The sequence below is a fragment of the Meriones unguiculatus genome, chromosome 8, assembly GCF_030254825.1.
Source record: "Meriones unguiculatus strain TT.TT164.6M chromosome 8, Bangor_MerUng_6.1, whole genome shotgun sequence".
In the NCBI taxonomy this organism is placed as follows: Eukaryota; Metazoa; Chordata; class Mammalia; order Rodentia; family Muridae; genus Meriones; species Meriones unguiculatus.
Genome location: NC_083356.1, coordinates 86,433,399 through 86,505,487, shown reverse-complemented (window position 1 = coordinate 86,505,487; position 72,089 = coordinate 86,433,399). Strand labels below are relative to the sequence as shown.

Genomic DNA, 72,089 nt, shown 5'->3' with positions numbered 1-72,089 from the left:
AGTGCAATACACAGCAAGCCAATAACCAACATAAAATTAAATTTTGAGAAATTTAAATCAATCCCACTAAAATCAAGGAGGAGACAGGCTGCCTACTCTCTCCGTATCTACTCAGCATAATGCTTGATGTCAAAGCTAGAGCAGTAAGACAACTAAAGCAGATCAAGGAAGATACCAATTGGGAAAAAATGATGTCAAAGTATAACTTTTCACAAATGGTATGATAAGTGTTCCTAAGTGACCCCAAATGTTCTACCAGAGAACACTTATAGCTGACAAATGCCTTCAGCAAAGTGGCTGGACACAAAATTAACTAAAAAGGAATAAGTAGTATATAAATGATATAATGAAGAAAAGAAAGAAAGAAAGGAAGAAAGAAGGAAGGAAGGAAGGAAGGAAGGAAGGAAGGAAGGAAGGAAGGAAGGAAGGATTATTTCCTCAAATACTTCTACTAGCCAAGAAAAATCACAATTTAAGCCATGAGCATTGTATGAATATTCTGAAGGACACAACTTAGCTTTCTGGAAATATAACCGTACAAAAGTAACTTCTGAAGTCACCGAGAGATTTATCAGCTAAACATATGTGTGCATATGTACACTGTGAGTGTGTTAGCCTCTGCAGACGTGTCAGCAACATTTACTATGGCTGCAGCACTGGTAACATGTTCTACTCGAGATCAAACAACCTCTCAGGATCTGGCAAGATTTAACAGAAATTTAAAACAATACTTTCCAGAGAGAACGCTAACCATCTGCAATTGTTATTATTAACACTATTCTTTTCTCTTTTTTCTCCCTATATTATTTACACTTCCTGTTGCTTTCAAATCTTTCAATCTATCATTAGCAATTAATTATAAACAAATGTCTACAGATGTTTATATCTATGTTCTTTTTCTTCTTAAGCCAAATGTTGCAGCATTTTGTTTTAATCATATGAATTTCCTTTCCATTCCTAGGTCTATCTACCTGAGCTCTTTTTCGTGGACTCGATAGCAGAACACAAAATTAAGTGCAGTCCAGAAAGAGGGCCTTTGTAGTCATTGAGGAGAAAAATAAACATGTTAGTAATGGAGAGAAACTTTAAATTAATAGCGTTTACTATTCTGTAAACAACAAACACCTTTAGATACAGTTGAACATACAGACCGAAATATTAGCATATGACCTGTTGTTTCCTGTTACCTTCCCTTAATAGCATATCGCTGTCTATAGTAAAAGAGCTATTAGACCAAATCTGAACAATTTCCTTAACCTTTGTCATCACTGTTACCAGAGGATCCCCCCAAATTTGTAACTCTGCCAGAATGAGAGCACAGTATTCTGTTTACAGGAGAACTGCCTCTTTGATGTTGCTTAGACACCATGGCTATTACAGTCACTTTTATCTCTGTCCTGGCATTCATTCCTGTAGCATCCTCTACTCCAGGTGGTCTTCATCTAATGTTCAGTAGGGCCCCAAATACTTGTGCTTCTTCCTCTCGTCCTTTTCCCATCAACAGCCACGTGCCCTCTCAGGATTTTAATACCAGCCTATTATCATTTTATTCTTGCAGTCACAGATTGTTTTTAGTGAGGAAAAAAAAAAAAAGAGCCACAAGGATAGACAATGAAACCCTCAACAAACCATGCAGCATAACTGATCACTGCTTTCAACTATTTTTGAGGATTCTTTTGAAACACTGTTAACACAGTTGTACAGAGTAACTAGGAGGGACAGCACCAGAAACTGGAGATTTAGATAAAAATAAAACAACTTTGAAGATGCAGAAAAGTGAAGCTTGGACAAGGTAGAGGTAAGTGCCAGCAGACCTGAAGAAGGAATAATTAGCATGCTTATGAGAAGTATCATGTACTTATATCATAGTTCCTTAGGGTGATCATGGGTAATTCACACCCAGGTAATGCAGATAGCATAGGCAACTTGAGTTTGAATCCCTAGCACATAGAAGGCATGGAGGCCTGCCTGTTATCTCAGGACTCAGGGCACTGAGAAACAGAGGACAGGACAAGATCACAGCTAGACTAGCCAAATTGTAGAGTTCCAGGATTAAGTGAGAGACCCTTTTTCAACATTTAAGGTACAGACTGATCAAGGATGGTAACAGATGTCAAAAGGATGTAGAAGGACATGTGTGAGTACAAGCTCAAACATACAAATGAGTCCAACACACACACAGACATACACATATGAACATGTTTATACATATATACATCACACACAAACACACACAAAAAAACTGAAAAAATGATAGTATAGGAAGGTATATATAAAACAGTATTTAATGTTTGAAGAATTCTAAGCACAGTGTTTTTCTCTAATGAAGTTGCTATGGACAATTGGGGAGATCCAGCAGAAGAATTAGAAAAGACCTTTCCTGGCCTGGCATTTGGATATATATGGGAAGGCAACTAAAAAGTTTAAAAAGTTTTAACATATGAGTGATCCATCCTTTTGAACCACTTCATTGATTACACTGTGGAGAATAAAGACGAGTCAAAAGAATTTGTAGTAGCTCAATGACAAAACTCTAAGCCAAAGCAACAGGAACTAGTTGAAGAAAGAGTATTGTCAGGTCCTGAGATATAGACTTGGACTAAATAAAGCTAATTAGGGTAGAGCATGGTGTGCAGAAAAGTCTGCAAAGTTAATACATACCTTATTGGTGAATCATGAGATGTCATTGGTTCAGTTTTGGACATCTTTCCCTGAAGTGACAGTGGGTGTCAGAGTGAGCAAATAGAGGAATAACCACATGTAATGATTTGGTAATGTATTACCTTTTAACTAGAGAAGTCAATTGTATGAAGTAGAAGCCCAAGAGAGAGTTCTACAGATCAACAGTCAACACCCAGGAGAAAGAAATATCCTGTCATTATGTTCTATTTATTAGTTTGGCTTTAGTTTCTGTTGTTTGTTTGAGACCTACTTTCTTTTAAATTCTGTGGGCACAGAGTTTGTGAGCCATGAACTGTAAATTCACTAAGTAAAAAAAAAAAAAAAAAAAAAAAAAAAAAAAAAAAAAAATGGCAGGTAACATTTTAACTTTTTTAAGGCACAAATAACAAATTTTCATTACTGTTGTTTTAAAACCCTCCCCAGCGATGGATCAACATTCCCTAAACCAACTGATTTGCAGACCAAGAAGACAAAGTCTTAGAAGAAGCCCAGTGCTCATTCTGTGCATTTTATTGTTGGGAGAACTGCCAAGCTCCAGGTCAAGGCAGAGGTAGAGCTAGTCCGGTCCACAGTGGGTCTTTAGGCATTTCTGCTTGCACCAGTAACAGCTAGCTCTCAAGCGTCAAAGTCAGCTTTGAGTGACACATTATTTCATGAACTCTTATAGCAACGCATTAACTAATGTGCATCACTTTGTCATTGGATTGTTTCTAAAAGGTTAAGTTGTAACTACACTTAGTTGTAGTAGTCGATTAGCACTGAGTATGAATTGCCTGTCATAAGAAACAGTAATAGTGTTCTTATTTCCCCTAAGAAATAGAGAACTAAATTTGAGTTAGTAGTCACAAGTTCCTTGAAGTAAAATGATGACATAAGTTTGTTTTTATTTATTTTTATTCTTACTGTTTTTGTTTTTTTTCCCAGAAGTTAAAAACAAAACAAAACAACTAAATTTAACTTTTCCTTCTTAACCAGGCAAAAGCAAAGCTTTTGTTTTCACCCTCAATTGACTTCAAATACTTCACTGTTGTCACCCTGGCACTTCAAGATCCCAGCACAATGCAGGAAGCATCTTTCCAATGTCAGTGAGACAACAGCTTTATTGAGTGAATATGCATGAAAATGCTGCAAAGCATAACATCTCCACAGGCAGCATGTGATTGGCTTGCAGCATTGCTCTCCATCCTCACCTCTGAGCTCAGCGCAGAAAGTCTCAGCATCATGGGCTTTGGCGCCTTTCAAAGTTGTTTGTCTTTTTTCAAAGAAGAAATCCAGCAAAGAAAATATGGGTAAGTCGTTCTGAGCCAAACCCAATAGAAAATTACTCTTCTCAATTAATAGAACGCAGTAATATGGTCTATAGAGAAATATGTTTGCATGATGCTGCCCTTTCTCTTTGCACAATTTTGAGAATATAATGTTTGAAGGTAAGAACACCTTTGCAAACTCTCCAGGCATTGCTTTGCCTTTTAACTAAGGAATAAGATTACAGAGCTTTTTTCTGTGTGGGCTACAGCTCTACTTTTATCTGAGAAGAAAAACAGCTTCATATATTTAAGTACATTTTTTATGAGCACTTGGTCTCTGCCTAATAGAGAATTACAGACATCCTTCCTTTGTCTTTTACCCTTGTAGATCAGTACATTTTGCCATATCCTATACTTGCAAAATTACTGCAGTCATCAAAGGCCACTGTGGTAGAAAACCAGAGCCAACACGACTGTGTGGCAATCTCAGTAACTCACTACCCCCTCCCCTACTTTTTTGTCTCTGCTTGTGGAGCAGCAATGCTCAGAAGTGCTCAGGACATTAAATTCCAAAATCCCACTAATGACAACTAGTTTTGCATCCCTCAGCATCCTTGGTGTGTCACTACCAGGTCCCCGGCTCTTGGATTCAGACGGTTGCCTCCAACTGTCTCCCAGTAATGCTGCAATCAAACTGGACACAGAGCTCCACATAAATGAAGTCTGAATATGTCTTTCAGGATCTATGCTTGCCACTGTGCTATAACCTCATATTTTAAATTACTTGAAAAGTGACTTCAAAATGATCTGAAGTAGAAACAATCTAATATAAATGAATACATCTTCCTTTAGCAAGTTATCTAACAAGAATTTTAAATTGCAAAAGCTAACTTTGTAAAGGTTATACTAAAAGGGCTTCATGCATGGTTATTTCCGACTCATTAAGCATCTTTAGAAAAATATACAAATGCCTTTAAAGCAATGGCTTAAAAGAACAATCCAGCCCTTTGAGGTAAGAGCAAAAGAGTGGGCTATTATAAAACATTTTTTAAAGCTAATGCTATGAACTGTGACCAGGTGTCTAATCTGTAAAAGATAACACATTTCTAGAAATGCAGACTTGGAGTTCATAAAATATACACTCACATTTATTCATGTATTCAGCCACTCAGTTACTCATTTACAATTTGTTAAATATCTACCATGTGCCAATTATGAATCAGAAAACTGGGAATATGACATATAAATCTCCTGCTTTCCTGGAGTTTACATTCTAAAATGGGGTACAATTCAATAAAAAAAACAAATATAAAACAAACATAAACAGAAAAAGAAAATAGTGAACAGTATTAGATACAGAAAACTATTTTTAAAAATGTAATCAGGGAAGACACTTTGAAAAAATGTCTTTTCAACACAACTGAAAATAGAGACTTTCTTGTAAAAACTATTTAGGCTTAAAGGCTTTATGAGTAAAGAAACAGAAAGAATGTGCAAGCCCTAGTGTAAGACATGATCTTGAGATGTCTGAGTCATCAAAGATGTTAGAGTAGAAAGAAGTGAGAAGTAAATGAGCCTGAAGAAAAGGAAGTCCTTAAAGAAAGGACTTTTTCTGTTCTACCAAGTAGATCAGAAAGCCCCTGGAGGAAGAGGAGAAGAGAAAGGGCATGACCTAATCACAAACTCTCCTTGTTGGTCATGCATTCTCTCCATGAACTTAATTTTGTTGTACTCCAGTTTCTTTCCCAATCAATGAAGTATGCATGGAACATGTAAGTAAAAAGTTGGACTTTGGAACAAAAAAGGGAGAGTGTGTATATGTTTCAAAAGAAAGATACTTTCAAGAATACACATTTCACCATGACTTTAGCCTCAAACTCTTGTCCTCTGTCTGGTACACACAGTTCTACTAGGGGGAGAAAGGTGAATTTCTTTGAACAGTGCTACATTAGAGAATGGATGAGTGCTACATTAGAAGAGAACTTACACTGCACTGTTTCAAACCAGAAGACACAGGTCCACATTTATTCCACTTTCTTTATATCTTATTTACAAAACCCCACATCAAGGTGAACAGAAAGGAATAGAAACAAAGCTTCAGGTAGAGGCAAAAAAATCTAATGCACCTTAATGTGAGTGGACAGAGGACAGCCATTGTGTATCATTCTCTTAGAACTAGACCTCTGGGCAAAGAATTCTCAACGACTCTAGTTTATTGACCCATAGAGAAGGAAAGAGAACAGGAAATGAGGAATTTCTACATTTAGGAGAAAATAGCATGCACAAGTCTACACAAAGCTTTATAGTCCAATGTATGCATCAACCTTAAATAGTTTTCACAGGTTTCTGGATAGCTCATGTAATGCTGTTTGACAATGAAACTGTTTTATGGTGGGAAAAAATACATATTAAAGATTTATATTTGTAATTATTATTTTAAAATATATTATAGATAATTTCATTTAATATGTGTTGATGTGCTCTATTAAAATCAGTGTCATAGAAATAACTCATAGCAGTTCTTCACAGACTGTTATTCTAATGTTTATTATTTTGATAGACCATATTATTTTGTAATACAGATACCTAGTGGAAATAAGAGCAGTAACATTCTTTTAAAACTGAGTCAATGACTTTGCTCACTCTTTTCCTTCTCCAGTTTTTGGTCCTTCATTCCTGAAACTTGCAGCTGCAGCCTATTTGGTCTTTTTCCCTAGTCTGCCCCTGTAGTTCTCCAAACTACTCCATTTACCTACCTGAACTCTTTCACATGTGACCGCTCCCCCCATACAAAACCTAAACAAACAGCAATACGGTTGCCTGAATTCCATGAATCCTGTAGATGTCTCCGTCTAAACAGGTCCATCATTCTGAATTTGGCAGAAAGTCAATAATTTTCTTAGGTGTGATTAATGACCCTGAAATTTATCTTCAAGTAGTGAAGCATGGCAACTAAGAGAGTAAAGGCTCATTAGGTCAGCTGCACTGGGGGCCACAAGACAAAGGCCCATAAGTGTCCAGAAGAGTGGAAAATAACCAAGCAGTACAATCCAAAGAGGATTCTAAGGTTTAAAATCAGGAAAATTGACATAACATACCACAAAGTTCCAAGCTATCAGCTATCCATGGAGACACTTAATAAACTAGATTCTGGTAAAATAAAATTATATGAGACCTGGAAATTAGTAAAAACTTTAAAACAATCAAGCCAACAACTAAGAAAAGCCACATGAAATGATAGGAACTGTCAAGGCATTGTAGTCACTCTTGCTTAACCCAGTGTGGGAGATAAAAAAAAAAATCCAAACAGCCCTCAACCCTTTCATAACTATAAAAGAAAAGATTGAGCCAATCTTTAAAAAAATCTGTTTGTGGGGGTTGAAGAGGTCTGGTGTATATACAGCTCAGAGCTCTGATAAAATTAGTTTAGATTGCAGACTGTGGAAAACTGAGACACAGCAGGCATGACTAGTGAAAACCACAAGGGAACTACAGAACTACAGAAGACTCGAGACGATGGGGTAAAGACAGAAGAATAAAGTAGAATAACCAATGCTCCAAGCGAAACAAAAGTGAGACAAATATGGAGACCAAGTTGTTTCAAATCAGCTATGCAAACTGAGAGCCTGCAGGGTACACATCCATGGGCTGGCTGTTAACAGAGAACCAGAAAACTCCCAAAAGACCTTATGTCTCAACACTGAGTTGATTAGGCATATCTTCTTGGCAGAGAGCTATTCTACAGTCATTTGGAGAGCTTAGTGGTATCTGTCCCCACCAGGTCTTTCTATCTCCCCCTTCTTTCATGAGATTCCCTGCACTCTGCACAAAGTTTGGCTATGAGTCTCAGCATCTGCTTTGATACCTTGCTGGGTAGAATCTTTCAGAGACTCCTGTCCTTTCCCTGTTTTCTCCCTTTTCCAGTTTCTGTCCTGTTTGCCTTTCTGAGTGAGGAATGACCATCCTACCCAGAGTTCTCGCTCTCGCTTAGCTTCTTTAGGTGTACAAAATTTAGTATGTTTATCCTATATTATAAGTCTAGTATCCACTTATAAGTGAGTATATACCATGTGTGTCTTTCTGCTTCTGGGATAACTCACTCATGATGATCTTTTCTAGTTCTATCCATTTGCTTGCAAATTTCATGATTTCCTTGTTTTTAATTGCTGAGTAGCATTCCATTGTGTAAATGTGCTACAATTTCTGTATCCATTCCTCAGTTGACGGACATCTGGGTTGTTTCCAGGTTCTGGCTATTACAAACAAAGCTGCTACAAACATGATTGAGCAAATGTCCTTGTTTTCGTTTTTGTTTTTTTTCTTTTTTATTATTATTATTAATTACACTTTATTCTGTGTCCCCCCCATAAGCCCCTCTCTCCTCCCCTCCCGATCCCAACTTTCTGCATGCATGCCCCTCCCCAAGTCCACTGATAGGGGAGGTCTTCCTCTCCTTCTTTCTGATCTTAGACTATCAGTTCTCATCAGAAGTGGCTGCATTGTCATCTTCTGTGGCCTAGTAAGGCTGCTCCCCCCTCGGGGGGGGGGTGATCAATGAACAGGCCTATAAGATTATGTCAGAGGCAGTCCCTCTTCCCATTACTATGTAACCCACTTGGACACTGAACTGCCATGGGCTACATCTGTGCAGGGGTTCTAGGTTATCTCCATGAATAGTCCTTGGTTGGAGTATGAGTCTCTGGGAAGTTCGCTGTGTTCAAATTTTCTTGTTCTGTTGTCTTCTTGTAGAATTCCTGTCCTCTCCAGCTCTTGCTATTTCCCACTTCTTACATAAAATTCCATTCACTCTGCCTGACAGTTGCCCATCAGGATCAGCATCTGCTTTGATAGTCTGCAGGGAAGAGGCTTTCAGAGGCCCTCTGTGGCAGGTTCCTAGGTTGTTTCCTGTTTTCTTCTTCTTGTGATATCCATCCTCTTTGCCTTTCAGGATGGGGATTGAGCCTTTTAATTAGGGTCCTCTCTTTTGCTTAGTTTGTTTAGATGTACCAATTTTAGTGGGTTTATCCTATGTTGTATGTTTATGGGAGTGAGTATATACCATATGTGTCTTTTTGCTTCTGGGACAATTCACTCAGGATGATCCTTTCCAGGTCCCACCATTTACCTGCAAATTTCATGATTTCCTTATTTTTCATTGCTGAGTAATACTCCATTGTATAGATGTATCACAATTTCTGCATCCATTCTTCAGTTGAGAGGCATCTGGGCTGTTTCCAGCTTCTGGCTATTACAAATAAAGCTGCTACAAACATGGTTGAGTAAATGTCCTTTTTGTGCACTTGAGCCTCTTTTGGATATATACCTAGGAGTGGTATGGCTGGATCTTGAGGAAGCTCTATTTCTAGTTGTCTGAGAAAGCGCCAGATTGATTTCCAGAGTGGTTGTACAAGTTTACATTCCCACCAGCAGTTGAGGAGGGTTCCCCTTTCTCCACAACCTCTCCAGCATGTGTTGTCACTTGAGTTTTTGATCTTGGCCATTCTGATGGGTGTAAGGTGAAATCTCAGGGTTGTTTTGATTTGTATTTCCCTAATGGCTAATGAGGTTGAGCATTTCTTTAAATACTTCTCTGCCATTCGATATTCCTCTACATAGAGTTCTTTGTTTAGCTCTGTTCCCCACTTTTTAAGTGGATTACTTGGTTTGTTGCTTTTCAGCTTCTTTAGTTCTTTATATATACTGGATATGAGTCCTCTGTCAGATAAAGGGTTGGTGAAGATTCTTTCCCAATCTTTAGGCAGTCACTTTGTTTGGATGACACTGTCCTTTGCTTTACAGAAGCTTTTCAGTTTCATGAGGTCCCATTTATTGATTGTTGCTCTTAGAGCCTGTGCTGTTGATGTTCTGTTCAGGAAGTTGTCTCCTGTACCAATGAGTTCTAGGGTATTCCCCACTTTTTTTTCAACCCGATTTAATGTGTCTGGTTTTATGTTGAGGTCTTTGATCCACTTGGACTTCAGTTTTGTTCAGGGTGATAAGTATGGATCTATTTTCATTTTTCTACATGTAGACATCCAGTTGGACCAGCACCATTTGTTGAAGATGCTATCTTTTTTCCAATGTATGGTTTTGGCATCTTTGTCAAAAATCAGGTGTCCATAAGTGTGTGGGTTTATTTCTGGGTCTTCTGTTCTGTTTCATTGATCCACCGTTCTGTTTCTATTCCAGTACTATGCAGTTTTTATAACTGTTGCTCTATAGTACAGCTTGAGATCAGGGATGGAGATACCTCCAGAAGATCTTTTATTTTAGAGGATCGTTATATACTTGTGCATATTTTGAATATATACCTAGGAGTGCTACAGCTGGGTCTTGAGAATTCTCTATTTAGCTCTGTACCCCATGTTTTTAATATTTAATGTTTTATTATTTTATGCTAAACTTATTAATAAAATTGCACTGAATATTTTTAGTTATTGAATTTTTTTTTACTTTTTTAATTCTTATCTCTTTGCTTAATAGGCTATTGGTAAGTGAGGTAAGTCTTATTATCTGATATTGTTCTAAAATAAGACTTCTTGTATCTTGGAGAAAGTTAAACAAAAATTGAAAGATTTCCCTCTGACAGCTAAGTCTTCTGGGTTTTGAGAAGAACAATATACAAACACAAACTTCAGGGGCATTTTGTGATAGTGGTAAGTCTGAGGCACTCCTACCTTTGTACATGCCATCTATGTTATAAAAAAGTACAGTAAAATAACTAAACATCACCACTGATTTGTTTGTTTATAATGACAGGGATAGATTCTGAGAAATTCAATATAAAATTAGTTCATCATCATTGTGCACACATCATTTATTGCCCTTATAGAAAACTCACTGGTCTAGACAGCTGTATCCCTAAGCCACACAAACACACATCATGCTGCTGTAACAGTGGTGTAGGGAGTTGTAATGGTGTTGTATTGCTATATTTTTAACAGAAAAATCACTGGAAAAATATTCAGCAGTAAGAACCCTCCATCTCCGTCATAGCCTTATGAGACTGCCACTGCGTACATACGTGGGGTCTGTCATTGGCTGAAACATGGCTGTGCAATATGCAATTGCACAGAATTCTTTGGAGCAGATGAATGACACGATGATACCTTATATGTGCAGTTAAAAACAAGATGTCTAATTTTTGTTTTCAAATTTACTTTTCTAGTTACTGATGTTTATATATGGTCTCATTCAATCCTGTGGTACATCCTCTGTGTTCTTAATTTCTAGAGGTTGGAATAACCTCGTGGAACGTTTTACGGTTTGTCATGCTTGAAGACAATAGCCACCAGAGAACATCACATAGAGAAGTGTCTAAGAAAATAAAACAACGCATTTGAAACAAAGAGAAACCGGAATTCTAAATGTTTATGATATTGTTGTAATGTTTCCAGCATTAACAATTGCTGTACATTTTATATTGAATATAATAAGTTAATACAATATTATTTCATAAGTGACAAATTCTGGATGTAAAGCTCAGAAGGGTTTATGTGGTTATGTTGAGAAACAAATGTTCACAGATTACACTGCTCTGAGTAAGGTGTAGTCAAAGCTGGTGATGTCTCTAACAGAGCTTATTGGGGAATTGTTTTAAAACAAATGAGTTCATGTTGTAAGTTCATATCACCATAGCTTGGTGGTTGTTTAGGCATAATACCGAAAATGATGAGTGGATATAAATATTCCTGTGTACAGTTAGAAAGCAAAACTAGAAGTTAATTTGTGGTTATGTGGTGGGTCAGAGGAAGTAAGTTTTATGAAAGAAGAATGTGACCGGTGCAAGACAGCGATGTTCTAGTAGCAAATTAAAAGCAGGCAGAAGGGATCTGAAAATGTCTTCTACTGTAAATCAAGCATTCCTGTAAATACAATGAAACAAAAGACGTTCTTCAGCTGCAGCGTAAAGGGTTAGGGCTAGTTAACAGGACAGACTTCGTCAATACCACCATTTAGAACTATGTGTCAACAAGTCATTTCAGCTTACTGTGGCTTGAAGGTTCCTCCTGTGTCCATGCAGAGAACAATTCCAAAGATCCCCTTCGTTTGGTATTTTTCTCAGTTGTTGAGGAGTCTACATGGTGGGTTTAATATCCACTAAATCGACATCTTCCTTACCAGGGCTTATCACTTATGAACATCTTAATTAACTCTTTGATAATTCAGGCTTATGTTCCATAAGAAGTAAAAGATACAGATACTCAGGAAGAACACATCTGACTATTGCAGAAGAAAGGGCTGAAGATCTGACTGAAATTACCCCTTCCTTTTGATAAGGTTATCAATGGAAAAAATTCAGTTTCTGTAGGAATTAGGACATGTTTTCAAGCAATATTGAATGCTTTGATGTCATCAGGGCAAGATCTGTGGGCTCGTATTGTGAGGAGCAGAAGTGGCTGTCTCCTCCATGATTTAGGACTCACTGCTGTGGTCACATACCCACAACATAGTTCCCAGGGTTTTACTCCTCTACGTCATGAATGTCTCTGTATCTAGGAAGCTAGTCAGAAAGCAAAAGTCAGTTTTTCATCTTCTGGAGGTCAGACTTAGACTGTATGTTACCTCAAAAGAGAAGAGAGGCTGTGAACTGCCTTTAGTCTCATCCTTTGCTATATCAGCATGGATAACTTATCCCAATAAACCAGTTGTAACTTTGGAATGCACAGGAGCTCAGCCTTGAGGAAATAAGATGTAGAAAATAGGTGAGCTAAGAAAAGGCTATTCCTCCTGTTTCAAAGAAGCTAGAACAGGCCTGGAGTAAACTCTCATCAGCTTTTCAGTGAGAGCTCAAGCCTGGAAAGGCTAAAACACAAACAAAGACATGTAGACATGTGCAGACTGAACTAAGGACATAACTTACACATCATTTGTATACAAATGAAACAGCTCAAGACTATTTTGCTTTCTTTCAAAGTTTTCTTTTCTTTAGTAGAACAATTGTATTAGCCAGAGTTCTTTTAAGGAATTGCAATTGATATATTAGAGTGGCTTTCAAGTGGTCTAAGTCATCCAACAATGGCTGTCTCCTGACAGAAAGGGCAAGGAACTGGTAGGATTGGATGGATCAGCTGTCCCAGTCTAGAGCTGGAGTCCCGGGGTGGTTCTAGAGAGCTGCTAGTTTTCAGTCGACACTGAAATCCCAAAAAAGTAGGTTCTAACACCCGTGAAGTAATGCCTCAGAAGTAGACTGGATAAAATTGCCAGCAAGCATGAAGGCAAGCAGGCAGACAGCAAAAGCTTCATTTTCCATGTCCCTTTATGAGGGATTCCACCAGAATGTGTGGCTCAAATTTAGACTGTGTCTTCTGATGCCAAATTACCCCAATTTATGGTGGGTGTCCATCTAATCTAATCGCACTAAGAAAAATCCCCCATAGGTGTGCCCAGCTGCTTGGGTTGTAATTACTTCCAGATGTAGTCAAGATCAAAGCCAAGATTAGCCGTCATAATTCACCCCCTTGTCAACTTAACAAATCATATCTCCCTATGTCATGTTCAAATGCTTAATTCCTATCCAGAAAGGCAAACAGGCTGGACATCAGAAGAAGGAGAAAAGAGGGAACAAGTCAGGAGCCTGACACAGAGGACCTCTGAACCTGCAGAGGACCTGCAGACTAACAATGTAGATGCCAAGACTTATGGGCAACCTTTGGGCAGAGTGCAGGGAATCTTAGGAAAGAAGTGGGAAGCAGTAAGATCTGGAGAGGACAGGAACTCCACAAGGAGAGCAACATAACTAATAAATCTGAGCACAGGGGTCTTTCCTGAGACTGCTATTCCAACCAACGACTTTGCATGGAGATAACCTAAGACCCCTGCACAGATGTAGCCCATGGCAGCTCAGTATACAAGTGGGCTCCATTGTAATAGGAACAGGGACTGTCTCTGACATGAACTGATTGGCCTGCTCTTTAATTACTTCCCCCTGAGGGGGAAGCAGCATTACCAGGCCACAGAAGAAGACTGCAGCCACTCCTGATGAGACCTAATTGACTAGGATCAGAAGGAAGGAAAAGAAGTCCTCCCTTATCAGTGGACTTGGGGAGGGGCATGCATGCAGAGGGTGGAGGAAGGGAGGGATTGGGATGGGGGGGGAGGGAGGAAACCATGGGGTGGATACAAAGTGAATAAAGTGTAATTAATAAAGAAAAAATGAAAAAAACAGTCATTTCATAATTACGCCTAACATGAGATAAACAGGTACAACTACAAATACAACTATCACACACACACTACTGAAAATGCAGTCTATATTTTAGAATAGGTGGTAATGTCCCCTGAGGTACATTCTTTTATTGTCTCATAACTTAAACATGATAACCACTGATTTTGATTTTACATTATGGACAATGACAAAGAGGAAAGAAAATACAAAAATCTAAAAGATCTGTATTTACAACAGTGTTACCAAAATTGGACTGAAAGATTCAGGCTAGTTGTAACCCTAATTTCTGCAACTGGTCATGTGGCCTTAGCTGGTATTTATAACTACCTTCCTCTACTAGCCATTCTGTATTTCCTCCACTTCAGCAAGCACCTCAGCAAATATTGGTTCTTGTAGGACTGATATGAACCGAGTACCTTGATAGCATGCAATGTAGAGGATATTTATTTTCCCTTAATGGAGAGACCTTCAAATGTTATGTGAATAATTTTGTCTTTGGTAAAGTATGTGTTGTTTTAAACTATGGTTTTATAGAACTTATATTAACAGAAATAGGTAGCACTAATTTTTTTTGTACGAAGAATGTTTGCTAACTTTATAACATAAATATCTAAGGGGTTAATTGTGAACTCAGATCAGAATTAATCACAAGAATTTTATTGAGGAATGAAGTTGCAGCTCAGTTGTCGAATACTTGCCTATCATCTGAGGTCTTCTTCTAGCATTGCAGAGGAAAGCAAGAAAGAAAATATTATATGCTGGGCAGATATTTTCAATTAAACCTCACAAAACTCATCGTATAAATGAAAACGCTGGGTCTGGGAAGTATGTTGTCTCAAGAGCAGTACTGCCATGGTCTGAACCTGTGTCTGAATGTTCAAAGATCCTTCACAGAGCACTGCAAAATTACTTATTTTATAAATATTGTTTGTCATATATTAGACATATCCAATGGCTGGTGCAAGCATTAAAATTGGCCAATATTGAGTATAATTGCCTTCACAGAGACTAAAGGCTAATTAGAATATTTATATTGCATATATGTGCAAAAATAAGTCATATTAAGTAAGTATGCATATATAAATATACAAACTCTTAGTCTGGTCAGGGGATATATTGATACACAGATACACTGAAAAACTACTATTTTTGTCCTTCCTTATTACATTCACTTGCTCAACAAGGTTTCTGCTTATCATACTAGCATGATAACTAAATTATATTAAACAGTTTAAATATAACAGCAATTAATATACATAACCAATCCAGAAGCATCATTGGGGTACTATCACATCTTCCAATTCACAGTTGAGACTAGTGATAATCAATCAAATTAAATGACTCACCTAAGATCATACAACTAGAAAGGGGAGACACCAGAAACTAAACCAAGGTTGAATAATTGCTCAGGGTTTCCTCCCAACCTTTCTCTCTACTAACTGATATCTAATACTAATGTGACTGAATGACACATGTTAACCAGTTATTTCAAGTTAAAATATGACTAATGCAGAGACATGAAAAGTTTGAGTCTGTCACGTCAGTTGGCTCCCCAGTAAAATTTGTTGTGTTGATGATCAAATGAAAGGAAGAATTAAATGTGTTCATGAGAATGCTATGTCTGTGCAATAAAAACCATGATGAGAGATGATTCTTCAATCTATGAGTAAGGTTAAATCAAAGAAGGGAAAAGGAATGGAATAAGTTCCATGAACATATAAATTTTAAATTGAGAGAATAGAACTTGCAAGACTAATTTGGTGTTCAGCTACTATTTACTTGATAAGTGAGCATTTCTAATTGATGTAATATGTTGTAATATACATAGAATATATATTTTATATATCTAATATATATTACATATATATATTAGTATATTATATGGCCTATTGTCCATTAGTTATATATTAATGATATGTGGAATGTTCAGAGAAATTAAGTAATTCACCCATGGTTAAATAGTCAATAAGTTGCTTAGGCATGGTTCTTTTTATTGATTTATTTATTTTTTATTAATTACATTTGATTCACTTTGTATCCCAGCTGTAACCTTCTCCCTCATCCACTCACAATCTCACCCTCCCTCCCTCATCTCTTCCCATGCCCCTCCCCAAGTCGAATGACAGAGGAGGATCTCCTCCCCTTCCATCTGACCCTAGTCTATCATGTCTCATCAGGACTGGCTGCATTGCCTTCTTCTATGTCCGGGGAAGGCTGCTCCCCCATCAGAGGGAAGTGATCAAAGAGCCAGCCACTGAGTGAGTTCATGTCAGAGACAGTCCCTGTTTCCATTACTAGGGAACCTACTGGGAGACTGAGCTGCCATGTGCTACACCTGTGCAGGGGTTCTAGGTTATCGCCATACATGGTCCTGGTTAGAGTGTCAGTCTCAGAAAAGACCCTTGGGCCCAGAATTTTTGGTTCTGTTGTTGTCCTTGTGGAGTTCCTGTCTTCTAAAAGTCTTATTATCCCCCCCTTCTTTCTTAATGTTTCATAATGCTCTCTACCCAAAATTAGGCATGGCTCTTTATCTATGCAACATTCTTTGTACTGAATGGCAGTAACTGATTTGTAAAGTAACTTGTGAGCTCTGCACTGCACACAGAGTAAAGCCAATGTCCACACTGAGAACACTGGTAAATTAACACAGGACACTTAACAAGAGACTGAATCTACAGTGTGAATACTTGATAAAATATCCCTTAAGAAACCATCAGTGTCTCCAGCCCTTAGTTCTGGAAATAGCTAGAACTGTAAAATATTAAAATAGAAAATAATAATTATTCACATTTAGCATTGGCTCACTGAAGTATAAATGAACATATTTATTGATCTCAATGCAGCAAACATTTATTGAGCATATACCACATAAAACTTGTTGTCAGCTATCCCAGGGAAAAGGTTCAAATACAAATATAGCACAGCTTCTGTCCTCACAAGCAAGTGCAGTCCTATAGGGAAGAAAAGTAACTACAAATAAAAACAAGAGAATAGAAAGTTAAAACATGTAAGCACCAGCATAGAAGATGCATCACACACACAAATATTCTCAGTTAAATTAAAAATGTTATTTCTAATCACAGAAATTTTTGAACATTTCTTGATCTATTCTATTCTACTTTTGATACAATTTAACTAACACAACTACCTTCATTTCCTTTCTCCAACCCATCCCATATACCCCTGCCCACTCTTTCAAATTCATACCCTCTATTTCCATCAATCATTTTGAATTTGTATATACACTACACACACAAACACACAACACCTAAATAGAACCTGTTCAGTACATATAAGTCACTTATATGTATGCTTTCAGGGCTGACCATTTAGCACTAGACAATCAATCGGTAAGTTCTCTGGGAAAGGCCACCTCTCCTGTTCACATCTTTGCTCAGCTGCCTACAGTTTTTTGTACAGGGTTGAGGCCTCATGGACTTTCACCATATTGGCATATCAGTTGGTGTCCTCTTTGTTCGTCTCATGTTTGGGCAGTCATGTTGGTAAGATTTTATGGTTTTATAGCTCATTATTTTTTAAAGCCAACACCCAGCCCCAACCTTTGCATTAATTATCTGTATTTTCTAATAGCGACTCTGAGCTTTTCACAGAACTGATTTCTGCCACCCAACTCAAACGTAGTTTAGCTACGTACCTGTGCTCCACTATTTCTAAAAACTTTTGCATCAAGAATACTTCTGGGATTTAGTATCTTCTGAAGAGTCTGCTACAAAAGACACCGTTCAAAGTCATGCATGAGACTTTTCTCAAGCTGCCTGCCGAGGCCTCATTTCCTCATTGGCCATTGACATAACCTTCCTCAGATCCTCCTCAAGGAGCACTTCCCTTCCATACAGTGGTCCCCAAGAGAAACTTGCTTCCCTTATAGTTTATGAATGAGGCACGGAAGCTGGAAGAAGAAAGGGAGAGAGACAGACAGACAAGGAAAGAAAGAGAGACAGACAGAGAGAAACAAAGAGACAGAGGGACAGAGAGAGAGCACACTCTGGGGCAGCAGGAATTTCTAGGGGACGGTTTCACTGTGTTGACAGTCAGGATGCAGAGAATAATGACTGCTGATCCTCAACCTGCTTTCTCCATTTAATTTAGTCCAGAGTCCTTCTGGGTAACTGTGCCAGCCAGAGTAGACAGGTCTTTCTATCTCCATTAACCTAATCAAGACAATCTATTACACTGTAATAATTGCAGGTATGCCTAAAATCCCATCCCCTGGAATATTTTATGTTTTATCACATTGACAATTAATATTAACCATCCCACTAAGTCACAGACTACATGATATAAACCAAGAAGTGATATCTCTTTTGTGCTGCTGGACTTAGGTCATTAGAAATGGTCACTAGATTCATCCCATACACATACAGCATGACTATCAAAAGGCAATACTCAACTATTTCAGAGGACAAATCTCAGCATACACCTTGGAGGACAGGTAGAATTCCAGCCTGAAGAAATGCATAGGTTTAGAGCACAGGCCCCACGAACAAATGAACACAGATGCAGGGGCAAGGAAATGGATTTTGGGGAGAAACCCAAGCTTGCTTGGAACAGCAATGCACCATAAATATCAGAAAACACCTTTGAAAGAAGTCAAGTTTAAACAGTGTCAGCTTACAGGCCAGAATTTTACTATTTTAGATTGAAGAATATTTTTAAGAGCATGAATGTTCTGTCTGCATGTATGTTTGTTTGCCTAGTGCCTGCAGAGGTCAAAAGAGGGGACCATATCCCCTGGAACCGGAGTTATAGACAGCTGTGAGCCATCATGTAGGTGCTGGGAACAGAACCTTGGTTACTTGGAAGATGAACTAATGCCTTAGGCTGCTAAGTCATATCTTTAGGCCCTCACTGACTGTTTTTTTTTTTTTTAATTTATCTTTAACAGGTTCAAGAAAGGTGCTTCTTGGGACTGAATCTGAAAGACATAGACTTCATGAAGGTCAAGGTTCCTTTAAATGCTCTATCTTTCAGACACAAAGAAGTTCCCCTAAATACCCAAACCACAGCAGCAACACTGGGTGTGGGGTGGGGGTGGAAGTCTTCAAAATAGCATATTTATACTTTGGTGCTCGTTCCTATAAATGAAATTTCTTCAACTTCTGATTCACGAAATAGCTAATATTATGCGGATTTGCAAAGGTTTTCCACTTTCTATTATTCTTTCCACTAACTCTCTCATGCCCTGCTTCGGGCAACTGTTACCTATTGAATGCCTTCCTAGGAAAAACATTTGATCTGAACCTTGCCCATTTGCCCAGCTGTCGCAAAGAAGGAACCAATATGACCTGTCTTTGATCATACCTTTTTTGCTAAAATGAAAACATCCTCCGATATGTGATTCTTACAAGAGGTGAGTGTTAAAATTCTAGGATAAACCACATTTAAGCCGAGGGATTCTGTTAAAGTTAATGAAAACATACTGGGGTGAGGCAGGTGGCTGCAAGATTTGGTGAACGTTTTAATTCTCCTGCAAATATCAGAAAACCTGTCCAGCCTCAAAGTAGACAAAAGCTAGAATGATTGTTCAATTAGTAGCAGTTCCTCGGCATTTTGTTCAGTTATCTAATAAGGAAAATGTAGAACCTTGGTACATAAATTTGCTCCATTATGAGAACAAGCTTTAGTGAGGAAACCAGCCAGCTTTATTATTCAAATCAGCAATGTGATGCTTATAAGATGAAATAAAGGCAGGTCTTTAATGATAACTGTTATAATACAGCCACCACACATACACACACACACACACACACGCGCGCGCGCTCATCTGCTCCCACGCATCATTCAGTGCAGTATAAACAAAACCAACTGAGTGACAATTCTCATAAAAGAGAAATAGACCTGTCCTCAAACAGAACAGATGATCCAGTTAAGTCTCTGACATTACTGCAGCTTTTAGGGACCCAGTGACTAGACTCATAAGTTTCCATTATCTGTTCTATTTTCTTTTTAAGACCTTCATTGTTGAACCTTTCACAGAAGATTCTCTGTAAAAAGAAAAATGAATGCAAGTCTAAAAAAATGATCTTCTAAATTAGCACCCTAACTTTGACCTTTGACTGAAAGGAAGGACACTACACTTCCAAGTGTCCACTGTGGGGTGTGTGTGTGTACATAATTTGGTTTTATTTTTATTTTTATTTTTGAGATTATAATATAATTATAGCATCTCTTGCTTCCCTTTCCTCCCTGAACCATCCCATATGCCCTTTCTTGGTGATTCCCTCCTCAGTTACCTGAAGAGCTCCATGATCAGAGTAAAAGGATGGAAGATCAGAAACACCTTACAGTAGATGGCCTGAGAATTCTGAAGTGGAAAAGCAGGCGTGTTTCACCAGAAGACTTACCGTGAGTACTGTCATGGGTCTCAGTCTCCTTCCATTTTGACCACACACACACACACACACACACACACACACACACACACTTATACCACAAAGAGCAAGCTACACACTGCCAGCAGCAGCCCTTGGCCACATCTCCCTGCCGGAAGAAGCACCTCACACAGAAACTTTCTACCTTTGCACACGCCTGAGTGCTACTTCTGATACCCATTATGCTGATATCGATTCACGCCACCCTAAGGACTAGGGAGAACCAAGAATGATGCTCCATCTAGATATGGCACAAGGTTCTCAGATACCAAAGTAAGGCCAAAACCAACACAATAAATATACTTGATCTCAACATTAAAGAGATGGGACTGAATCTTAGCCACTTCCTAGTATGGATCCATACCCCATGAGGGCACTAGTTACATTGTTTGTTGTGTCTGTGATTTGGTCATCAGAAGAGATAAAATACTGGTTCTCTTTGGGTAGCTACTTTGCTTAGGTCTAAGACTCATCACCATGCAGATTAGGCGGGCAAGTCAATGCCACACTGTTAGTGAGCCATTCATTCCCCTTTATAATTGCCTAAGATCTTCCCTTACAATGCTCTCAGGTAACACTGTCAGTAGCAAAATTGGATGAAATAACATGGATAGCCGCTCACATGAAGGATTTTCTGCAAGGGTAATAGTTCTCACAACAGGCTTTTTGTTGTTGTTGTTGTTCAGAAATGGCTCATCTGTATGTTACTCTGTGACTCCAGGTCTGATCTCCTCAACACACCTCTTCCTCCAAAAGGAAAGACTGATTTGCACCAGAGAGCATTTACAAATCTAAAATTTAATAACCACAAACAAATTCTCAACATTTTAAAGTTACGTAAAGCTAACATTTATACAGCATTTGTTCCTATGTGAACCTAAGATTTTGATTTAACTAACTATATGAACTCTTCTAATATGGACAACAATTTTTAAAATGGTTCAGAGAATGGGCATTTAATGAGGGTTTCTTGAAAAATCACCCAATTAGAAGAATACCTGCTGCAGATGGATCAATTTTAATTAAATGACAATTGGTAATAGGCGTATCTTTTCATTTAAAAACATTAATTCCAATTATTTTTAGTTAGATTTGAACATTTTAGCTAAGTTATATATGAAATGGTATGTATGTTTGTATGAGTGGACATCGCTCATCATGAAGATGAGCCCAGACAGCCTTTTTACCTTTCTGCATAGGGCGCAGGGCTGGTCGGTTTTTACTAGTTCTTTCTTTTCTGTTGAAACACCATACTTCTTCTGGTAAAATATGTAAAGGGACTATGATATGCCCAGACCTTCCAACATATGGCTATAACCTTCACAAGGCAGTGTCATTGCACCTTATTTTGCCAGTTAAGGGAGTTGAGGCCTGTAGAACAGTAGGTAGGAGCAATGGTTTTCAAAACTCACTCTGTGTGATCAGAAGACTCACCTGTTAGCGCTTACACACATGAATAAAATTTTACAAACATCAACTGGAGTTCCACCATGGTGGGACATGTTGGTGAGCCACAAGTTTGAGGACAGAAGCAGAAGGATCGCCACAAGTTCAAGGACAGGGAGCTCCAAGCTAGCAAGGGCTGCCCAGTGAGTTCTTGTCAAAACAAGAAGGAAATGAGAGAAAATCTGCTGAAACTTTAGAGAAAGGGAAGGAAGAAGACACCGCCGATTACATCTTATCTTCATGTGCTTATCTAGAGACTTCAGAGTTTGCCATGGTTTCCTAGCCCGCATTTGCCCATCTGAAGTCTATGCAGCAGAGAGATGAGAGCATGAGCTCAGACATAAGCATACACATTTGCATACAGGAATCTAGGAAAAAAAATCCTCCGGATATATTAAAGACTTAATAATATCTGGTATGATAGCATCAGTACCAAAAATCTGAGCTCCACCGACATTTGCAATGTTCGGTACTGTGCTCAGCAGTAAATCAGTTGACAGCAGATGCACACATCACCACATGAAGCTGATAACACAGGCATGAGCTTCAAAACAAGAGGGTACAGTGACATGAATGTTCTTGTAGATTTAGGTAGTACTTCATACTTTTCAGAGAATCAGGGGTCACATTAATGCATTGTATCAGTGACAAAAAAAAAAACAGCTAGAGTCACAAAGGAGGTGTGTTTCAATGTTTCTGATGCATCACTCAATCCTTAAAAGGATGAGGAAGAAAGGAAGAGAACGGGCCTCTAACCCTTAAGAATTCCTGAAGTGAGGTGGGAGGCTCACTGGGGGATTTTGGGGAAGGGAGGCAGGTAGGGGTGCTGAATGAGAATGCAGAGAGTCTCAGAGTGTGTTGAGCACAGTGGGTGGTGAGGAAATCTGCCTGCTAAAGTGGAGGAGGCATTTATTATAAGCAAAGGATATGTCAAAATTACCCTTTTTAAATAGATGAATTAATGTTTAAACTCATAAAGGATCCAATTTGCTGCAGATTATTGAACACCTTCTGGAAAGCCAATGGTGATTACCGTTTAGGGGCTGTCGCTCCGGAGCCTGGTACGTATATGCCATATGTGTTTATCTTTTCCACTAGCCTACTAACACACGATCATACTGCTACAGCTTTCGAGATGAACATTTGACAAGCCAGCTCACCGCCGACTGACACCTCCATTTCAGCTGGCCTGACATATATAAAAAGAAACTGAGTGTTTATCCCTGTGCATTCCGGATTTGACATATGTGCTATATAAGAGTTACAGAAGCAAACTTCAGAAAAGAAATTAAGGCATGTGCTTGCCAGTTTATTAATCAAAGTTTACCTGCTTCACATTGCACAGAGACAAATTAAGCTGGCTACTATGGTACTCTGAAAACATCTGCTAACCAAGTCAGAAGTAATGACAGACAAAGGAGTTCCTTTTGAGGTTGATTTTCAACCAGCTGTGTTTAATTATAACAGTACTATCAAAGCGAGGTCCCCATTAGCTCCTAATTCAGAGCGACTGCAGAAGAAACTCCTCTAAACCTCCAACGAATCCCTCCAACTCCTATAGTTTCCTAATCTTTGTGATGTTTAAGAAGAGCCACGTAGACAAAAAGTGTTATCAGTCTCGATGTTAGTGATTGCTAGGGTGGTGTTTTGTGAGATTTTCCAATACCACCTTTAATTAAAATTTCAAAATGACAAAATTTATGACATTGATATTTCTCTTCCAACTTTGAAATTATGCAACACGTTGCCTCCAAGAGTCAAGTGAGCATCTCATTCTAATGTGTGTTGCAGGCAAAATACAAGACCAGTTGTTTCTTCAGCTTATAGTCACCAAAGGCTGAAAACAGTGCAGCAGTTTTTCACCTGCAGAGTGAGCTGGTTTGCAAATAAGCAAGCAAAGTCTCTCAGAGAGCACTGACCGTCGACCTAATTTGGAAGTGAGTGTCATCAAGCTTTGCTTATTGATCAGCTCCAGCTCTTAAAGCTCTTGAGCAGTCGAGCACCCCAAGTACACTGAACAGCACCTCTCTCCTGCTTTTTCCATTATGAGTATGCAGTTTCTCTCCTAGAATTTGCTTTTGCCTGGCCAGGGAGAAAAGATGAAATGGAAAACTTGGATACACAAAACAAGTGGGTCCAACCTAAAAGCATGCTAGTCTTTTATTTCCCTTAGGGAGGGCTGGTAAAGTACAAGCTGAAGGTGAAGATGGACTACCGAGGGAGACATCATGTTCACAGGAGACTTTTCTCCGTAACAAAGCAGTGAAGGGGAAGCAGAGAAATTTCATGAGCAACATGATATATACCTAGTAATCTAGGCTGAGACCGGTAGGAATTTGACACAGTTGAATCTGGCCAATCTCCACCAACGCACATCTTAATATATTTCTAGGACCTCCATAGCACCTTCTTTGAATGTGGAAAGTGGAAGAAGAATTAGGGGCAAATTTGTGTCCTGAAAATATTGATAAATTTAAACAGCTTCTATTCTCTGTCCCTCTCTGTTCTCCAAAGAGCAAAATCTCTCTAAATCGAAATAATTTTTAACTGGTTTTTCCTGTGATTTCCCAACCCCACAGGAGCCACTGGCATCTTTAAGGAAGTGGGAACGGACACTGCTGCTTTCCAGAGTGTTTTGCAAAAGCTTGTTTTCAATGAGCCGTTGGGGTGAGCATATGACATTAATTTCACCCTTGGCACAAAGATCAAATGATGTTGCCAATGTCACTGTTCTGTTTATAAAAATATTTGTGATGACTTGAGCATTGCCCTCCTCCAATTGGCCTGAGAACAAGCGCCGTTCTTCTGTACTGAGGTTCATAAAGCTGGGGAATGTCCTACTTCAAAAAGAATGTGCGGGAAAAAGCATGGACTTTGGTGGTAGTCAAACAAAACAGGATTTTTCAAATAATAGTTGTGGGGGAAATGCATTAGTGTCCCTCATCACTCTTCTCTCTAAATACTGAAGTTCTCAAGCCTGAGAACCAGGAAAAGTGAAAGCATAGAAAATCTTTCCAAATCCCACTTTTCTCATGTTTTGCTTTCTTGAATGGCCAGAGAAGTTTTACAGGAGAATAAACATTTTATAGCATAGAAGACCCATATACAAACTGTCTCACCTATAAAGATCCTTCTGTGTAAGCTAGGATATCACTGCAGTATTTTCAATATATGAACCTCCGGGGCTTGGTAGTACAATCATATCCTATGTATCTGCCCAAAGTATTTTCTGTTTTTTTTATACCTTATTATATTAATCCTTAGGTATAAAAGTATATTCATAAGACATGTTCTCATTTTAGAGTACCAAGTAATCAAAATCGCATCATTGTATAAATAAATGGTTAAGGGAAAGCTGAGTGCGTGATAATGAATAACCAAGTCTGAATCAGTATTAGTGCATGTACTAAAGCAAGCCAGCAAGCAGGCCCCAATCTGTGCTTGTTCTACCTCAGGCCTGCTTTCCTTTTTAGCAGAATGCCCATATTTCCTTAGTTTTATTCTGGATTTTTAAACTAAGAACTTTCACCGAAAGTTTTACTTTCTGTAAGTAATGAATGTTTCGTGCCAAAATATAGAATCTGGTGACTAGGGCGATGACTTAGTCAGTGCCGTGTCTGCAGCATGTGTGTGAGGACCCAAACTCAGATGCCGAGGATGAACAAAAATCCAGGGAAATGGTATGTTCTGAAACCAAAAGGGAGAAGAAATGGGTGGATTTTTATAGCTCATTGGTTAGCCAGCTTAGCTTAGCCATATTGATGAGCTCTAGGTTTGTCAATAAAGTAAGATGGAGAGGAATGCAGAAAGATATTTGACCTTTAACCTAACACACACACACACAATCTGAATGCTTTTTTTAACGCAATTCTTGAGAATTTGAGGGAAAGAGTTTGTTACTAGGAAGGAGGGAAACCCACTGATATACTTCAGTAGTATAGTTTTACAAAATAGGAGAAGAAAGCAGAATAGGAGTGTTAAAGGAAAGGGAAAAAGAAAGGCACCCTGGAGAGAAAACAGTGATCAGCAGCAACTAAGTGACTTGTCAAAAGCCAACACTTATCAGCAATAACAGACTAAATCATGAAGAGAAAAATGGCTGTCACTAAATCTTACTCTCTAACTTCTTATTTCTTCCACATTGTTGGACCTTGGCATCATTCTGCTTGTCCTATACATCCTTTTTCTTCATTCACAAAATTCTATGTGTATTGCCAGTCAACTTATTTCAGGAACTCACAAAATAGTGAGGCCATAAGTTGTTCTCAGAGAACTGAGAATTATTTATTTCACCTATTTGGTATACTGCTTATTACATCAATATGTAAATGAGATTGCTTAATGAATATGCTTTCTTGTGGGCCTCCCCAGCAAAGAGCTATTAGGGCTCACAGCCTGGGGCAACTTCCGCTGACTTGAAAACCAAAGCAGTCAGCCAGGAAGCACATGACCTGCTGATGTTGGAGAGTCTGCTCAGATACAACCAACCAACGGCAGATGATGTGGAAGAATTTGATTGGTCGCCTACAGCTATGTAATGTGCTTTCTCTTCTGGGAATAAATGAGTCTGCATCTGCTTGCCCTGGATTGCATTCACCCAACTCCCAGTGTCTGCGTGATCACTCTGTGCCTCTCACCCCCTTGGCCTGGACCCCCTGCCCTCACCCACAGGCTGGATCCTTGGGAGGAGAAACAACACTTACTGATGCAGATTTCACCTGCAACTTCCTGTGCAACTTAAAAACAATGCTTAAAATTGTCCTAAGCTATAAATTTATTTTCACAGCAATATCCACCCAGAAAATAATTTCTAAACACTTCCCGTGTCTTAAAAATCCAAGGTAATATCACTCTTTTTTTTACATCAATTAGGGGAGACAAAGGTACACAATAATATGTAAGTATAAATATCAGCTTGTAACTAGACTCTGGTGTCAGGAAGATGCTGTCCAATGTGGAACACTGAAAGAAGATGTTAAGCACAGTTTATGGAGGGTCTGGGTATATAGCTGCCACAGAAAAATGAATAGAATTTCAACATTGTATATAAAAATAAAAGAGGGATTATTAGCCAAGTGCCATTGAAGATGGTTGGACAGCCATAACGGTATGGGGGTGGGGCTCAGGGTAAAATGAACATACAGCACTCCAGTAATAGAGAAATAGCTCTATTGCTGGCTCCCATCTTCTCTCTGAAACCTCTGCCAGAGTTGGTTTTAACATTTTTCAACCTGTTGTCCTGTTCTTATCTCTCACCTCAGATTAACCCTTCAACTTTACTGATCTCTAAGCTTTTGACTTCAAGCTCAAAGTCTGTGTAAGGTTACCTTGAGCCTGGATTCCTCCTGTGGGCCAGTCCAGCCCACACTGATGCTGGGCCCAGGGGACTTCAGTTACTCTGTCCAGAATCATGTTCTTCAAATATTGTAGGAAAAATACTGAAATAAGAAAAGGACATGTGTACAGGAAAAGGTTTAAATGAGAAAATTTTCGTTTTTTCCATTAATCACTCCATTTAACCAACCTCTATAATTTTCTTTTCCCTTTTCTTTGAAGGGAGATCGTATAAGCATATGATTCCTTTCCTATTTAACATCTAATCTAGACCTAAGCATTAATTTCATATTTGCAAGAGTACCCTCCACCCCCTCTTAAATCTTGGTTTGTCTCTTGGATCCCATGATGAGAAAGGGTCATGGTTTGATTTGCTTGTGCTTACTCCTTGCTTTCACTCTTTCTCTGACTTTCTCTCTGCTATTTCTGGATCTCCCTTGGGTGTCAACATTGGTGAAGGGCTGTGTGGCAGGCATCCAAATCTGATCATTTTATGGGCTTTTCTGAGCCCCCAAGTCTCTGAGCTTTTTGTGGATGGATGATGCACTATATGGCTGACCTCCCGCTTCTCTCATCTCCTTCCTTTGGCTGTCTGCCCAACAGATTCTTGGGGGTTCAGTTCCCATGACACAGAAGGCCTCTGAAGCTTCCATGTGATGCAAAGAGAATTCACACGTTCCTGTCATGAGCGCGCAGGCTGGCTTACTGCTGCAGCCTCTTCTTATTTTGTGCTGCCCATGTTCTAGCCAGCTCCTATTTCAAGAAAAGGAAACACCTCATGCGTACACAACTCCAAACAAACTCCCTAAGATGTGTGTGTTGCTCTTCTCTACTCTGCTGCCCTACCATGTGAGCTCAGTGAACTCAGAAGGTCCCATTCACCAAGACTTTGTCACTGGAGGGATGACGGCTTCCAATTTGGTAGATACTCCAATATTAGAGGAAGAAGGAGAGAGTGAACTCAAAACTTTGTCTATGCACCTAGGCCCCAAATTCACTGAATGCTTTCAAATTTCTGTCATACCTCATCTCAGCAGGCTGAGGGAGACCTGCTTTACCCTAAACTATTAGAGCCAATTGTCCATTGCCCTCACCTTTAGCTCTTCAGTCGAAATTATAAAGCAGCAAAGGTTTCGTTCAATATTGTTTTACAGTAATATTCATGTAAGATGATAGTGGGAAAGTGGCTGTAAGCATGTGCCAGTCTGTGGAGATGGAACTTTATTCAAGAAGTTTTGGTATAGATATTGTATATATGGGGGGGGGGAGATGAATGCATGTGTATGTGCCTGTGTGTTTGTTTAAGTCTGTATGTTTAAGACTTTGTATATGTTTGTATGTCCTTGTGTATGTATCTGTATGTATGTGTGTATAGATCTGTGTATGTGTGTATGTACTTGTTAGTGCCTTAGTCTTTCTATGTCTGTGTATATGGACATGTGTGTGAGTGCATGTCTATGTGTTTATGTACGTATTTATAGGCGTGTGCATGTATGTATGACTACATGTGTGAGAATTGTGCACATTTATGTGTTTGTGTATATGTGTATGGTGTGTGTATAGTGTTTTGAGGTAGACAAACTAATACATTAAATTTTTCTCCTGTGGTTTATTTTGTGTAGTTTCTGAAGGTTAAAATTTATTTTAGTACATTTTTAACAACGCTTTTGTTTGCTCATTAAGATGAGAGTTGTTTTCATCCATTAACTATTCCCCTACTCTTTCTAGGTAGGTTGTGGGATGCTACGTCACCTTGGACTCGACCATGAGCTATAAACTTCAGAGTAGTGACAGAGTAGAGAAGCAGGCTTGCCCATGCCTTGCTATATGCCTTCTTTCTGCCTCCATCAGCAGTGGTTCAGAGAACAGTTTCCCCTTACCATGGTATACTACTGTTCAGTATAGTATAATATAGCATACTAGCATATTATGGTACAGTATAGTATAATACAGTTAGTACTATAGTGTATCCTTTCTTCCTATAGTTTTACTTACTGATGTGGAATATACAAACACTTTACTTTGCAGAGACAAGCAGCATAAATTCCCTGATTTTCTTTGCTATGTAGTATGAACAATGCAATTTACAGCCAATCCTGCTCAAAAAATAAAAGGCTCCCTTTAATATCTTATCAACCACTTCAAAGCAAGCTGTCAATTATCCTATGCTTTCAGTTGTAAATCTTTCACTATTAATGTCTTGATTTTATTGAACACTGTGCCTTAATATCAATTAATAGCTTACACAAATATTTTTCTTCTTTGAGAAATGTGATCTGCATACACTACTTAGTGTAGAGAGGCAGAACAGAAGCTGAGTTCAGTTCACAGACTATCCATGATATAAACAGGAAACAAACGAACTGAAGAGAGGAATCGGTATTTCAAAGAGTAAAAATTGTTTACTTCTGAGAGAAAACAAGAAAGGATAATGATCAAGAAGGGTCCTGTAAAACATATACAGGAAAATTTACATGCAGGAACTCACCTGTCAAAAGCAGCTGTACCCTCCATTACTGGGAAAGAGCACAGCAGGCAAGTGAGTACTTTAGAGGAACTGATGCTTCCTAGGTAGTGCTATTATGCAGGGCTTACTGAGAATTATGTATGTCTAAGATTCCCTCAACTAGCAGGAAATGTTTTCTAACAAAGAATATAAAGAATAAAAGTGCAATGAACATTCTAAAAAATGTACACTTCTGAATTTAATTCAGCTTAATGTGTGATCTGGGGAACTTCTTAAATGTCAAAACAGATTTGTGTGATGGAAATAAAACATTAGCCCAGAGGTGGTAGCTCACACCTTTATCCCAGCATTCAGGAGACAGAGGCAGGCAGATCTCTCTGAGATTGAGGCCAGCCTGGTCAATTGAGTGAGCTCCAGGACAGCCAAGGTTACACTGAGAAACCTTGATTCCAAAAGCGAGAAAGAAAGAAAGAAAGAAAGAAAGAAAGAAAGAAAGAAAGAAAGAAAGAAAGAAAGAAAGAAAGAAAGAAAGAAAGAAAGAAAGAGGGAAGGAAGGAAGGAAGGAAGGAAGGAAGGAAGGAAGGAAGGAAGAAAGGAAGGAAGGAAGGAAGAAAGAATAAAAATGAAACATTGTTATTTAGCACTAACAAAAACCTTGACTACACCATCTGTTACTTTCTTGCTATCCCCTCACCCAAAATATTCCCTGCGCTTTGTCAAGAAGCAGAATCGACATAGATGTCCAATTTTTAAAGTGCTAGTAAGTTAAGCAATGGGATTGGGGGGGTGAATTTTTAAAAATTAATTAATTCATTTTACATCCTGATCATAGTCCCCTTCCTCTTCCCCCGATTCCTGTCATCCTAGTGCTCAGAAAGAAGGAGCCCTCTTCCCTTACTAACTTCCCTTACTAACCCAAAGTATCAAGTCTCTTCAGAACTGCCTGCATCCTCTTTCTCTGTGGTCTGGTCTCTCCCAGGGCAAGTGATCAAAGAGCAGACAACAGAGTTCATGTCAGAGACATCTCCTGGCTTATGTGACTTACGTGGAGACTGAGCTGTCTATTGGCTACGTTTGAGCATGGGGTCTAGGTCCTCTGAATGCATGGTCCTAGGTTGGTGCATCAGTCTCCCCAGACCCTCCTGGACCTAGATTTGTTCGCCTTGTTGGTCTTCTAGTGGAGCTCCTGTCCTCTCTGGGTCCTTCTATCCCCACACTCTTCCATAAGTCTCCCTGTGCTCTGCCCAAAGATTGGCTGTGAGTCTCAGCATCTGCTTCGATCATCTGTTGCATGCAGTTTTTCAGAAGATATCTGTGGAAGGCTCCCATCCTGTTCCCTCTTTTCAACCATCCAGTGTCTGTTCTGTTTGCACTTCTGAATGAGAATTGAGCATCCTCCTTAGGGTCCTCCTTAGTGTTTAGCTTCTTTAGGTCTTGTTCATTTTAGTATGGCTATCCTATACATGGCTAATATCCACTATATATGGCTAATATCCACTTATAAGTGAGGATATACTATGTGTGTCTTTCTGGGTCTGGGTTGCCTCATTCAGGATGATCTTTTCCAGGTCCAATCATTGGCTTACAAATTTCACGATGTCCTTGTTTTTAATGGATGTATAGTATTCCATTATATAGATGTATCACGGTTTCTTTATCGATTTTTCAGTTGAAGGAAATCTGAATTGTTCTTAGTTTCTGGCTAATACAAATAAAACTATTATGAACATAGATGAGCATATGTCCTTGTTGTATGGTGGAACATCTTTTGGGAGTGGTAAAGCTGGGTCATAAGGTGTAACTATTCCCTATTTTCTGAGGAAGACTGATTTCCAAAGTGGTTGTACAAGTTTGAACCCCCATTAGCAATGGAGGAGGGTTCCCCTTTCTCCACATCCTCTCCCAGCATGTGCTGTCACTTGAGTTTTTGACCCTAGCCATTCTTATATATATAAAATGGAATCTCAGAGTCATTTTGATTTGCATTTCCCTGATGACTAAAGACATTGAGCATTTCTTTGTTTCCCAGCCATTCGACATTCCTCTGTTGAGAATTCTCTGTTTAGCTATGTAACTCATTTTTAGTTGGATTATTTTGTTTGTTGGTGTTTAAGTTGTTGAGTTCTTTATATATTCTGGATATTAGCCCTCTGTCAGATATAGGGTTGGTGAAGATCTTTTCCCAGTCTGTAGGCTATAGTTTTGTTCTATTGACAGCATCCTTTGCTTTAAGGAAGCTTTTAAGTTTCATGTGTTTCTATTTATTAGACCAGCACTAATTGTTGAAGATGCTATCTTTTTCCCCCTTTGTATGGTTTTGGCTTCTTTGTCAAAAATCAAGTGTCTATAAGTATGTGGGTTCATTTCTAGGTCTTCAATGTGATTCCATTGATCTTCCAGTCTGTTTCTATGCCAGTGTCATGCAGTTTTTATTACTCTTATCCAATAGAACAGCTTGAAATTAGTGATAGAGAACCTCCAGATTTTTTTTTTTATTATTTCAGCTATTCTGGGTTTTTGTATTGTTTTGTTTTGTTTTGTTTTTCATATGAAGTTGAGAATTGTTTTTTTAAGGTCTGTAAAAAATATATTGTTGTTTTGATGGGGATTACACTGAATCTATAGATTGCTTTTGCTAAGGTGGCCATTTTCACTATATTGATACTACTGATCCATGAGCATGGGAGATCTTTCCATCTTCTGATATCTTCTTCAATTTCTTTCTTCAGTGGCTTGAATTTGTTTCATACAAGTTTTTTATTTGCTTTGTTAAGGTTACTCCAAGGTACTTTATGTTTTTGGTGGCTACTGTGAAGGGTGTTGTTTCCCTATTTTTTTTTCTCAGCCCTTTTGTCTTTTGTATACAGGAGGGTTACTGATTTCTTTTCAGTTAATTTTGTATCCGGCCACTTTGCTAAGGTGTTTATCAGCTGTAGGAGTTCCCTGGTAGAATTTTTGGAGTCACTATGTATCATATCACCTGCAAATAGTGATGCTTTGACTTCTTCCTTTCCAATCTGTATCCCCTTTAGTTGTCTTATTGCTCTAGCTAAGATTTCAAGTACTATAATGAAGAGATTCAGAGAGAGTGGGCAGCCTTGTCTTCTCCCTAATTTCAGTGGGATTGATTTAAGTTTTTCTCTGTCTAATTCGATGTTAGCTGAAGGCTTGCTCTATATTGCCTTTACTATGTTTAGGTATGTGCTTTGTATCCCTAATCCCTCCAGTACTTTAAAGATGAATGGATGTTGAATTTTGTCAAATGCTTTTTCAGCATCTAAGGAAATTATCATGTGTTTTTTTTTCTTTCAGTTTGTTTATATGGTGAATTACAATGATGGATTTCTGCATTTTGAACCACCTATGCATGTCTGAGATGAAACCTACTTGGTCATGGTTAATGATATTTTTGATGTGTTCTTGGATTTGCTTTGCAAGCATTTTTGTGACAATGATCATAAGAGAGATTGGTCTGAAATTTTCTTTGTTGTTTCTTTGTATGGTTTAGTTATCAAGGTGACTGTGGCCTCATTGAATGAGTTTGGTAATGTTCTTTTTATTTCTATTTTGTACAATAGATTGTAGAGAATTAGTATTAGTTCTTCTTTAAAGGTCTGGTAGAATTCTATGCTGAAACCATCTGGCCCTGGGCATTTTTTTATTTGGGAGAATTTGATGAGTGTTTCTATTTTCTTAGTTGATATAGGACTATTTAATTTGTTTACTTGATCTCGATTCAACTTTGGTAAATATAATCTATATAAAAAAAACTTGTTCATTTCATTTAGAATTTCAAATGTTGAGCCATATAGAGTTTTGAAGTAAGACCTAATGATTCTTTGGATTTCCTCAGTGTCTGTTGTTATGTCCCCCTTTTTATTTCTGATTTTGTTGATTTGGATAGTGTCTCTCTGCCTTTTAGTTAGTTTGGCTAAGAGTTTGTCTATCATGTTGATTTTCTCAACAAACTAGCCCTTGGTTTGATTGATTCTTTAAATTGTTTCCTTTGCTTTTAATTTATTGATATCAGCCATGACTTTGCTTATTTTCAGCCATCTACTACTCTTGGGTATTTCTTCTTCTTCTTCTTCTTCTTCTTCTTCTTCTTCTTCTTCTTCTTCTTCTTCTTCTTCTTTTATAGAGCTTTCTTGTATACCGTTAAATTGCTTGTATGAGTTGTGTTTTATAGAGAATGCTTTGTCAGTTTTATAACAAATGTTCTGAAAATATCTGTGTTGGCTTTCAGCAATGCCTGAACAGATTGCATTTATTTTGATCTAAATGATGCCTTTCATGTGGGTCACCACTAAACCAATCATCACACATTCTACATCTACAGTATGGTTCAGCGATGGACTTACAACTGAAGTTTGTCTGATCAGAGTGAATCTTGACTTAAGGGACCCATCATGACTTGCAGGAAAAGGAATACAGTTTTCACTAACACAGATGTGTGGTGATGGTGGAGGTGGCCAGTTTACTACAAAATGAAGCAAAACGTGAAATAAAAAGTAAAAAAGAGCAAGGCTCTTTTAAAGGATCATGAACTACTAATAAGAAAAGAGCCTGGTTTGAATTCCTGAATTAAACCAAAGCTGAGATAGCTGGACCAGTGAAGTTCTTAGTTATGAGGGAAACAGATTATAATTTGTAAGTTCCCATTCTCTTTCACTTGCAGAAAAGTTTGACTAACTTCCGGAGGAAAGTACATAGTAAAACAACATTGTGTGAGCTTCTATGCCTACCTTATATTTCTGAAGTCACTCTTAATGACTCCAGTGTCATTTTTGTGTGAGGTAAACGCATACCTATAATGATGTACTTCTGATAAGTTGTTAGTCATTCTACTTTCACTCAAAATACTGGAAACATGAGACCTCTGTGTATTTTAACTCAAAGTCATATCTGCTTGGTGTGATTATTTTTATTTGATGAAGAGTCATAACTAAAGAGATAGAGAAGGAGAAGGAAGCAATGCTTTGTGAATAGATCTAATTTTTCTGAATTATACAGTCCAATAGATTAAGCCTGCGCAATAGGGTTTCATATATGGTAGTGACTTTAAAAAAAATTAAGTTTGTGAGTACTATAACTAAAATACTTCATTATCAGAACTTTTAAGTCTATTTATTTGAATTATTTAAGACATGCTAAGCATGTTAATATAGCATTGATGCTATGATTATACATTGCAAATTACCATGACTAAGAATATCCCTTTCTAACTTGTAAGACAAAATTCTGTACAACTGGTTGTTTTTATAAGTGATTTAAATCTAAATTTGGGACTGTAGCTGAGCAGCAGACTGCTCATCTGACATAGGCAAGGTCCTGGGTTTTATCACTGACACTTTAAAATGAAACCAAAAGCAAAACAATAACCAGTCAAATCAAGTCAAACATATTCAAATTAGATGAGACAGGACACCACACAATAAGCTAGAATTATTTTATTGTGTAAAATAAAATTCAAGATGTCTCCAAAATGGCTAGCTACCACCTAATTGTTGCCAAAAAAAATGCCAAGTTCACCTACATGTATGGTTGTTTCTTCCTTCTTTTCTTTCTTTCTTTTTCTTTCTTTCCTTCTTTCTAGACTAGGGAAAACAGTAAATTATTTCCTTCTTTCTTTCTTTCTTTCTTTCTTTCTTTCCTTCCTCCTTCCCTCCCTCCCTCCCTCCCTCCCTCCCTCCCTTCCTTCCTTCCTTCCCTCTTTCCTTCCTTTTTTCCTTTTTTCTTTCTTTCTTTCCTTCTTTCTTTTTTCTTTTTCTGAGACAGGGTGTCTCTGTGTAGCCTTGGCTCTCCTGGACCCTGTTGACCTCGAACTCACAGATATCCATCTGCCTCTACCTCCACAAGTGCTGGGATTGCAGGCATTCACAACCATGCCTGGCTACAGGTTTTTCTTGTTAGTACTGAATACTAGTGATGGAAACTGCCTTGTCCTGTGATTGTTACACAATATTCAATTTAATTTCCATACATTTTCTACAATAGTATTAATACTTTTATTTTTAAAGTTTAAGGGTTGAAGAGCTGGCTCCGCAATTCAGAGAACATACTGCTCTTGCAGAGGACTAGAGTTTGATTCTCAGCACCTACATCAAGCAGCTCACAATTACCTATGACAAAGGCTCCAGAGGAATCCATTGACTTCTGGTATCCACAGAAACTGCACACACACACACACACACACACACACACACACACACAATTTTTAAAAATAACAAATAAAAAGTCTAATAAAATAAAACCTTAAAAGTTAAATAAAAGTTTAGTTGCTATTACTTTTAAAGTTCACTAAAGAGAGTAGCTTTCAAATAGAGAAACAGAATTAGACTAGGGAAAACAGTAAATTATTATGAATGGTTTTAGAAACTTTAATAAAGGTTGGAAATGTCTGGAATGAAGAACCAATAAAAGATGCAGGGTAGAAATCAGGAGTCTCAGCCAAAGTACTCAGCATTAGATAGTTAAGGCTTTTATAAGCATTCTGTAAGGCAGGCTTTTCCTGGCATTAAATGTTACGTTTTTTTTCAGATCCAAAACACGTCCTACATGAATCTGAACATTTTAAATATGTAGATTAACTCCTCCATTTTTTTTAACTCCTCCATTTTAATTCAAGACCTTTCTTGTGGCCTCTGAGTTATAATGTCCAAACAACAACGTCACTTTTCCTGATTTCTAAGACTTAGAATCTTCTGATTGTGTGCTTTAGGAGCCCTCACAGCCGGTGGCGAATCTCAATTTTGATGGAGCCGACGTTCCTTGACTATAACCAGGTAAGCTCCAAGTAGTTCTGATAAACCAGGCACATCCCTCACCAAAACAGCCTGTTCCCTGGTAACCGTTTGGTCAGAGAAAACTCAACAATTTTGTGAACTGGGAAATGAAAGCCACTGCTCTGGTTGAATTTCAAGAAGAAAAACTAAACTTTTATTTCCCCAATTACTGTATTTTGACAAGGTAACATACTAGTCTGGAGTCTGGTAACAAACTAAAATAAGACACGTGGAAATCTGCAATTTCTATGTGAAAGTTTAAATGTAGAAAACCGAACAACAATTAAAATAACAGTGAAAAGAAAATAATAAAATTTTCTTCTCATCCTTTGGGGATATGTGCACACAGATTCAAAATGTTCTTAAGAACTCCACTAGTCAAACTTATAACCATTATCATATTAACATTGTCATTCAAATTTATTCAAACTATTTAAATGTTTTTCACATTTATAAACAATTTCAAATCATCATTTCAATACAAGAAATCCATATCTCTTGCTGTTGCTAACAGGTAGAGGTGTTTAAGATCCCTGAGAAGTACAATTATACAGATTTGGGTTCTGGGAATTCTGTGTGCATTACGTGGCTATTATAGAATGGAACAAAATGTTCCAAGGTAAACTTCTTAGTTTGGCAAGGATAGCAATGAAATGGCAAGCCCTTCAGAGATCTGCTAAATATTTACTTACTATATTTTCAATAGTATTGAAAATATACTATTCCATCATTTATTTAGCGTGAAACATGAACAATATTTCAGTCTCCTTAACAATATAATATTATTCAACCATCTCTCATATTGGCCCCCTTTTATAAAAGACAAAATCCATTAACATTCTTTCAAGACGCTTTCTTTCTGTAATAATCTGAAGTCTTGAGAGACACCAGCTACTCTGGAGTTTCACCTGAAATCACTTTGCACACTACCTTTTAATCAACAGGATAAAGATTGAATAAGATTGTCAGATGATTCAACAAAATAAAAAGAGGTACATTATAAGCATATGAAGGCTGCAGCAACTGTGTCTATAAAGATACATAATTAAAAATTATAAATCAAGGGCTGTTGTTTTAAACTTTACTACAACTCTTTGGAATAGTGTGGACCAGTTGTACTGTTTGTTAAGGGTGTGATTTTATGTGTTTAGAGTAAATCTCCAACATGCAATTTTATAGTTTAATAAAAGGAATTATAGTTTGAGTAGTATGAAGTGTATTTGATTTCACTTCCCTAAAATAAACTGTGATGTAAATTATCATGATTTATTGGGACTAAGTTGAAGCAAGTAATGTTTCTACATGCAGAAAAAAATCCCTTTTCAGAGTACTTTTCTTTATAAAATTGCAAGCTTTCTACTATGGTACAGTATACGCTCCTGAGAACATGGCATTATTGTGCTGTTGGCTTGATGGTACACTCTAATCTACACTATTTGCTAAATCACACGTTTTTAAATCTCTCCAAATGTATATTGTTCATTGTTGGTGCTTGTTATCCCATTTGTTCCTGTTGAACCGCAAAGCTGTACTGAGGTGGGAAGATAGCATTTCTCCCTTTGGGAGGTTTTTGGTTTTGGTTTTGGTTTTATCTTATGGCCAAAAATCAAAGTAGAAAATGCTTTTTCTGTCTTACACTGACACTATTTTCAAGCTAGTCCTTAATTTCCATGTACCTAAATTCACTGGAGTGCTCCTCTGAGGAACAATGGCCAAAAGCTGCTAAATTCAGTTGTTTCTCAGCCTGTGAGTTGTGATCCCTTTGGGGTTGAATATTCCTCTCATGGTGGTCACATGTCATATATTTACATTATGATTCATAATGGTAGCAAAATCACAATTATGAAGTAGCAATGAAATAATTTTATGGTTGGGGGTCACCACAACATGAAGAACTATATTAAAGGGTCGCAGCAGTGTTAGGAAGGCTGGAACCACTGTGTTAAGTGACTATGAAGCCAGGCTTAAGCAACTACTTTTATATTGAGTAAAGAATTTGGTTAGAAAAAAAATCAGAGCTTATCCCCTATTTCCAGTCTCTGAACCATCCAGATGTCACACTCTAAGCTGACACAGATGGCAATGATCAGCATAAAGTAAACAATTTGTTGGGCAATGATGCTAGAATGTAAGGAGCTCTTACATTCTCACAGGCTTGGAGAATGTCATTTGATGTCCCACAGAACATTTCTATCAAGTCTGCCCTTAATAGGCCCACACTATCCAAAAACAGAAAACAAGGTCTTCAGGTAACACAGCTTCTGGTTATCCTTCAGGGAGTGCTCTACCCTTTTGATGTCACTGCTATTGGTTTCTGTTGTGTTAAGTATATGAAAACAGTGGCTCTTTGGAAACCCCAAATGTCATATTCGAACTGGTCTGAGGATTTAGATGTCGATTTCTTAAGGACTTACTCAATGATTATTTGGAACACCTTATTCAATGAGTCAGGGAGCCATGAAAGAAAAATTTACCAGTATCCTCTAAGTATAGCAAAAATGGGAAGGTTATGAGCTTGGGGCTTAAAAAGCCTCTTAGGCCCAAGGACTAAACCAAACATTTATCACCCACAGCTTACTCATTATCGTAGAATGCTTTCTCTCTCTCTCTCTCTCTCTCTCTCTCTCTCTCTCTCTCTCTCTCCCTACAGTTTGAGTGTGTCCCCCAAGGGTTCATATGTTAAGAGGTATTTTTTGTTGCAAACGTTGCCCACCTAATAATGTTTAGAAGTGAGCCTTAAGGTATTGATCCGGATTAGATGACATCATGAGGGTGCTGTGCCTATGAAGGAATACTTCCAGCTTCCTTTTAAACCAAAAGAAATAGACTCTTCTCATTTCTCCTAACTCACTGTGCTTTCCACTGCCTTAAAATCCTGCTCAAAAAACCATCAACACCAGATACGGGCCCTTGAGTCTCTAGAACTATGAGCTAAGTCAACCTGTTTTTAAATAAGTCTCCCAGCTTCAGGTATTTTGTTATAGTAATGAAAGCTAATCAACACAGTTCTTTAAGTGACTATATATATAAAAACAGCTGAATGTGGGTTGGGCTATTTTTATTTGCCACTAATTCTTGTTAGTGATTGTACTTACTGGACTTTGAATGTTCAGGAAATAAACTTGTTTGGAATTATAGAGTCTTGGCTTCTGATTCAGGTATCAATGTTTTCATCTGCTGTATAATTTCAATGAAATTATTTAATACTATGGATTCTGAGTCCTGATTTTAGAAATAGAAGTCATATTTATTATCCTAAAGGATTGCTGGTAGGATTTAATTATCCAAGGTACTTAAAATTCCTACACGAAAGAGAGGCTGTCATAGTAACATGAAATTCGTATTGGTGATCAGTAATTCTAAAGTTCCAAACAGGAGATGAAAATCTAATATTTTCTTAGGTATGATATGGCCAAGGCATGTCTATTTAATAAATTAGATGCAAGAGGAAAACAATTAGCAACTATTTTAACTTATTAGGTCAACATTTTTTGATCACTAACATTAGTTTTACTCCATTTAGTACCTTGAACAGCTACACAGAATAAATGATACTGACATCATTAGGATTATCTGTGACATTTTTTAAATAACTTAGATTTCTTGGTTGCACTTTAAGCCCACCAATTCAAAATCTTTTGAGGCAAGCTTGGGAATCTAGGTTTTTAAATTGCTCTTCAGGTGCTTGTCATGAGCAACGGCATTTAGGAAACTGCATTAAATGACCCTAGTCAAGGTTAAGAACAGTGATACAAGCAATGCCTTCCTGTTTAACCCAGTTCTAAGACTTCAGCACAAAAGACTGACCTTGATCTAGCTGAAGAGCAATTAACTACTATCTGTCTTTATTCATCCATATAAGAAAGGGCAATGAAAGATAACACTGGGTCAGTTAAGCACCCTGTTCACAACGCTCTTCTTAATGTGCTTTTTATGGCAATTTGCCTCATCTCAACCTTAAAAGCATTTTTCTAAAAGAAAAAAAAAGTTGGTATGTGGGATTTAAAACTTCAGAGCAGAAGTGTGCTACCTCATTTACACATGGCTACCATGTGGAATTGTCTAAAACTGTGGAGGCCGTGGCCCTGCCTTGATATTTCTCTAAGCAGTCCGTGTGTCTGCTTGCGTGTGTCTGCTTGCCATCCAGATGTTTAAAAATTCCTGGGAGTAGGACCGTAGGGTCCAAAGAAGAAACATGGGGCTGTTATGATTAATATCTCACCTGTGGGGTGCTCAGCGTCTTAACTCAACTGTTTCTTGCCCCCGTGTGGCATCCAGCCTTTCCTGCTGTTCAGATTAAGGGATGAGCTTTACAAACACTGAGGATCCTTGACAGGCTAAGTCTTCAGATAGGATATAATTGCAAGGGGCACCTGTCTTAGTTGTTTTTCCATTACTATGGCAACTTGTGGAAGAGTTTATTTGGGACTTACAGCTTAAGAGGGTTAGAATCCATGAACATCAGGCTGGGAGCAGGCTGGGTAGTAGCTGAGAGCTTACTTCTTGGTCTGCAAACATGAGGTCAAGATAAAGAAAAACACTCAGCATGGTGTGACTCCTTTAAAACCTCAAATCCTGACTCTACCTCCCCCGACACACATTCTCCAGCAAGGCCACACTTCCTAATCCTTCCCAAACAGTTCTACCAACTGGAGACCAAGTATTCAATTATATTTCTTTATAGAAACCATTCTCATTCAAGGTCATGCAGAATCTATTATTAAGTTAATTCCAAATAACTTTAATTAACGGTAATAATAATCCCAATGACCCATTGAGTGCTGAGAAACACCACACATGCACAGACATTTAATTAATCATAACCAAAACCATTGTCAAAGCCCAATGTGGTAGTGTATCCCTTTAATACAATATACTTAGGAGTCTATGGCAATAGAATTATTTTTACAAGTCCAGTAAGACCTACTCTCAAAACAAAACAATAAAACTGCAAATCCAAATAAGCTTTTTGTGTTTTTTCTTTTTCTTGCTGGGTTGTCTGTGTGTATTTGTTTGTATTATATGCTTATATTATGGGCTGCTGAATTGAGCTAGCTAAAATAATTAGTATAGCCCATTAGCACCTAATAATATGCATTGATGCTCAGTTTTACTGAAGTGTATCAGGTCTCTCTTTGAATGAAGATATTGATATGTCACGAACAACAAGGAACTATAATGCTGTTCAGAGACAGCATTATAATGATGTTTGTTGAATGAAATAATACCACTACAAAGCAGAAAACTTGCCGGGAGCCAAAGCTATCTATGGAAGCCAAAGCCAAAGCTATCTACTGAAGACAAAGCTATTTACTGAAGCCTAAGTCAATTAGTGGGTCAAAGCTATCTAGTGGAGACAAAAGGTGTTTGCTAGGCCAAAGCCAAATAGTGAGCAAAGGTCATTTAGCGGAGACCTAAAGCTATTTAGTGAAAGTTATCTAGGACCCTAACTCATGGGTGAGAGACTGTGAGAACATCCCTTTGTTAGAGCATCCCTGAGAAAACATCCCTATGGTATCTTGCAGGTACCCTATTTAACACATGAAAGCACTCTTCCTGTCTCCTGCAGCAGCTAATTGCCTTCCCCCTTTGCTGCCTTCTCCCTATATAAGTTGGGTAAAAATTTCTAATAAATGAAGCCTTGATCAGATAAACAGACTTGGCTTCCTTCCTTGCGCTTCTTGCCCCCCCCCCAATTCCTTCCACTCTCCTCCCTTAGGAACCCCGTTGAAGCCCCGCTGGTCGGGGCAAAAGCTAGACTCCTGAGCTTCAGCAACCAGCAGACTTGTACATTTGGTGCTACCTGTGCAAACCAGTGCTTCTGTGAGACTTTGTGCTCAGTTTCCTAAGCAGTATGACACCTTGAAATGCTCCAAGCACTCTGAAGAAACCACTCCATCACTCCACCACTGTCAGGTGGTGCCTGTGTAGCAGTAAGACTGTGCTTTGCAGACTTCCCGGCCTCTGGGGATGAAGTGGGCATTAGTCGATCACAACACTGTGTGTGCCATTTTCCAACAATCTTAAAGCATCTAATATAAATTATCTAATATGGAGGTCATTACCAGCACTGAGAACTAGGTACGTGACTAATTACAGAGATTGAATTGAAAATACACATTGAATTTAACTATTTCTTGTGGAAAAAAGTAAAAATTATAACAATATTTTATCACTGTATTTTGAAACATATATATACTATTGAAATTAATTTCACATAGCTTCTTTAGCTTCATTGAATATGACTATAATACTTAAAGGTTACATATATGATTAATATCATCTGTGGTTCGTGTCTGTTGAAGAGCACAACTTCTGAAGAGCTGGAACACCTTATCAGTGGGTGACAAGCTACATGGCTTTTCTAATTCTTATTTACTCAATATGCTCAGTGCTAGTCTTTACTAGCTTGATGTAGGAGTTATATTCTGTCATGAATCCAAATTCCTGGGCCAACTATACTCTGTTTCCCAATGATCTTTAGTTACCAGTTCAGTTCCTCAAACCAAATATCAGAGTAAAAGCAATTAGCCACAGAAGACTCCTCACCTGAACTGAAAATGTGCCTGGCAAACTTGAGTCACTGTTTGTTTGTTTGTTTGTTTGTTTGTTTGTTTTTCTGCCCAATTGATACAGCGGTCATCAGGCAAGTTCTTCTTTTAATCCAATTGAATAATAGCCGATGATCTAAATGCAATAAAAATGATCAAAGCAAGTATTAGAAAGATATAGACTGAAGGAAATCATCCATCAATAAGGTACTTCATTTTGACACTGTAACATTTCAATGAAAGTTCACACAGACAAGAAAATTACCGAAGTAAAATTATTCAAATACGAGGGGCTGGCAAGATGGCACAGTGGGTAAAGGCTCTTTCTGCTAAGGCTGAAAACCTGAGTTTAACCCTCAGGACTCACAGTGTGGCAGGGGAGAACTGACTCCTGAAAGTTGTCCACAGACCTCCACACACAGACAAACACACACAGACACAGACACACACACACACACTGTGGCATGTGCATGTCTGAATACATATATGATAAATAAATAATTGTAAAATTCTTCAAACTGGAACAAACTTTACTACTGCATAATGCTTCATGTTAGATATACAGCAGCAAAGGTGTCTATTTTTAATCTGTTGATGGGAGTAATTTTAGAATAAAATACTTTTAAATACCTGACCAAAAAAAAAATACTTTAAACGTAGTTTTGAATTTACTGCAGTAGTGGTATTTATTCTCCATAGAAATTTTTTTGAAGAAAATTTAAATTTGATAAGTGATGTCCATTATCAAAATGTTTGCTATTAAAATATAGGATGGAATGTGTAAGGCCTTTTGCATTTTATGGGTTTTTCTTTATATTAACAAACCCCCTCAGTTAGCAATTGTAAGTGCACATGTGTGCTGAAGCTCTGTTTAGAAAACACCCAAAAAATAGCACCCTTATGTCCAGCTTTTAGAATGAACTCTAGTAAAATATTAATTAGTAGACTCTGCCCGACGCTGCTTGTGTTGGTGGGAAACTAGAGTGAGGATATGATATTGTAGGATAGTACAGGATGGTGGTACTGTTGAAAAACTTATCTTGAAGCCTTACACATATTCTTCCTAAGACAATATTTATGCTTGTTTACGTATTATTTCATGTGTGTTTTTCTGTGTGCACACTCACATTTGCACATGCCTTGACAAGTAGGTTGAGATTTGAGGGACACAAGTTGGAGGAGTCAGTGCTTTCCTTATACCAGGAGAGCCCCAGGATTAAACTCAGGTCATCAAGTTGGTGGCAGATGCTTTTATCCTCTGAGAGCCAGCCTGCTGGTCCTCAAATTGTTGCTAAGTATTTTTTCAATAAAAACAGCCTATTGCAATAAGGAAATAAGACCGTAAACATAGGTAAAACTCCCCTGGCCATAAAAACGCTCTAATTTAGTCTGGTGAAGGCTGTAGGATCCTAATTTCATCAGTTCTGTACTTTGATTTTTGTTTCTTTTTTTTGTATTTGTTATCTATTTATTATTAATTACAATTTATTCACTTTGTATCTCAGTTTTAGCCCCCTCCCTCATCTCCTCCCAGTCCCACCAACTCTCCCTCTGCTCCCCCTATGCCCCTTCCCTAGTCTACTGATAGGGGAGGTCCTCCTCCCTTTCTATCTGACCCTAGACGATCAGGTCTCATCAGGCCTGTCTGCATCATCTTCCTCTGTGGCCTGGCAAGGCTCCCCCAGTGGGAACTGATCAAAGAGCCCATCGCTGAGTTCATGTCAGAGTCAGCCCCTGTTCCCATTACTAGGGTACCCACTTGGAAACTGAGCAGCCTATGGTCTTAATCTAAGCAGGGGGTCTAGGTCCTTTCCATTCATGGTCCTTGGTTGGAGTATTACTCTCTGCAGGGACAACTGAGCCCAGGTGTTTTGGCTCTGTTGGTCTCCTTGAGGAGCTCCAGTCCCATCTAAGTCTTTCTATCTCTACTTTGTTCCATAAGATTCACTGTACTCTGCTCAAAGTTTGGCCTATGTGTTTCAGCATCTGCTTTGATACCTTGGTGGGTAGAGTCTTTCAGAGGCCCTGTGTGGAAGGCTCCTGTTCTGCTCCCTGTCTTCTACTTCCAATGTCCATCCTGTTTTCCCTTCTGAGTTAGGATTAAGCCTCTTAAACCTCTCTGATAACTAAAAGATCAAAACACATTCATTGCCTTAAACTATGTATACTATAAGACACTCATATTTGCTAATGTCACAAGTTTGTTAGTGAGGAAATAAGAGTAATTTAAATATCATTTTAAGCTTACCACTCTCTGAACAGAAAATTCGAAGGAGGATACAAATTCAAGCAAGAATTCAGGCTTTAGGACAATAACAAAAGAGTAAACTTTTCTCTGTCCTAAAGACTGTGATGAATACTACTGAAAGCACACTGACCATCCCTTTACTGCCTGACATCAATCATGAAGTCCCTAAACACTCAACAAACTTCCAAGAGTACTTTGAGCCCCTTGGAAACAACCACTTAATGAGACTTTTCAGGAAAAGCTTGTCTTCATGTGATTTTCAACTCTGTCTCACTACCAAATAGAGCTGAATGCTTATCAGATCTGATGCAAACTGCCAAGAGCTTTGAATTCCGCTCATCTATCACCAAGTTATTTGTTCAAGACAATATGGAGAAGAAGAGGAAAATTTGGTTAGGCTTTTTCTTGTTTCTGTTTAATCATCATCATCATCATCATCATCATCAACGTCATCATCATCAATCTACCGAAAGGCATGTTATGTGCTTCTGAGAGCCTTGCAGTTGAATGTTAAGTTGCCAATGAACCAAGTTCCCTGATGGTTTCAACTTGTCTGAAAAGCTTTTAATTAACTCTCCATTCCTCTTCTCTATCTCTTCTCATCATTTTCTCTCTATTGGCCTTCCCTCCAAACCCATCTGATGCTTTTGTGCAAAATGTCGTAGCTGAGCTCCAAAACTTACAAGATATAGGATCTTTACCTTTGTAAAGATCTCACTGAAGAAACAGAAAGGGAATTTATGTCCCCTTAAGACAGACTTTAGTATGAAGTATCCCATTTGTACTTTCAGAATTAGAGAATTTCCTTATTATAATAGGCTGTTATCTTACCTCGTGTCATTAAAATATAGCACGCTGGTGGTGAAGCTAAAAGTAAATATGCACATAGTTCTATCCTTAGAGGGAAGTCATAAATCTCCCTCACTGATACCAGCTGTACTCCAGGCATCACTTGCATAGTGCAGCTGCCCTAGCAATGTCAGGTTTTACAGTTAAGAAGCAGTCAAAACCTGAAGGCTGCAGTGGAAGTCCATATCCCTTTCAGCATAAGCATCCTCCAGTGAAAAAGTGCAGACTCCCCATCCAGCAGCATGCTGCTGTCACAGGAGAACTCATTATACTTGGATGCCTATGAGACAATGGTCCAATTTATACTAAGTTGACTTTCATTAATACATGTGATAACTTGAAAATCCCTGGCCCAAGTAGAAACTTTAGCTCTATCTATACATTTTTTTTTTTTAAATCTCCTTCTTGCTTCTGAATATAAGGTTAATGGCTTTCCAGAAAGATCTGGTGCTGTTTTTCTTTCAAGTATTTTTAAACTTGTGGGTTTGATTGGCAAAAGCGAAAGTCAGTGTGATTTGGGAAAACTCGCTTTGGCCACTGTTTAAGCCTAAAATGACTAGCTGCAAAGCAGGCTTCTGTAAAGCCATGCGATCCCAATCTAAAGATGGATCATGAGGATTCTTCCCCTCTCCCCTGTGCTTTGTGGCATGTGGTTTCTGTACTGAACACTGAGCTTCCAATATAAAAGTTAAGCTTTCTACACACGTTTTAGAGACCAAGCACCCTCTGAGGGAGGAAAGAGGACTATAGATAAATAAACAAAATCATAGAAAAAGGGCAAAACTTTATTTACTTTTTTTTCTACTCCCATATTGCCAGGATACATCAAGTATGAAGCTTACATAACAGAAAAAAACACATGAATTTCTGCATCTCATCTTTAGGAATGTGCCATGTCTTGTCAATGAGCATAGGTTTGTCTTAACCAGCCTTGGATTCTTTCATAAAAAAGCCAACCGTACCTTCAGACATCTTTCATCTTACATATTAGTAGGTGCCTGTTTCATTGAATTAATTCGCATGTGGAAATACTGAAGTGACCCTTTTTAATCGCTGCTTTCTTCCTCTTTGTAACAATTAATGTATTTAGAATCATGAAAACCACCTTGGTAAAGTGACCCTCTTTAGACACTCTGTACACGTTGCTCATGACAGCACCAGGGAAATACACAGATCAACGGCAAGCCTGAAAGTGGACCAGCTGGTACAGGACTTGAAACTCTAGAAGACTTGCCAAATACAGTTTCCTTGCTAGGTACATACAAGTGCAGTTTTGGATTATGCTGTTGTAAGAAAATTTCATAGAAATAATACCCAAGATCAACATCTTTCAAATATCATGCCATGGTCCAGGGGTAGCAACTGGAAACAGCTATTAGGACGAGCACAATCTAGGAAGAACAAAGAGTGAATTGAACAAATTTCAAGGGCATTTGTCTCTGTATATATTGTCTAAGAACACAGTCTAGAACTTTTGAAAAATCTAGGATATGCCATTTTAACAAATATTAAATTACCATGGATCAATACTACCCAAATATGTATGTGTTCATATTAATGTAACTAATGCTCAGAGTTTCCTCAAGAGTCATAAAGGAAAGAAAAAGACATTTAAAATGTAGGCATGAGTAGAGAGTAAAGGTTGGTCGCAAAGACAAAGAGCTCCTGGCTCATAATGAAGAAGCAAAGCAGTTAAGGAGCATTAGGGCATCTGTTGGGCATTGTTGAGCCTATGCCTTTACTTAACCATCATGGCCACCATGAACATAGGATGTTACAGATGTCCTTTTTCCTCACCAAAAAGGAGGATCATTTCTACCACTTGGAAGGAGAGAAAACTTGCAAATATATAAATTCTTAATACTCAGATAGGATGAAAGTATCTGATGTATAGTCTTGGAGATCAGTCTCTCTTTTATGTAATTTATTTTTATTTTATTTTTTTATAATTTATTCACTTTATATCCTGATTTTAGCCCCCTCCATAGTCTCCTCCTGGTCCAAACTCCCTCCCTTTTCTCTCCTGTCTCCCTCCCCTAGTCCTCAGAAAGGGGGAGACCTCCTCTCTGACCTTCTGACTCCAGAGATTCAAAGGCCAGAAGACACCACCACACCTGAACAAAAGCTGGATGGTCTTGTCCGGGTACACAGGAGACATATGCATCGAGGGGAAGGAGAAAATATAAGGTTATCTAAGATGAATGCTAGGTGGTAACTTTGTCTGTTCATGAAAACATTTAGATACAGACTCATGGCTTAAAGAGAAAATAAATACCATTTGAAGAGAAGAAGTAAGAATGAGATGTTAGACCCTGTAATTTAATAAATTGGAAAATACATCTCACGCCTTTGCTGCGTTTCTGAGCTCTGATGTTATTTCTATCTTTAAACTATGTTGCCTAAGAATGGAACCATTTGAAAGAAGAAATGCTTTGCATATATGTATGTATATGTTTTATGTACACGCACACACATTTGTTATCTTAATTCTGGGTCAGGGGGTGGTTCTCTTTTTCTGAAGCATAGCATTTTGTCCCACAAAGCCGAATGAACACATAAATGAGGAACTGTGTGTCTCCATGCCATCCTAAGATAATAAGCACCTTTGAAGTATCGTTATTTTTCAAACCCCAGAGGAATCATGTACTGCCTAGAGACAATAATGTTCCCAAATATCCCCAGGATACCTGAGAGAATCTGACTCACTATGCAAAAATATTGTTGAGAGCTTTAGATGAAAAGGAATAATAAACAACAAATCCTCAGAAGAAAGACCTCTCTGCTATCTTACAAGCAAGATTCTCGGCACATGAAGATTTGTTCTCTGTATTTTGATAATTTAACCATGAGGTCCCAATTGCAAAAAAAAAAAAAAAAAAAAAAAATCAGGCTAGCCTTTTGTGGGCCGATGTAGAAAACCACTGAGAGCTTTGACGGAGAAAGAAACAGAAAAATCAAGAAAGACTCCATATTACAAAGAACAAGAGCAAAGGAAGCAGAGAGCAGCTCCCCCAAAGCTAACCACTAATTCATGTAATTGAATAATAAAAACAATGAGTCCCATTGTCAGAAGACTGGGTACAGACATAAATCCATTCTGCAATTCTCGTGGCTTTTAAGAGAAACATTGGGGCATGGCAGCCAGCATACCCAACAACTATGTCTAGATAACAATACATCTCTGATTCTTTTTATCGAACTGTAGTCTACGTTGTTGTTTTCATATTTAAATCACACTGTTAACCTGAAACACTGGCTCTTGGTGTTACTCACTTCCCAAGACTTCCTGCGTGATGCTTTAGCCCTAATAAACATAACTGTGACACAGTTTTCCTGAACATTCTTGAGATGTTCCTCAGCTCTGTTTGTACCTATTTTTCCTGCTCAAACAATTGAAAAGATTGGCTGATACCGTCGAAATACAACACTTCTGGGGAACCAAGAGCCATTTGTTAAAATAATGTATTGAAGCAGTGGCAGCAAATGCAAAATTGTATTTCTACAAGAAAAACCTATTACTCCAAGATTATTTTATTTTATAAGAAAAATTATAACAATTATGGATTCTGAAAGTCAGATGATGTGATTCTGACCTTTACCCTTTATAGGCTGACCTGGTAACTTTTAATGCACAGTAATATGTCCTGTAAATGAGATATTTGTATAATTAACAAGTGTTGTTTTTGTAGAAATGCATTAAGTGAAAATAGATTCTGAATTTCTTATGACTCAAAAAAAGAAACTTTGTAAAAATACAACTGTTTCCTAGCATTATAGAGGAACTTAAAAATATAAGCACATGTCACAGTCAAATCTCTCTCTCTCTCTCTCTCTCTAGCTCTCTCTCTCTCTCTCTCTCTCTCTCTCTCTCTCTCTCTCTCCAGGCCAGGGATCTCCAGAGCTAGCCATTTTCCTGACATAGTCTTAATCTTGTCCTTTATCATAGCATTGCACTTTTTGCTCTAAAGGCTTCTGCACTAAAACGTGGGAAGGTGAAGCCATAGTTCAATTCAATTTATTTTTATATTGCCTCTCATACAAAGTCTCTTGAAACGCTTTACAGTAAGAGATAAAATAATCATATAACACTTGACCATGCTTGGAATAGCCACGATCACCCAGACAGCGAGGGGATACAGCAGTACACTCTCACGGGTCAAACTCCCCTCCTTTCAAAGCCATATAAATGAACATTTCAACAGAGTAACACTGCCATATAATATCACTGCCTGAGCCCTGCCTTGCCCTGCCTTCTCAAGGGACAAGAGCGAGGCTTTGTTTTTCTATTCAAATCAACCATTCTCTCTTCTAAACTTGTGCTGATCTCAACTGGTGACCAGTTTCCTTCTCAAATACAAAAAAAGAAGGATCCCAGCACAGGACCATGTTTTCTTTCTGTTGTTGTCAATTATTTTAATAGCACATGATTTATGGCTTCCTGGAATGCAGTTATTCTGGTACACCTCTTTTCATTGTCCGTGTTCTGCATTTGGGGCTGAGAGGTAAAGGGAAAAGCCTGGGAGAAAGACTGAAGTAGATAGTAGATCGAGGTCCTTGTTTGTTTGCTTGCTTGCTGGTTTGTTTGGTCAACCTAAAAAATACACACACACACACACACACACACACACACACACACTCACACACACACAAAGAGGGGAAAGGAAATCTGAACACTTGAGATTTGAACACTCAGAATAAATCAATGACATTCTGTAGCAGGAAGAAGGAATAAAGGATAGTGATGGAAAATATTTTTTCTAGATAAGACAGCTCAAATAAAATAATAATAGCTGGAAAATTATAATGAAAAAAAAAAAAACCCAATCCTGACAAAAAGAGACTAGGCCAAATTGATACATCAAGTTGGTGTATGCAGTTCTAATTTATAGAAGAACCACCCTGCATGGAGATGAGTTACCCAGTAAGGAGACAGCACAGACAGCAGTGGGAAGTCCTGTATTCATATGCTTCTCTCAGATGCAAAGAGCTGCTTGAAATCCCCAAGCTGTGGAGACAATAATTCTCAGAAAAAAAAAAAAAGATTACCCTCCATGCCCACTGTGCTTTCAACACATAGCTTTTAAACATGAAAATAAAATGTTTGTTCTCCAAAGATGAATTTTTGCAAAGAGTATTAAAATTAAAAGAAAAGAAAAGAAAACTTCAGTGGCTCCAAATTAATCGCAGTACTCAAATCAATAAATAATCTAAAATTTTGTGAGAGACTATGCTTCTAGAAAAATGTTACTTTTTTCATCCTCTTCTTCTTGCATCAAGTCGCATCTTCATAATAGAAGATAACAAACTGGAACATATTGTTACTCAGTTTTTGACCTTTGAATATTTCTGTCACTGATTGTCAAAGTTGAGAACTACTCTCTATCCTGAGGTGATGGATTATTTAATTAACCATTGACCTTTCCCCAACATTTGCTGACAATGAGCACAATCCCATGCAAGCTGCTGGTCAATTCTGTGCTGTTTATCAACCAAAGGAGACCATCTTCTGAAGAAACTTAGGTGAAATGCCTAGAATCACTTTGTACTGTTTATTTACCTAAACTTATTTTCAAATTAATGTGGTGTTTTTCTATCCACTAGATAAAGAACAACAGATTTATTATCCTTTTAAAAGTCAGATTTCACAAAACAAATATGTCTGATGAAACCTAAATGAATCAGCCAACAGGAAAAGCAAGCATTGTTTCCTATTAATTAAGTTAACAGAAAAGGTTGCAGCAACTCATTTTTACTGCTACTCATCTTTCAAGGTCCCCCAATGAGTCTAGCCATTTGTAGAAAATAAGATCATTCAGGAGAATAAAACATAGCATTTGAAGAGTTCTCATCATTGTAACTTCTATTCAACAGTTTTGAGCAAGTTTCCATATTTCCCTGCACTTATTAATTTTCTTTGTAGAAGGCAAAGGAAGGAAGGAAGGAAGGAAGGAAGGAAGGAAGGAAGGAAGGAAGGAAGGAAGGAAGGAAAAGAGGGAGAGAGAGAGGAAGTGAGGAAGGAAGGGAGGAAAAGGTAGATAGTTAAGTGGAAGTCCAGGAACAATTTCTTTGATCAACTTGTTTCTATTTAGGTCAAGCCCCGTTTCATCCATTCTCTCCCAAGCAGCCTCTCAACTACATGCTTTCCTTCAGGGCTCTTCAGGTCAGACATGGAGTGAAATTGAGGTTGTTTTAGATGGAGGCTTCCAGAATGTGCAATTTCTGCATCCACCACCTAGAAATGGGGCATGTGGGGGATGGCAGTGTATTTGCAGATCCACTGTTGGCTTTCCTGGTGTCCTAACTCTGTCGCTTTTCAGAAATGTGTGTAAGGATGCACAGTGCAAAGTGATTTAGAGCCAAACAATTCTAGCCTCACCAACATAGCTTCTTTACTTTAGGGAGGTAATATTGAGTGCACTGCCTTCCTGGTGCCTCCATATCCTTGTCTATAAAATGGGAATAAAAATAACCACCTTTCTATGCAAACAAAATAAGATAATGTATGCAAAAGTCATGACAAATAGAAAAACAGAACAAAGCTTCTCCAATATAAGCATTTCCAGTTAGTCGACTGGATACAAACATTTCTTCACAGAGTAGATCACAGTGTATTAGAGACATTTTAGCAACAACCATAGGCCATTTCTATTTCCCCAGAGTGCACAGTGTTTAAAGACTTGACATTATGAAAGTATATTGTCTTCATTAATTCATGTTAATTTTTAATGTTGGTGTGACCGTATTGCATAATATATACATATATATGCATGTATATATATATGGATGCATGCACCAAAACACATAGATATTGCAGGGTGAAAGAGTTTTGACCTCCAAGAAGCAGATTTTCATTAAAGTCTTAATCTAGGACATAATACCTCACATTAATTGTAACCTTGACTACTTTTAATTTAATAAGAAAAGGATTTCTTCAAACTGAATTGTGTTTTGAAATTAGCAAAAATATATTGTATATATTGATTACAATGTCTGAAATTAAACTTTATATCTCTACAGTTACACACACTGGAACAGTACATGCAGGGTACCCTTACTTTCCTGTGTCTGCGTAAATCATATTTTTGCTTTGGCATCTATCAATTTCCTGTCAAAGCTAAGAGCTTATTTCCTGTGAGAACAGATCCTTATGTGTCTAGCATCAGATACCTAGATGGGTAAGTTGTATGTTTGATGCATGGTGACATTAATGTAATATTATGATGGATATCTATTAGCAGGTACATCACCAAACACAACTCTCTGACTGTCATTGACAGAGGCTGCCCTTTCCCTGTCTGTCAATCCACACTAGAATCATAAGAATGAGCAAATGTGACAGGAGAGGGCTGTACCAATTATAGATGAAAGGGTACCATCCACTCCCACCATTTGATGTGATTTATTTGGCGGTCCTTCTGCGTTTGGAGGCAGCACACTGTAGCTGTTTATGAAGTGACAAATGGTACCCAATGACACTGAATGACTTCTCTAATCAATTTAACATGTCTAAAAAGGGGTCATGAATCGTGGGATTCGTTGAGTGTCTGTGAGGACAGAAATCTCTGAAATCCTTTCATTAAAACATGTATTTCAAATATACACCTGGAAGAGTAAAATTAAATGCAATAAAAGTAGAAATTTTAATGATTTCAGGTTAAGTTTTCAGGTATGTTCTAAGACCAGTATTTTAAAATTTTTCCCAGGTTTTTTAAGAGGTGATAAGTTTTTTCAGAGAAGCTTGTGAGTTTTTTGTTTTGTTTTGTTTTGTTTTCTGTTTGTTTGGTTTTGTCTTAATTAGCTTTTTTTGATAGAGGAGTTGCATAACATCTTTGAGTGGAGAAATCATTATTGAAATTACATAAAGTTTTGGTGGTTCATTTTACCAGATTTCAACTAACGTTTAAGTTATTATCTAGTTCTTTTTAAGAAAACCCTTTTTGCATAAATGAATTTATCAATGAATTCATTGCATACATTTTATAGTTTCTTTAAAACTATCTACTCTGAGAGGAATAGATCACACAATCAGAGTTATTTCCCTAAACACTATACATAAACTTTTAAACTTACACATAATTCAAACAAGTTTTTTTTTCCTCACACACATATAACAGGAAATCACAGGCTGAGATAACTTTACACAAGACCATTCACATATTAATTTCAATTTATTAGAAGTAGGTAGTCTTTTACAAACTCACTACAAAGCACTACTGCTATAAGCCAAGAATGATTTTTGCTATCTCTGTATTATTCAAATTTATTAAACAATATTTCATGTTTGTTTGACACAATGTCAAACTCAGGCTCCTAAAGAACTGCGGCAGCTTTGGGGCTGTTATGCTTTCTTGGACTTTAATCATTTTTGGCAAGGCTCCACTTCCTGTCAGAAAGTGAAACAGCTTCGGAATGTCATTTTCCCGAAAGAAAACAGAGAGAATCTGAGAGGAAGTTCTCCTCCACTCCAGATCCCCTAAGATACCCAAACACACTCACAGGAGGGCTGGAATACATCAAACATTAGCAGAGGGAAAAGGACACAATTTTCCCACATTAAAATACATGGATAAAGTTGAACTTCTGCTAAAAATAGTTCCCATGACTAATCCTATTAAGTTTAAAAAATTGGGTAGTATCCTCCTTGAAGCAGAATTACTCTCTGCCATCACATACTGCTGTGCCCATCACACACCCTGAAGCCAGCCACCCCTCAATATTAGTCCCTCACTTTCTCTTTGCAATTTCATCAGACTAAAAAGAGGATAGAGTGAGAACAAGAGAGAGAACAGTGACTTTTATTCAACTCTCAGATATCAAAGGACACCAAATATAAGATATAAAGATCAAAATTATCTCAGTATCCCAAAAATTCCAAAGAGCAATATCCATCCTGAACAGATCTACACCATTTCCCCACTCAGTCTTGGACTTGTTCAGTGTCCCCAGGGAGTGGTGATAATGCAGGAAGCAAACAGATTGCTCTGAGCTATGCAACTTTAAAATGAAAAATGTTGAATGTGACTCTGGAGCAGAAAGATGTACAATTATCTCCTCTTTTGGTCTTGAAGCCCCTGGTTTTTACATGTGAAAAGAGTAAAACAAGAGGGAGAAAAGAGAAAAAAAATATATTTTAAAATACCAAATCACTGAAAAAAGCTGAGCAAGCTGAGAGGTTCTAAACCAAGTTGAATGTTGTGCGAGTGAGAAGAGGCCATCAATATATTCAGCACTTCTCAGTTCACAGTGATAATCGATGCATTTCTGGTCTTTCAGAGGGACTGATACAGGAATATAAAGGGACTCACTGCACAGACTATCATTAGGTACCATGATATTGACATATGTTAGCGAAATGATTAACAATAGAGAGGGTCAGCTGTACTGAAACCTGAACCCAGATGATGCCATTAACACATACATCTAATGAACTCTACAGACCACATTAAAGCAGAGAGAGCAAAATGATGATAGGAGAATGGCTTTTAATGAAATCATCTATCTAAAAATGGAGGCAGATAAATGTCATCAAGGAATTCTTTGCGGAACTGTGGGACAATCATGTAGACCATAGCTGGAGATGAAGGGCAGGTAACCCAGAAATGCCATGTAATGCCTTAGTCCTCAAGTTCTTTTAAAGCAAAGTGAGTCATCTTTAAATTTTGGATTATGATGCAGAAAATAAACCAACCAGCTGATGTAGAGTTTTCCAGGTTGTTACCGACGTGTGCAATCCTATGAATTCATGATCATAAAGTGAATGTTTTGTTAAATATTGAATTGTACGCATAATTTACAAAAGGGGGTCACGAAGTGCTGAATTTATTTTATATATATGAATGTGCTTCCTATGAACATAACCTAAAACGCCACCCTTATGTAGCCCTTAAGAGAGGTTGAACTCTTCTATAAGCAAGCACACTTCTCAGTTTGCCTTTTTTGAAGGCAACACGCCAGCCTCACAAGTCACCAAGCAAGTGAGACAAAAATTGTGAACTTTATGGAAGGACAGTAGTAATTCTCTGAAGCTACGGGCACAGGCAGACAAAGAACTAAGAACACAGGAATCACTTCTAAACCACCTGCATTAACCATCGTGCTGCTACTTCCTAATTTCTTAATCTTTGTAATGTCTGTTTTTGTTGAGTCAGGACCAAAGAAAGAATATGAGGATTAGATAGACAAGGAATGACTGGAAAACAGAGGAGAATTTATTTCACTCTTCTGAACATCAATTTTGTAATTCCCACGGTGCTGAACTGTGGTCAGAGTGTTAGCTAGCTGGTCTGGCCTTCAATGGATATCTGTACTTATTCCCTCGCCTGAACTATCTCACAGTGAATCTGAATCATCTTCCCTTGAGACCAACAAGATCCAGAAGACTCTAAATTCAAGCTTTCAGAAAGTTTTTTTTGTTTTTTGTTTTTTTTTTTTTTCTCTTTTCTTTCTTTTTTTTTAAAGACTGTGTCACTAAGCAGATAATTAATTTAAGCCCTCGGTCTGTAAAGCATGAAGGCTTCATATTTAAAAGGCTACAATTTTGAACTCTATTTATAAAAAGTCTCAAGACAAAGTGACATAAGATAAAAAAAAAAACCCTTATGTCTCTAATAATAAATAAATAAATAAATAAATAAATAAATAAATAAAAACCTTGGTTATTGTCATTTTGTAACACTGTATGTAAGTGCGACCTTCACCTATAGGGAGCCAAGCCTCCTGGGTTCTTATAAAGCCTAAGCCCATTCCTCTATTTTAGCTGCAGTTTGGTGTTTGCATTCTAAATCTAGTTGGCCACAAACTTAAAGTGCCATTCTCACTTTGTCTTCCTCTGCTTCTGTTTCTTTCCAACAAAATCGGGACAGTAAAGACACAAAGGTGTTGAAAGAACCAAACAAAAATCATCCAGCACCACAGACAATTTCCCAGCACAGAGGAAACTCAGCACACATCATCTATGATAAAACATCTATTTTAGTGTCTAGTTATTTCCTACAATTTTATCATGTTATGTGAAATCTCTGATTTCTGGGTTACTGGCAAGTAATCTCTCTTTGCTTGTGTCCCTAAGGCTTCAGCTGCCATTCATATTCTAATATGGCTGACTCTTGGCTCTTCATCAATTCCTGTGCATCAGTTAGAACCTAAGTCTCCGTTGGAATTTGGTAAATCCATTTTCTCTATCTCTCTGTTACTTGGTCTGTTGTTTCACATGTGGGACTAATTTCTTTGGTCATTGGCTATGAGCCTTGATGTCCCTAAACTTAGCATGCTTGGTTAGATCGCAGAACATTTCCACAGCATGAACAAGTCTGGCTTTATTGCCTGCTGGCTCCAACTGTGCAGGATCCCAACTAGACCCTGAATCTTCATGAAGGCCCTTGCGTTGGCTTTGAGTAAAAATGTGAAGTAATGGTATGATATCGTCAGCATCTTTGATCCCAGACGAGTAATCCAAGCTGAAGACAAAGAAAATTAACAAATGCCACTATAATTTCACATCACATGTGCACCATATAAAACACACTCTTCAATTTTAGGGAATAAACACTAAAACTATAAACAATTCTTCTCTATGACTGGTAATTGGCCTATTACTTTCTTGATACTCCTTACAATCTTTTAAAATTTTATTTTTTATTAATTATAGTTTATTCCCTGTGCATCTGAACTGTAGCCCCCTTCCTCATCCCCCCCTCCAATCCTACCCTCCCACCCTCATCTACTTCCATGCTTCTAGCAAAGTGCATTGATAGGGGAGGACCTTCTCCCCTTCCCTCTGACCCTAGTCTATCAGGTCTCATCCGGACTGGATGCATTGTCTTCCTCTGTGGCCTGGTAAGGATGCTCCCCCCTCAGGAGGAGGTGATCAAAGAGCCAGCTACTGAATTCATGCCAGAGACAGTTTCTGTTCCCATTACTAGGGAATCCCACTTGGACACTGAGCTGCCATGGGCTACAACTGTGCAGGGGTGAGGTTCTAGGTTATCTCCATGCATGGTCCTTGGTTGGAGTATCAGTCTCAGAAAAGACCCCTGGGCCCAGATTTTTTGGTCTGTTGCTCTCCTTGTGGAACTCCAGTCCCCACCAAGCCTGCCTTTCCATCTCCTCCTTCTTTCACAAGATTTCCTGAACTCTGCCCAAAGTTTGGCTATGAGTCTCGGCATCTGCTTTGGTACCCTGCTGGGTAAAGGCCCCATCTGGTTGGCTCCTGTCCTGTTATCTGTTTTCTCCCTCTTCTGATGTCTGTCCCTTTTGCCTTTCTGAATTGGCACAGGAGACCACTTCCTGAGGAGAACACCAACAGCACATGCTTTAAGAACAACAATCAATAAATGGCACCTCATGAAACTGAAAAGCTTCTATAAAGCAAAGGACACTGTCATCAGAACAAAACAATAGCCTACAGACTGGAAAAGGATCTTCACCAACCCTATATCTGACAGAGGGCTAACATCCAGAATACATAAAGAACTCAAGAAGGTAAAAAACAAGAAAGCAAATAATCAGAATAAAAAATAAGGAACAGGACAGGAGCCTACCACAGAGGGTCTCTGAAAGACTCTACAGTGCAGGGCATCAAAGGAAATGTTGAGACTCATAGTCAAACGTTAGGCAAATTACAGGGAATCTTATGAAAATGGTGGAGATAGTAGAACCTGGATAGGACAGGAGGTCCACAAAGAGAACAATAGAACCAAAAAAAAAATCGGGCACAAGGATCTTTTCTGAGACTGACACTCCAACCAAGGACCATGCATGGAGATAACCTAGAACCCCTGCACAGATGTAGTCCATGGCAGCTCAGTGTCCAAGTGGGTGCCCTCGTAATGGCAACAGAATTATCTCTGCAATGAACTCATTGACTTGCTCTTTGATCACCTCCCTCGGGGGGGATGCATGCAGCCTTACCAGGCCACAGAGAAAGACAATGCAGCCACTCCTGATGAGAGCTGATAGACTAGGATCAGAAGGAAGGGGAGAAGGATCTCCCTTATCAGTGGACTTAGGGAGGGGCATTTGTGGAGAAAAAGGAGAGAGGGTAGAATTGGGAGGGGATGAGGGAGGGGGTTACAACTGGGATACAAAGTAAATAAACTGTAATTAATAAAAATTAAAATAAAAAATGGGGTACAGAGCTAAAAAGGCAATTCTCAATTGAGGACTATTAAATGGCAGAGAAACGCTTAAAGAAATGCTCAGTGTCCTTAGTCATCAGAGAGATGCAAATCAAAACGACCCTGAGATTTCACCTGACACCAACCAGAATGGCTAAGATCAAAAACTCAAGTGACAACACATGCTGGAGAGGATGTGGAGAAAGGGAAACCCTCCTCCATTGCTGGTGGGAATGTAAACTTGTACAACCACTTTGGAAATCAATTTGACACTTTCTCAAACAATTAGGAATAGTGCTTCCTCAAGATCCAGCTATACCACTCCTAGGCATATATCCAAAATATGCTCAAGTACCCAACAAGGATATTTGCTCAACTATGTTTGTAACAGCTTTATTTGTAATATCCAGAATCTGGAAACAACCCAGATGTCCATCAACGGAGGAATGGGTGCAGAAATTATGGTACATTCACACAATGGAGTACTACTCAGCAATTAAAAACAAGGAAATCATGAAATTTGCAGGCAAATGGTGGGAAATGGAAAAGATCATTCGAGTAAGGTATCCCAGAAGCAGAAAGACACACATGGTATATACTCACTTTTATGTGGATATTAGACATATAAAATAGGATAAACATACTAAAATCTGTACACCTAAAGAAGCTAAGCAAGAAGGAAGACTGGGTAAGATGATCAATCTCCTTACAATCTTTATGCATACTCTGTAATAAGTGTTTTCAATATAAGAATTTGTGTGTTTTTTTTTCTCTTCTTCTCCAAATTCCATAGTTTAATTTCTTCCTTTATGAATGTCTACCATGAAGACATCACTTTCAGGCTCATTATATTTATTTTTAAATTCTAGGAGTGGTGGCTCATGCCTTTAATCTCAGTACTCAGGAGGTAGAAGCATGTACTCTCAACATCTTTGAGAGCTGAGGGCCAGTCTGGTCTATGGAAAGAGTTCCAGGCCAACCAGGCTATAAAGTAAAATCCTATCTAAAGAAAGAAAGGAAGGAAGGAAGAAAGAAAGAAAGGAAGGAAGGAAGGAAGGAAGGAAGGAAGGAAGGAAGAAAGAAAGAAAGAAAGAAAGAAAGAAAGAAAGAAAGAAAGAAAGAAAGAAAGAAAGAAAGAAAGAAAATGAAATGTACTAGATAAAGCCCAGGGTATGAGCAGTACAAAAGACACTCTGGCCTAAAGATTTGGGGCACTTGTGGGACTTTATAGGTAATGATGGCTATATAATGAGAGCCTGGTTTTTCTATCCTCAAAGGCATCACACTGACTCCACAGTCTGAGAATATTCTCTGCTGTCCTAGTCCATATTTACCTTGTAATGCAAGCTTCTGCAGCACGGGTTCTGAGTTTGCATCTTTGTGCAACTTCATATCCTAACAGACTCTAAAATACCTGTTGTTTATCACTACTTTTATGAATAATCAAATAAAAAAGAAATGTAAAAAATGTTAAATCATATCTGGTAAGTAGAATTCTCCAGCACTTGAAAGAGCTGGCAATATGTTAACCCCTGAAAGGAATGTTACCTTCCTATCAGTGAGATTATAATTCATGGATTATAAGAGACATTAAATGGATTGAAAGGCAAGTACATGTCTAGTTACAGTAATACAGAAACTAAATAAAGAGTTATGAAATCAAGACGAGACTGAGCTGCATGAGACTGCTCTCTCAAAACATACAAAATGTGCTAAGAGAAATTCAGCCTTGCTGAAGATTCACTCACAACTACACACTTTCTACCAAATTTAAGGAGACTGGAATTATTAGTTCTTTTTTTCTTTTCTTTTCTTTTCTTTTCTTTTTCTTTATTAATTACACTTTACTCACTTTGTATCCCCCCCCTTGGTTCCCTGCCTCCTCCCTTCCCAATCCCTCCCTTCCTCCACCCTCTGCATGCATGCCCTTCCCCAAGTCCATTGATAGGGGAGGACTTCTTTTCCTTCTGATCCTAGTCAATTAAGTCTCATCAGGAGTGGCTGCCTTGTCTTCTTCTGTGGCCTGGTAATGCTGCTTCCCCCTCAGGAGGAGGTAATTAAAGAACAGGCCAATCAGTTCATTTCAGAGACAGTCCCTGTTCCTATTACAATGGAACCCACTTGAATACTGAACTGCCATGGGCTACATCTGTGCAGGGGTCTTAGGTTATCTCCATGCATAGTCCTTGGTTGGAATAGCAGTCTCAGGAAAGACCCCTGTGCTCAGATTTTTTGGTTCTGTTGCTCTCCTTATGGAGTTCCAGATCTTACTGTTTCCCACTTCTTTCCTAAGGTTTCCTGCACTCTGCCCAAAGGTTGCCCATAAGTCTTGTTTGTTTTCTTATCTTTCCAGGTTCAATACTGTTCCCAGCAGTGGCTGAGACAAGGCCAGTGATAGCATACTGTGACATCAGTGGGAAAAATACCTAGCAAATAAAGCACTGAGAATTAGGAAATAAGGAAGAAGACGGTAGGTAGATTAAAAGAAGAGAACAATTCAGAATTAAAACATATTCTTACCCAATGCGGACAAGTTAGCACAAGCACACATGAAAACTGTTTTCAAAACTTGCCAGCTCCTTGAAACTGTGAGCCTGAGAAATGAGGGCTGAGAGAGTGAAAAAGTAGCAATGTTAGATCATATTTCATTTTAAGCTGAGTTGCTTGATGATAAATATTCATTTCTGTAATCTATATAGCTGAGAGATGGAGGTCTAGTTGCAAAACCACTAGAGAAACCTTTATATTCATCCAAGAATGATACCTTATTATCATGAATCATTATTCCACAAATTATTGTGAGTAGTCATTAACTTAGTGGTCCCTCATAACAGTCCTCTGGATTCAAACCTGTAGTTCCTAAAATATTTCTAAACCACTTCCAAATCATTTTCAGTACTTAAAGTTAGAGAACAATTTATATTTTTATTGATAGGACATCTAATTATACAGTGGTAAAGTAACAACTGAATATTTGCTACAATACAGAAAGATGATAGAAGATTGAAATACATGTTGTATAGATGCTCATGATTTTATATTCTATAATTCCTGATGTACACACAGACTTTCTGTTATAGATATTGCAGACTAACATATTTTTAAAAGGCTAAGCCTTACCAGCAACCAAATACCTTTTCATATCTACTAAGATAACAGTAGCCTAGAACCCCGGAAACAACACATGCAGAGGGCATGTGAGATTCCAGGAATCCTTGTACGAAGGCAAAAGGTACAGCAGCTTTTGAAGATAGTTTGGTAGTTGCCTACAAAACTCAACACACGCCTCTAATTTTGGCTACCATTGCACTACACGATACCCACTCAAAGGAATTGAAAGTGTGTCCAGACAAACATTTTAAGAGGTATACGAATCCTTCCAGAAGCTTTATTCATGACTGTCACATTTCTGAAGTAACCAAAATATACTTAAGTTTATTGGATGGATGAAATTGTTCCATCCACACACAGCAATTCATTATTACATGAAATTTCAAGTCACGAAAAGACAAAGAGAAAAAAATAATTGTGAAATACTAAGAGAGAAAAGGCAATCCGAAAGTGATACAGAGTAGGTGCCTCCAACTTTATGACATTCTGGAAAAGAAAACTAACAACAACAACAACAAAAAAAAAATCATTGGCTTCCCAATGAAATAGGAAGACAGAGGGAATGAGTGGTCATGGCACAGACACAGAGGATTTTGGGGGCAATAAAAGTATTGTCTATACACTCATGCTAGACACATAAAATTAGAAAATTTACCAAGCCCACAGAATGTGAAACAGTAGGAAAGAATCCTAATGTAAATTATGGACTCTGGTGATAATGATATGTGAGTGTCGTTTATAATGAGTACACCATTCTTGGGTTGGATGTTTATATCTGAGCAGCTACACACGCCTGGAGAAGGGGTAGGCAGAAAAGATCTGCACCTTCTGCTCAGCCTTTCTGTAATCCTAAAACTAATTTAAAAAATTAAAAACAGAGAGACTCATGAATTCTTAATAAATTTGCACCAGGATAGCCAATTCTAGTTGTGGAACAGACAGTAGCTTCCCCTATTAAACTTCAGGATTAGTAACAAGCTATCAAACCACCCACGAAATGTCAAAATATTCTGTACACCTCAGAGTTAGAGACGTATGACTCTCTGTGATTTATGGACACATTATTCATAATGTATTTTCTGTTCATTTCTGTCCAGCACTGCACCTTTTATAAACCTACTGATTAATATCAAACAGTGAACAAATCTGACAAGCAGGATTACGAATCTAACAAAACTGTTTATAGTGTGCATGAAAAAGCACACCATTTCCAGGCAGTGTACTTAATAATAAAGCCCTGTTGTACTTAAGAGGTGAAGGGATTACTTAACTGTCAAAGTTCCTTTAGCTGTTAAGAGTAGCCAAGTTAAAGACCTGCTACTAAAAAGCACCAGCAGAATATTTTATGCCACTTTATTCACCATTATCATATTTTACATTTAAATATAACACAAATGATGTATAAAATAATCAGTTCAGTTATTCAAAATAAACATCACCTAAAATTTTTATGATAAGGAATAAACCAAAAGACTTACTTTTTTCCTATTCATATTCCAACTCACATTTTATGTCTTATGTAATTTTGGCCAAGAGATATCTTTCCTCCTAGTTTCACTGTAGCATTAGTGGGATATGAAAACAATGAAAATACCACCTGGTAGATAAATGGATTTTTTTTTAAGGAGGGTATAAATAACCACAGATTATTATTCAGACTGAGAGAAGAAAATTCTCTCTTTTGCAACAACTTGGATCAATCTACAAGACAGTAGGCTCTTGGAATTAGCCAGGCACATAAAAGCAAATCCTGCAGTATCTTAATTAACTGTGGAATCTAAAAGTCATAAAATAAAAACACAGAATGTGTCTGCTAAGGTAGGAAGCTGGAAACAGGAAGAAGTGTGCATATTCCAAAACTTCAGATATAGGGAATAAGCTGCAGAGAGTTAGTGTATACTATATTGTTAACTGAAATTTGCTAAGAGAATTGATCTTAAATATTCTGAACAAACTAAAAATCAGAAATAATGTGATATGTTCATCAGCTTGATTTTGCCTAACTTTTTATTGTGTACATATGGAAAACAGATCATGTTACAAACTGTAAAATATTTTTTGAGAATATCTTATTAAATCTTCAAAAAAGAAAATAAAATATTTAAGTAATCGGTGGTTCTCTAAAAAAATAAATATCAAGTATATTTGCAAAGACTGTAATACATGTATGAGAAATTATATATGACATTTAAAAAAAGAATTATCATATCCTTTGCCTTCTGATAAATATATCTATTCATCTGTTTGGTTTCATGAATAGAATTATAGAACAGTATGATCAGAAAAAATGTTTTCTTTCTTTACATTTTTTGTTTTTTACTATTACAGAGTCTCACTGTGTAGCTCATGTGTCCTCAATCTCAAGCTGTTCCTACTTCAGGCTCTCTGTGCTAACATTATAGGGATGTATGGCCACACAAAGCCAGAAGTAATTTAAATTTATTAGCAGCAAATAAGATAATTTATATTACTAAGGTTAACTACTGTAGAGAGACCAGCTTGACATATAAATTAATAATTTAACAAAGCATTTCTAACATATCTTCTCTTACTTTCAACATAACAAACAAAATAAAATTTACACAAAAATCTATCTCCATGATGATTCCTAATTCTGTCTTCCTTAATACAAAACGAACATTTTACCCTTGAATTTAGCTTGACTATTTTTTTAACTTTTCTAACATTTAAACATCACAAGTTTAGAAGAACAGGGAGTTAGTCTGATGGGGAAAGGATAGGAGCTCCACAAGGACCAAATATATCTGGGCACAGGGTCTTTTCTGAGACTGACATTCAACCAAGGACCATGTATGGCTATAACCTAGAACCTCCACTCAGATGTAGCCTGTGGTAGCTCAGTAACCAATTGGTTTCCCAAAGTGAGGGGAACAAGGACTATTTCTAACAGGAACTCAATGACTGGCTCTTTGGTCTCCCCACCCCCGAAGGGAGGAGCAGTCCTGTTAGGCCACAGAGGAGGGCTTTGCAGCCAGTCCTGAAGATACCTGATAAAACAGGATCAGATGAATGGGGAGGAGGTCCCCCCATCAGTGGACTTGGAAAGGGGCACAGTGGAGAGGAGGGAGGGAGGGAGGGACTGGGAGGGAATTAGGGATCGGGACATGGCTGGGATACAGAGTTAATAAAATGTAACTGATAAAATAATAATAATAATAAAAAAATGTAAATATTTGATTTACATACTGATTCTGAGTCTGTTCATGAAAACTGTAAAATAGAAAAAGGAACAAAAACAATACAAGCTATTTTATAAAGAAAACAACTAAGCATATGGTTAACTTTTCTTAAAGTAAATGAGAGTCACTGTTGACTAGGGAACAAGCACTACCAGAAGTACGCTCCATAAACTGTCCCTCTGCTGACACAAACACTGAGTTGAAAATATCACAATCAACTCTTCTGAAACTCTGGAAACTAATGCAAATTAATAACACCAGAAGAGTGTTAGAAAAGAAAAGTGACTACTGAAATTTGTTGGCTGGTTACTGGAAAGGGTGAAAAAAGACTTCATGGCCATTCTTGACAAGAAATGTTTCTGAAAAAAAGAATGCTTGAAGAAATCACCAATGTGGGTTCCATTGTAATAGGAACAGGGACTGTCTCTGAAATGAACTGATTGTCCTACTCTTTAATTACCTCCCACTGAGGGGGAAGCAGCATTACCAGGCCACAGAAGAAGACACTGCAGCCACTCCTAATGAGACCTAATTGAATAGGATCAGAAGGAAGGAAAAGAAGACCTCCCCTATCAGTGGACTTGGGGAGGGGCATGCATGCAGAGGGTAAAGGAAGGGAGTGATTGGGACAGGAGGAGGGAGGGAACCACGGGGGGATACAAAGTGAATAAAGTGTAATTAATAAAGAATTAAACAAACAAACAAACAAAAAAAAAAGAAATCATCAATGGTTAAGTGTAGCTTACAAATATGGAAAACAGAAAACTCTTCCATGGGAATGCGTCTGATTGACAGTGTTAACATATTATAATAATCACATTGCCCAGGATTTTCTACAAAAAAAAATATAATGTAGTGTACAGACAAACTGGAAAGTGTGGCTTCCTTATATGGAAATATTTGACCAAATTTATACTTTAAAAGGCTCAGATACTAGGCATACTAAATCAGCACTATAAGCAAGGTATATTAGGTGTGCTTGATAAACTAAAGGAACCATGGACAAGTATGTAAGGGAACCTGAAGAACAACATGTCGAAGAGTGTCAGGATGAGATAGACATGATATAATGATCCATAAAGAAAACTGTGTGTGCATACATATATGCTTCCAGATATATATGTGCATTTATTACTTTCTATTACTGTGATATAACAGCACTACCAATGAAACTCATAAAAGAAAGAGCTTAATTGGGATATGGTTTCAGAGGGTTAGAGTACAAGAAAGCAGCGCAAAACATGACAGGAAGCTAAGGGTTTACATATTGAACCACAAGAATGAAGCAGAGAGAGCAAATCAGAAACAGCACACATTTCAAAACTCTCAAAGCTTACCTCCAGTGACATCTCTTAAGCCTGCTCAAATAGTGCTACCAACAGAGAACCGAGCATTCAAATGCCCAAGACTATTAGATACATTTCTTACTCAAGCCACGACAACATGAAAAGATAAGAAAATCTCATTTTTATAAACTTCCCAAGCCCGAAAAGGAACCAAAATGTTGTTCCCACTAACACTCTAGTACCTTTTCCTGGTCACCACCTTTCTCTAGTGGACATGCCCAGTCAAGCCCATAAACACATGCCCAAGAACTAGTATCCACTGAGAAGAAAACTATATCTGAGTAATAAACACCAGAAACCTGAAGCACAGGTAGTACAATTGTTTCTACCAAGAACTGTTTTGAACAGTTCCGCTCATTCTTTTACACTGTGTCACTCTTACGTGTTTTGGCTTTCAAGGAGACAACCTATATCATTCTGTGATTTTTTTCTTTTTTTGTTAAATTTTAATTTTTTATATTAATTACAGTTTATTCACCCTGTATCCCAGCTTTAGCCCCCTTCCTCATTCCTTCCCTATCCTACCCTCCCTCCCTTATCTCCTCCCATGCCCCTCTCCAAGTCCACAGATAGAGGAGGTCTTTTTCCCCTCCATCTGACCCTAGCTTATCAAGTCTCATCAGGACTGGCTGCATTGTCTTCATCTGTGGCCTAGCAAGGCTGTTTCAGACAGTCCCTGTTCCCCTTACTAGGGTAACCCACTTGAATACTGAGCTGCCATGGACTGCATCTGTGCAGGGGTTCTAGGTTATCTCCATGAATGGTGCTTGGTTCAAGTATCAGTCTCAGAAAAGACCCCTGTGCCCAGGTATTTTGGTTCTGTTGCTCTCTTTGTGAGGCTCCTGTCCTCTCTAGGTCTTACTATCTCCTCCTTCCTTTATAAGATTCCCTGCACTCTACCCAAAGTTTGGTTATGAGTCTCAGCATCTGCCTTAATACACTGCTGGGTAGAGCCTTTCAGAGGTCCTCTGTGGTAGGTTCCTGTCCTGTTTCCTGATTTTTAAAGTGACCACAAAAGTTGATACAAGGAAAATTGTCAAGCCTTAAACACACACTACATTTTTAGGTAAGAAAATATAACACAAAATGAGGGTCTTTAAAAATCTCTGCATTCTGCTGTGTCTCTGAAGAAGTGATGTGTCTTTCGAAGGTGAAAGGGGCTTAGTGATTAACAATCTAAGTAAAAGTAAACCAGCAGTGGAGCCTTGTGTTTCCACAGAGAGTGTCAATTAGCAAATAATTTCAAGGCACTTGAGGCATAATCCAAAACTTATTTACAAAATGTGATGGAGATTTTTTTTTTAAGTAAAGCTGAAAGGCTATTTCTAAATAGCAGTCTAACCTCAGAAAGCTTTCCCTGACCACAGTCAAATTCAGATCATCTTAGCTATCTTTAGAGGGAAGCTTTTAAAACCACTAGCTCCCACAATGGTATGAGACTCAAAAAATAATAATATTATTATTGTATCCAAATTGCCATTAAAAAGGAGGATCTCTACCTTAACATATTCCAAACTCCTATTGATCCAAATGAAAAGGGGATTTTTACATGAGCTATTATGGAAGGGATGTTTCAGCCTTAATTCATTCTTGAGTTTTCCTCTCTTACACACCTTTGCATTGTGCTGCTTCCTATTCATAATGAAGACAATGTGTAGCCAGTTCTTGGATCTTTTTCAGGCACAAAACATTCACACTACTCCCTTCACACTTAACATTATATCAGACAGTGCTCATTAATGAAAAGCCCCACCTAACACTCGCCTGTGGCCAACAGTTGCACATTACTTCCTGTTACTTTGCAAGGCTGAAGAATGGAACAAATAAATTTTATATGCATATATGACACTATTTCTTATACATCCATCCATCAGAAAAGTGAGAGAAGAGTAAACTGAATAAAGATTGACCATAAAAATACTTCTGTTATGTCAGATACTAATAAAATCAAAGTTCTTAGACATAAATGTAACTAAAAGAAAACATTTTCTTAGCAGATGGAAGTCAAGCATCTCTTGAAACAGAAATATTCACTCGGATACTGGGATACTGAGAAATACCGAAGCAAAGGCAGAGATATTCAGGGAGAAAGCTTTATGGTTAAACACAAATGCTATTTGGATAAAGGGATTTGTGACTAATCAAAATGGTGTTGTATTTCTAAATAACACTTTATTTATATAATTGACTAGGTTTTAAAATATAACAACTGTAATCCAAGACATAAAATTTTTAAAATACAAACAAAAAATTTTCTGTACAAAAGAGTACTATGTAACAATTCCCAATGAAAAATACTCAAGAAGTGCTTAAAAGTGAAGCCTGTAAATGGTTAAGGTGTTGAAAATTTCTCACAGTTAACAAATGACAGAAAAACTTCAGGTCTAGCTCTGCACAGCAGACTCTTAATATCACTGTGCTGTTTGACTCCTAGCTTCCGATGACAAGTGCACTGCACTAGAACGGAAGATAAGAGCTGGTTATTAACTCAGATTTATGTCCAAAAGAAGGAGAATAATAGATTAAAGGAGTTTTAAAATTTTGATGCTGAATGACTAGGAAGATTGTAAGGTTGTTATTCATTAATAGATGTTCGGGGGGGGGAGGTAATTTGTTTAAAATGGTGAGCTGCTTTTCCCATCATTTCATGATTCTGTTTGCTTCCTTAAATGCTGACAGTTAAGATTGTAGTCTTCTGGTAGAAGAGTAGAAGTTATGCCAACCCAAGCAAAAGATGCAGTAAGATTCTTCCATCAAATATTCTCCAGTTTGGTGTCCTGCCCAGATACCATACAAACGGAGCCAAAGTAATAATCCCACTTTCCTGCTCAGCTTCATAACAACCTTACAGTGATTTACCTAGGGAAGAACAAACCAATTATCCAATATCAAATGACCAGTCCTGAAAGCATATACATAAATACAAGTAACAATATACTGACTGAGCAGGTTGTATTTCTATGTTTGGCTGTGTGTGTGTGTGTGTGTGTGTAAAGGAAAAGAAAGATGTGAATTTGAATAAGAGCAAGTGATAGGTACATGTAAGGGGTTTTAAGGAGTAAGGAAAGGGGGGAAGAATTATAAAAATAATCTCAAAGATAAAAGTTACTGAAAAAAAAAACCTTAGAGTTTACTTTACAAATAATTGAGGATATCTAAGAATCGAAAAAAAATGTTTAACATGAGAAATAGAGAGCAAAATAATAAAAGAGACAAATACATGTGCTTGTATAGATATGCTTCTATATTTCATACAGAAAAATAAACCTTCTAAAAAAAGGTTTAATTTGTATTCTTATGAAGACAAAAGACAGCGCCTTCATTTAAAATAAATAAATAAAAACTAAAAAAGAAAAAAATTGGATAAGTGAATGTTGTCTTAAAAAATGAAAATAAATACACTTATTTATTTAGTTTAAAGGATAAGGTTAAGGTAAGTTCTTGGAACATAGAGGAGAAATTAAAAACAAAAACAGCAATTAAAAATAATCTACAAGATGAGTCCAGTGTAGGGATTTCATTGGGTAAGAAATTAAGGAAAGGAAAATACCCAAAGAACAAGTCAAAATTTTCAGAAATGAAGGATAGAAATTTGAAATCAAAATAATCCACCAAGCACCCACTAAGGCAACCACAATAGACACTATCAACTATAGCACAAGCTAAAATATCAGTCACAAATCCTAAAGAAAAAAAAAAATGACTTCAAGGCTTTTATCCCAAAACACTTCCTCAACAAATAAGTACATGTACATACACAAGTAATTAGAAATAACATTTTCTTCTTGGTATTTTATTTTCAGAAAACAATACCACAAAATGAGTCAATAAACTGACAGAGAAGGCACGGACACCAAAACCAGGAAGTGAGTACAATGTGATGAGTTATCATAGAGCTTTGCACTACACAGGGTGACTTCTCAGACTGGAGGAGACTATCAGCTTTTTGGGAATAGGATGCTCACAAACATCTGACACTAACAACGTAGAAAGGAGAGAGTCTATTAACTGAAGGTGCGATTAAAATGAAAAGGGAAAGGCTTATTAGTGGATAATTATGCAGAAAAAAATAAAGAAATGTAAATTTGTTCAACAAAGGAAAAGTTTTCAAGTATAATACTAACAATTTACAAAGCTGTGAAATACAATTCGGTGGTACCAGACTTATCTGGCATACTTAGAGTCATGGGTCTAACACACAATAAAGAAAAATAAAAGAGGGGATGGTGTTTGGGTTATATTTCTCAACCCCGGTTTATCATGTCAGAAACTAAAGGCAGCAACTGAAGGCATGGATAATTGTAGGGGGATGGTCTTGGGCACTGTGTATTCAGATGCTCATTTCTGTGCCCTGAGATCAGGTTGCAGTCCAAATATGGGCATTGTCATGATTATGTTGTGTAAGAATGTTCCCCAATTATATCTTATTAGTGAATAAAGAAGCTGATCAGCCAACAGCTGGGCAGAGAGGACAGTAGATGGGATTTTCATTTCCAGTCAAAGGGTCTCAGGTAAATATAAGAGAAAAAGGAGAAAAACAAAGAAGAAGGTTGAGGAGGAGGTTGCCATGAGGAACTCTCCATGAGAGAGTCACCATGAGAATTAAGAGATACAGCAGGAGCAGCCAAGGTTAAGAGTGGATGGCAGATAAAAGGGTATATGGCTGGAATGTACCAGGCTAGTATAGATGGTTTAGAGTAGATTAATATGTGTCAACTGTGGTGCTCTACATATCATTAATTAATCTAATGGGTCTCTGTCTCATTATTCAGGTGCTGGAGTCGGGAATAGGAAAAAAGTGTTATATTAATTCTATATTTGGCCTAATTCAGCAGGAGGTGGTCTCATTAAGACAGAGTAAACCAGACTGGGGCCTAAGGCACCCCCAGCAGGGAAAAACTTTCCAGAGGTGTGGGTATGACCTGGACTTGGGACAAGCTGTGACAGATTGTGGAAGCACACCAGCTTAATGGCAGGCAAGAAAAGGCAGCCCATGTGAGACAAGCTGCATCCTGGTGGCCGATGCAGCTACTGGCACCACATTCCCAGAGTGGGCAAAGGTCAGAGGCACCATCCCAGCCCAATGTGGCGGGGCACATGTGCCCGTGACAGTCAGCTGCTGAGAGACATTGAATTGTGGGGGGCAAA

The 72,089-nt window shown here is 37.9% G+C and overlaps 1 long non-coding RNA gene across 1 annotated transcript; it reads right to left on the bottom strand.

The window, feature by feature from the left end:
* Nucleotides 1-27,259: 27,259 nt before the first annotated feature.
* Nucleotides 27,260-43,212, bottom strand: LOC132656034 (uncharacterized). The gene is made up of 4 exons (XR_009593992.1): nt 43,071-43,212; nt 42,325-42,485; nt 40,955-41,029; nt 27,260-27,373 (listed from the first exon to the last, which is right to left on the bottom strand). It is a non-coding gene; the product is annotated as an uncharacterized LOC132656034 (long non-coding RNA).
* Nucleotides 43,213-72,089: the final 28,877 nt, after the last annotated feature.